Source organism: Phalaenopsis equestris, unplaced genomic scaffold (genome assembly GCF_001263595.1).
Source record: "Phalaenopsis equestris unplaced genomic scaffold, ASM126359v1 Scaffold000428, whole genome shotgun sequence".
Lineage (NCBI taxonomy): Eukaryota > Viridiplantae > Streptophyta > Magnoliopsida > Asparagales > Orchidaceae > Phalaenopsis > Phalaenopsis equestris.
The window spans coordinates 4,542,101-4,606,715 of NW_018164869.1; the positions used below are offsets into that span (position 1 = coordinate 4,542,101).

The 64,615-nt window shown below is 33.9% G+C and overlaps 4 protein-coding genes and 1 non-coding gene across 11 annotated transcripts in view; 1 reads left to right on the plus strand and 4 right to left on the minus strand.

Moving 5' to 3' along the window:
* The window catches only part of LOC110027587 (protein VAC14 homolog), a 68,051-nt gene extending 48,297 nt beyond the window's left edge, over positions 1-19,754 (minus strand). For all 3 annotated transcript variants that reach the window (XM_020729081.1, XM_020729080.1, XM_020729082.1), the window contains exons 1-12: positions 19,282-19,754; positions 19,078-19,191; positions 18,891-18,956; positions 14,020-14,109; positions 13,783-13,902; positions 13,662-13,690; positions 13,423-13,565; positions 13,235-13,329; positions 12,654-12,740; positions 12,388-12,495; positions 12,222-12,313; positions 11,889-11,970 (exon numbers count right to left, since the gene is read on the minus strand). In XM_020729081.1, coding sequence (XP_020584740.1) covers positions 11,889-11,970; positions 12,222-12,313; positions 12,388-12,495; positions 12,654-12,740; positions 13,235-13,329; positions 13,423-13,565; positions 13,662-13,690; positions 13,783-13,902; positions 14,020-14,109; positions 18,891-18,956; positions 19,078-19,191; positions 19,282-19,371 — 1,116 coding nt within the window. In that variant the 5' untranslated portion in view covers positions 19,372-19,754. The remainder of the gene's footprint in view (positions 1-11,888; positions 11,971-12,221; positions 12,314-12,387; positions 12,496-12,653; positions 12,741-13,234; positions 13,330-13,422; positions 13,566-13,661; positions 13,691-13,782; positions 13,903-14,019; positions 14,110-18,890; positions 18,957-19,077; positions 19,192-19,281) is intronic.
* Positions 19,755-28,785: 9,031 nt separating this feature from the next.
* On the minus strand, positions 28,786-28,867 carry TRNAS-GCU. The gene has a single exon. It is a non-coding gene; the product is annotated as a tRNA-Ser (tRNA).
* Positions 28,868-34,813: 5,946 nt separating this feature from the next.
* LOC110027475 (probable protein kinase At2g41970) lies at positions 34,814-45,383 on the plus strand. Of its 3 annotated transcripts, none has more exons than XM_020728919.1 (9): positions 34,814-34,928; positions 36,067-36,185; positions 41,818-42,004; positions 42,896-43,146; positions 43,375-43,501; positions 43,765-44,038; positions 44,429-44,561; positions 44,629-44,715; positions 45,074-45,383. In XM_020728919.1, exons 3-9 carry the CDS (start codon positions 41,920-41,922, stop codon positions 45,194-45,196), a joined length of 1,080 nt encoding a protein of 359 aa, XP_020584578.1. In that variant the 5' UTR covers positions 34,814-34,928; positions 36,067-36,185; positions 41,818-41,919; the 3' UTR covers positions 45,197-45,383. The 3 variants fall into 3 exon arrangements, with proteins under 3 accessions (XP_020584578.1, XP_020584580.1, XP_020584579.1); XM_020728921.1 differs by having other exon boundaries at positions 41,870-42,004; XM_020728920.1 differs by lacking the exon at positions 34,814-34,928 and adding an exon at positions 34,945-35,001.
* Positions 45,384-49,007: 3,624 nt separating this feature from the next.
* On the minus strand, positions 49,008-58,920 carry LOC110027608 (signal peptidase complex catalytic subunit SEC11A-like). 2 transcript variants are annotated; one of them, XM_020729109.1, is made up of 8 exons: positions 58,757-58,919; positions 58,432-58,544; positions 56,608-56,679; positions 55,179-55,214; positions 51,280-51,325; positions 50,142-50,229; positions 50,010-50,067; positions 49,012-49,280 (listed from the first exon to the last, which is right to left on the minus strand). In XM_020729109.1, exons 1-8 carry the CDS (start codon positions 58,833-58,835, stop codon positions 49,230-49,232), a joined length of 543 nt encoding a protein of 180 aa, XP_020584768.1. In that variant the 5' UTR covers positions 58,836-58,919; the 3' UTR covers positions 49,012-49,229. The 2 variants fall into 2 exon arrangements, with proteins under 2 accessions (XP_020584769.1, XP_020584768.1); XM_020729110.1 differs by lacking the exon at positions 56,608-56,679 and having other exon boundaries at positions 49,008-49,280; positions 58,757-58,920.
* A 2,441-nt stretch (positions 58,921-61,361) lies between these two features.
* The window catches only part of LOC110027398 (casein kinase 1-like protein HD16), a 19,221-nt gene continuing 15,967 nt past the window's right edge, over positions 61,362-64,615 (minus strand). For both annotated transcript variants that reach the window (XM_020728812.1, XM_020728811.1), the window contains exons 15-17: positions 62,591-62,748; positions 62,165-62,353; positions 61,362-61,701 (exon numbers count right to left, since the gene is read on the minus strand). In XM_020728812.1, coding sequence (XP_020584471.1) covers positions 61,642-61,701; positions 62,165-62,353; positions 62,591-62,748 — 407 coding nt within the window. In that variant the 3' untranslated portion in view covers positions 61,362-61,641. The remainder of the gene's footprint in view (positions 61,702-62,164; positions 62,354-62,590; positions 62,749-64,615) is intronic.

Here is a 64,615-nt window from a genome sequence, read left to right on the forward strand (position 1 = left end):
CTGCACTTCGTGCCCACGTCAAAATTAGTATCATGGGAAGGATATTAGTGCAGCCTAGGATGCGCCGATACGGACATGGAAACACGAGAAACTCCAATTTTAAAAATATAGAACACGGATATAACATCAACACAACATTATTATTATTATTACTGTTATTATTATATTAAAAGAATATCCACTAATCACATAAATTAAAAAGCATAAAATATATAAAAATATATCTTAATATTATGAAGATGAAAAAATAACGATATTTAAGAGAAAAAAATATAAATGATTATCATATTATTCATGAATCAAGATAATAGGCAAAAAATGAAAAATATTAAAAACAATAAAAATAAGTAATCAAAACTTAACAAAAACTACAGAAATATGATCATCATTAATTTTTTTAGAATATTGCATACAAACAATAAACTTAAATTATCTGGTACAATATAAATCATCAAAATCTAACATTTTATTATACATTTTGATACTATTAATTAAATTTGATTTTCTTAAGGATCGCATGTTCGAACATGTGTTTTTGAACCTTCTTTTGTTACTTTTTTAAATTATACACATGACAGGCACACCCGACATGTGTCAAACATGTCGCACGTGTGCCCGTGGCGGATGTGTGTTGGGCATTACATGGTTGTTTACAGTGAAATGTCAGTGCATCATAGGTGTAACCTTTCATATTTGTGCCCAAGTCTTTACAATAGTTGTTTGTTGAAATGATCAATCATAATCAATTCGATTTCTAAAGCTTTAACTTCATTACTTAATATGTTAGATAGTTAAGCCTTGGGTTTCAATTTATGAGGATCCATAACAATCATTTGGCAACAAATACGTAAGAATCTTCTCCTTAACAACTCTCTTATTTTGCTTCGAAGATTGGTGAATTAGCTTTGCGTAAAAAAGAATTTTTAAGTCCATAATCAAGTTAATTTGTTTTATCGAGTGCAATGTTTCAGAGTTCTTTTAGTTAGAAAATGATGCCAACAACTTCAAGGTTTGAGGAGCGACCGAGTATAAGGAAAAATAACAACGGGCAAAGGTGCAACCTTCTTAACTGAGAAATTAGCAAGGCACGAATTTGTTGTGAGTAGCTACACCTATTGTAGCAATCAAGACAGCCAAATTGATTGAAGAAGAAAAATTGGATCATTGCTCCAGCAACACCAACATTAACAAGAACATAAGGAAGATCGATGTTGTGCCCCTCCAACGGTGAGGGAAAGAAGCAATCAAATATTTATCACAAGTTTTCCAAAAAAAAATGATAGCTGATATAATATTGAATAGACACAAAAAACTCAAAAAAAGATATATAGAAAATAAGCAGTTGTAGATGGATTCCACGTCCTTTAAGACCCTCCTTAACAGTATATGGACATGTTGATTTTATTGTCATGGGGGTTTTTGCTAACAAAGGCTCAACGCTGATGCAAGCCATCTATTTCACGTTTGTATTTAGATGTGCATAACATTATGCAATAAATTAATGCAGTCTTCATACTATAGTGCCTAATACTTAATCTTAAACTTTGATGGGAATCAATGATAATGATGATCCATACAGTAATGATTCTCAGTATTGCTTGCACCTTTCATCGAGAAGAAAAAGCCTTCAAAGTTGGTTCATTTGGCTTGGGAGCTTTGGATTGGAGGACTTATTCTTTGTATTTGAATAGAAGTGTTATTTTGTAATCTTTTTTCATTGGCGGACATGGAAAAGTGCCGATGATCCACTTAATTAAGAAGATCTTTCATTAAGGCCCACATCAAAAGAGTAGATCCTTTCATAAATCATCATTTGATTTTATAACATTGTCATTGAATTTGAAGATCCTCCAATGTTTAAATTATAATAGGAACGAGCAATAACATTAACAAAATTATTGACCCCATTAATTTTAATCTATGAAGCCCATGTCTAATATTGATTGAGGAATTCTTAAGTATTTACTTGACTTGTCTTTCAGAAACAAGCGGCAAAATTGATAATAACAACAAGCTCTACAGTCATTAATCATCATAATCATAAGACAATGAGAAGACCTTGCAGTGTATTTTGCTTGTTTTCAATAGAAGCAATTAGTAGCAAAAGCTTCAATGGTAACCCCTCTAATTATAATCTTTAATAACTAAGCATCATTCTATTTTTTGCAAATTTCCACGAGATTCCCTAATACTTTTTTATTTCACCAAGCGCCGATCCAATCAAAAAAATGGCATTATAAATACGTACAAGTTAAAGGAAGAATTTGTAAATGGTGGATCACCCGTCTCATTTAAAAGATTATCTCAAAATTTAAGATTTATCAACTTCTATACTTTTAGTGAGGTCAGCTCGACGGCCTACAATTTACAAACCAAGGCAATAAACAACAGTAATGATTCAACCACATCACAAATCTTTCATGAGATTTCTTGCTTTGCTAATATCCGCAATTTTCAGTGCTAGCCAAAGAACTAAAGATTATCTGAGAGCCTGATATTGTTTAATCAATTGCAATCAGTTGGAGCCATTAAAATCCTCATCTTACGAGTCAATTCCATCTTTGGTGAATGAAAGATGGGATTCAGTTGGATTCCTCCATTCACACTAAATACCTATTTTTAAAAAAAAAAATTGGATATTTACATATGTGAAAAAAGGATTTATAAACCTTAGAATAGTCTTAGGAGAGTATAAAGCACTTTAAATAATTCTTGGAATTTTTAAAAGTGATTTTTTTTTTTTTTTGCTATTTATAATTTTTTTTTTTTTATGAACAATTTTTTATTTTCTAAGATTTTTTTTTTTTTTTGTATTTTGTAAAATTTTTGTGTTTTAGAAAAACAAGTACCCCACTAACCATACGAATTGATGTTATAATCAGGTGCATTACACAAAATTGGTTAAACAGGGCTTGAAACATTTAAGAAATCAAATAAACAATCTATAGGTAAAATAAAGTTTATCCCGTTAAAAGTTAGTCTCCTATCCACATAACTACACTCCGTTCTCGCATTACCTGTGTGGCCCACAAGGCAATTGCTCGTCAATTTTTCTACTAAAGAACCGGTCTACCACAAAAATGTACCCGCGTGAGCAAGCAAGTGCCCAAATTAGAGGGTAATAGGGATTTTATAAACGGCATTAAAACGCCATTTTTGAACATATAGGAATTTGAATCTTTAGTCCATAAGGATTAGGCAAAAAAAGTCTCATTAATCTCTCATGTGACTCGACCTAAATTCTAATCTTTAGATGACAGAAACAAAACCATAAATAGAAATCAATTATTTAATCTCTTAGTATCAATCTTGAGAGAGTTTAATGACTCAATCAAGCATGGCCATAAATTCAGAAAGGGCTAATAGCCAAGAAATGCCACCAAAAAGATTAACTTTCCATTTAGCTTAAAAAATTAACTTCGCTCTAATGTATGACTGAAAAAAAGGTTAATTCTTGATTTTAAAAAAAAATAGAAAAATGTATTTGCAAACCAAAGGGTGTTGCTAAATTCAAGAAATCAAGTCATGTTGACAAACAGCAAAATAGCGTTTGTCATAATTTATAAAGAAAAATAGAAAGTAAATTTCAGATACTAATTATTAAGGAAGAAAAAGAAAAAAAATAAGCTGCTCTTAAATAATCTGCATGTAAACTACTTTATCATCTAAAAACATACTCTCAAAGAGGTAAGCATTTCATTGAATGAAATGAGCTCAATTTGGATTGAACCTAATTCTAGAAAAGAAATCAACAAAGAGAGAGGTTGGTAACCACTATATCTCCCATGGACGTCAAACCTAGCCCTGGTCACCAGTTTGAGAATTGACTTTATAGTGAAGAAATGCACAAAGAGCAAAATGAAAAGAAAAAGAGACGAGCTTTATTTCCTAGTATGATTCAAAAGAAAGATGAAGAGCTTCTTCCCTTAATTCTGTGGATTCCGCAATAGGAAAAAAAGTTAAAATCTTCCTTTAATTCTGTGACTTTCAACTTCATTTTGCTATGCAATCCTCATCATATGAAGAATGGAACAACTCTAACAACTCCAAGTAAACTTAAATTGTAATGTCTATCAAAGATAGAAGAATAGTTTGAAATAAAACAATGAGTAAACCTAAAATAAATATACAGTATAAATTATTACTAAGCATTTTTTTTCTAATTCAAAAAAATATGATATAATTTATAAGCCAATCAACTATAGTCCAGAGCTAACTAGACTAATCAACTTCAACATACCTTGACTTCAGTGATCAGCCGCTTAAACAAACTTAATTAGAGTAATCTCTCAAATCGTGTGCTTATTGCAAGTCAATGGGAAGAAGATCAATTTCGTTACAACTCACTATGGCCCTCATTTGGTTGATCGAAGTGAGTAGACTAACATCCTTTGTTATTCTGATGATACTCCAATATTAAACAGGACAAATAGAGTCATCAATATATTATCCTTTATTACTATAACATAAATATTAGATTTAAAAGTAGCAACACAAGCCCAGCTTGCTCCAGAGTAAGGAAAGTTAGTCGGATGGCAATTTTGACGAGCAATAGTTGATTTTTGCATGATAGCTTTAATAGATGAAATAAATTTCATAATCATCTAAATCCTACCACCTCTAAAAAATCAAAGTTGCTTAAGCTAAGGCCTACTATTAATCTTAAGCAAGACCATCAAATCATTTGATTAAACAAGCAATTAATTGAATTGAGCTTCTAAAATTGAAATTCTCTACAAAAGTGATGAACCATATGCATTCTCTTCAGGAAGTTAGCTCATAAAAAGTATGTGAGAAGAAATCAACTCTAGGACAAAATCAATGGCATGTTGTGCCACTTTCATTAGCAACCACTCAGAAGAAACATCTTCATTACTGATAAGACCTAAATCCCATTGAAAAAAACATTTTCCCATCAAGCTCCTAAGACAATTTTCAAAGTTGTGGTTCATCTGTCATGTCTGGACATCTGTTGGTGGGTATACTGCTAAACAAAATCTAATATCCGAATAACTCCATATAATCTTTCATAAGTAACTCAAAATTCTCTCATCTTTAACAAATTAAACCTCCATCAATAGGGCCAACTCAGAAGGAAAGTTAGATATCTAAATATCGATTTTTTTTGTTATTTGGGGTTGTCTTTGACTCCTCAAACTCATGACCATTTTCAACATCAAGATCTGTCTTGTCGATGCCCATTTTAATACCTGCAAAATGGCACCTCGAAGCACCACAATCTCATATTCTAAATGAACGTTTGTTACCTTAGACTCACTAGCTTCTAGAACAGTTATTGTCAACTCAACGAGAATCTCTCTCTTATGTTCAACTGGAATCCAATATTATTATTGGAAACAAATATGTGATTACAATCAAACATATGATAATCTAGGATTCAAGTGTGTTTGATTGTAATCTTTTTCAAGTGAATTTGGGTCAACTCCGGTATCACTCGGTATCAGAGTTAGCCTAATCATATTCCTATATTAGCATCTATCATACTCAAACCCTATCTCCACCAAAAATTTTATTATTGGAAACACACTTGAAAGACAAATTAGAACAAACAAAACAAACTCACAACAATGCTTGATCCATTGGTGGCGGAGGTCGGCTAGTGGTTGGGGAGCAGAGATAGATGATTGAAATGGGTTGTAAGTAGTTGGAATAGCAAAAAGAGGGGCTGGAGTCACACCGGCAGCGAACCAGAGGGTTAGAACAACAAGAATAGTAAATGGGGTGCAAGTGTAGTAGCTACGTGCGGTGGGAAAGGCTAGAACGGCCAGGGGACATAAAAAAAAAATAGCAGGTGCGTTGTTTTCCATATCACAACAGCTTTACGGATGGCTAGATGGCGGCCTAAACAGTGAAGCGTGGGAGTGAACAGTGGTGACAGTGACAGTGGAGGGCTGGAACTGTGACGACAGCGAAGAGGAGGTACGGGAAGGCGATGGTGGCGGCTGGGACTGCAAAAACAACAATCAAAATGTTGATGCGAACAGTGCAACAAGGTACAACAACTGGGAGCGGCGTGGGGAGAATGTAGAAGAGAATAGACTAATCACTACCTCGAAAGAGAGATACAGTCGAAGCACTACCCAATCGCTCAGATACAGCCCTCGAGAAAAGAAACGGATGTCGACGGTTATCCTATGCAAACTCATGCTAAAACCTAAACCTATAGCATCAAAAATACAAATATATAATAATAGGATAACGAGAAGTGGCTCAAGAGGATCGGCCAATTTCTCGGAAGGGAGAAAATTTGGATCGGTTCAGCCCAGGCGAAAAAACTAGTCACTTGGAAAGATCATGTGTGGCGTAGCACTAGCCAGGCCCACGCGAGTTGGGCGTGCCCGCGCTGGTCATGGCACCCCTGTGCAGGTGTTCTCAAGTCTATTTCCCAAAACATTAAAACACCACAAGAATGAATTTGGAGTTCTCAAAGTCTATTTTCAAAAACATTAAAAGACCACATGAACAAAAAAAACTATGTAAATCATAAAAATGCCTCATTAATTTGGCTCACTAATCTAGCATAATAGAAAGTTGATATCTATCCTCCAAAATAAAGGAAATAAAAAAATCAATTAATTAAAGGTAGTAAACGACTCCTCTGCATAAATATCATAATAACGATATACAGCAATGTAGGGCAAGTGTATTTTCCCTCATTTGGTTACAAGTAAATCCAAACTACAGTCACAAGGAAAAAGAAAAAAAATATTTGTGGAGTTTGATACCTATTTGGATATGCAAAGACGGATGTGAGAGTCAATAAAAACTATGCAAAGTGAAATTTGACCTTAAAATTCTAGGATTCTTCTCGGTAAAATAAATAATATAAAAAATATGATTGTCCTCAAAGATGTATGAACATGAGTACTGACATATGGTCACGTTTCAAGATGCATGATGTCAAGTTTAAAGAAAATGATTTTTCTTTTAATTTATTTGGGAGTCATTTCATGCACTTCTTATGAGTGATGAAAGAAAGAGTTTTTAAGCATCTCTAGTGACTTGTTCTCGCATAAACAATAGGCATCGATGCGGGCACCTTTTAGAACAAAAAATCAAATAAATAAACCCAAATACAGAAACCACATACCAATTTGCTAGCTCTAGCCTACGTATTTTCCAATTTCACATTGAAGAACTAAATAACTACATGTCCTCTTTATGCTCTAGATATATCTTGCTCTCCTTGTGCTCTGCACTCGCCTACTTGGCATGCTCATCATGTCGGCTGCATTATCTCCTTGCACTTAGCCCCTACATGCATGAACTCAATGATCAACGCACTCACTGCAATCGTGTGAGCCCTTCCTACTCTTGGCATGCACTTGCATTCCTGGCAAATGACAAGCTAACAACACAAGCATACTTCCTCCCTCTCTACATTCGCTATCTACACATTTAGCATGCTCCAATCATATGCCCTTTTTGCATTCGTCATTTGTCATATGTGAAACTCTGCAACACTTGTCATTCACTATTTCGTCCTGTAGGGTTGTTTTAGTTTTATCACAGCATGTGTTTGAGAGCTAATATGGTGCTTGCATCACTACTACAGGGCTTGATTTTTTTTTTCAAACTTGATGCCTCAAAAAACATTCTTGATATTTCATTTTGCTTGCCTCTTATCAATTTTTGCTCCATCGCTACTTTATGGAGTCATGTTATCTCATTTTAGATCTCTTATCGGCATCCACTCCATCTACACAACCGACTACTCCTCATCTACAACCACATTATGAGGCATGTTGACACGGGAGCTTTCCCGTACTATTTTCTCGTGATATTGTAGCCGCTACTGTATCGCAGGATTCAAAAACACAGGAGATAGCCGGCAATTCACTGAAACAGTCTCATTTTCCGTTTTTATTCTTTTTTTCATATTATCTTTCTTTATTTTTTAATCATTTCCTATATATGTGTTGTATTAGAGCTCGAAATTTAGTTTTTCGCGTATGTTTTTGTTCAGGAATCATCGACTATCAATGTTCCCCAGCAACGATTGTATACGAATGCGAGGTGTTCTGGTTCAACTCGACCTAGGTAGCGGCCATCTCCAATGGTTCAAGTGGTTCTCCAGCAGTAACTCGACCCAAGAGAATTTTTGTATTTACCCAACTCCTTTGCAAACTTTCCATCCATCGCCCTCGCTATCGCAGTCCCCGAACAGCCATCCCCTTTGATGTTCAGTTCACCGCCCTTCTCTTTTGGTGCCCCTCGTTGTCCCAACCATTTGCTTCGTTGCTTTCACTGTCACAGACCTCCAACTTCACTGTCGCAGCCCGCCACTATTTCATTTTGTTGTTCTAGTCCTGTCCCGTCATTTGGCATCACTGTCGCCACCCCGCAAGCCCTTTCTATGATTACATATCATTGTCCAGCCTTCCGGCAACACTACCACATTCCCTCAACTCCTCTCCTTGTTGTCAAGAGCCTACCCGACCCTTCTGATGCCCTGCCACCACTTCTTTGTCGTAGCCACCTCACCATACCTTACGGTTGCCCACCTTCCTGCCATCCAACAGCCAATTGCAATCGTTATTTGTTGCCTTCCATCCATTCCCCCACTTCCATGCAATCTTTTCCTCCATAAACCGCAACACCACTTCAATCTAAGCCCTAGTTGAGTTGTGTTCTGTCTTTGTTATCTCCTAGTTCCAAGCGTCTTTGCTATCTCCTAGTTCCAAGTGTCTTTGTTTGTAACTTTATTTGCTTTTGAATAGCAATACTTGCTTTCCCTATTGTAGTTTGGGTTAACTCTAGTAACAAATGTCCTATGATTACTCATATTTCTATTACTTATCCCCCTTTGGGCTTTCCCTTGTGATGCACTGCCACCTTTTTGGTAGAGATTGCTTGAGAGATATTGTTCCATGAAGATATGTGTGCATTACTAAATCAAAAAAGTACAAGAACTACGTCATTATGCACCTATGATATACATAAGTGTGTCATGTCATCCAAAAGTATAGTATAGAGTTCTTTATCATCATCTATATGCATCAAAAAGAAAGAATTGCTAAGGGCATGCTTAGCACAAGAATGAGCGGCCATGTTACATAAGCGAAGCATATAAGAAAATAGAACTTGCTTAAAGCTCAAAAGACAAGCCAACTTCGAGGCAATAAGTGGTTGATGGTGCCACATCTCTTGTGTCATAGAGGAACGAAGAAAATGCACAACATTTTTGTTGTCCCCCTCGATTATAATACCCATGGGCTCGAACATCCAAGGTTGGCAACGTTGTTAGAGAGAATGAACCGCCATAATTTCAACTTGAGTGTTGTCCCAATGTTGGAAATTTTGTCGGAACGCAATAATAAATTTACCAAGCTCATCCTGAATGATGGCCCCTGTACCCACGATCCTTGATGGAAGCAAGGCCCAGTCAACAATCATTTTTAACCACCCAGTAGGGGTGACAGAAAGAAGAAAAGACCAACCCAGAGGATTGGCTAGCGTCCCAGTGCCCCCGAAATGGGTAGAAATGAGTCTTGGTTAAGGCCTCAATACCTGTCGCTGCAATGATGGAAGGTTTTTCATGATTCTGATTGTGAACCTTAGCATTGCGAGCACGCCACAGTGATGATTTGTGCAGCATAAACACTTGGCTTGTGCAATGAAGCCCTTTCGAGTAGTATTAAGGTCCTTGGTCACTTCATCAAAAGCATTATAATCGGTTAGAAGAAAGCCCCAACCATGCAAAATATTTTTAACCATGCAAAAAAAAAATAAACAATTAGAAATAATATGATCCCGACTCTCATCATTGGTGCAACCCCAAGGGCAAGGAGTGTTGTTTGTGAGGCCCCTTCAGGCGAGCCAAATGCGGGTAGGGATAGCCACGTGGAGCACGCGCCGCCAAAAGAAACGCTCCCAAAGGCGAAGTTGAAGTCTTTAGTAAACTGCTTCAGGAGGATGCTACTAATGCAGGCTATTGATAACATCAATTGCTAAGGTAATGGTCAAATTGAATGTTACATCAACACTTGAGAAAAAGATATAGAATTGGCTCTATATCTTGTAGAAAATAGAAGAAAGTTGAGTTTGAAGACGGTCAACCACATTATTACTCAAATTCACATAATGCTTTAGAGCACACCAAAAACTACAAAACCCTCCAAATGAAATCTTCCACTTAATAAAAATCTTTCGTCTAATGAATTGATCGTTATTCCCTCAACCTTTGATCAGGTTCATACACAAGACTATAAATAATCTTTGAATCCTAGCGGGAATAAATTCCTCCATGTGTTGCTAGCCTAGTGCTTTTGACTGACCCCACTGACTACACGATCAATGTTCTAGAATCACATGTGGTTTTTGCACTTGAAGCTATGCCTGTGGTAAAGGACATAGGCGATCCAAATTCTCATTTTGTTGTTTTTGATACTAGCATTTCTAGCACATAAAAGATTGTGGATTTTAACTTATACATGTTATGAGGGAAAGGAAAAGTAAAAAATTATACCTCCAATCTCAAAATATAATAGACTTCAAGTTAGAAGTTTCTAATGAGAGGGGCCTTGGGGAATTATCTTCCTCTTGTTGATTCATTCAACACATGTTAGCCTTGATGGTGTATTTTATTATTAGTTCTGTTTACACATCCAGCAATAATTTGCATTTTCTTTGTAGTATTTTCTTCATTAAGTTATAATAATATATGATCTTGTTCTAAAATAGGAACAATGTAGAACTAAAAACAAAAGTTAACACAAACTTGAGAACACAAACTCGATAAAAATGTACTACTAAAGATTCTTTTGAGGAAAAAGCAATCTACAAAGGAACTAAGGGGTCTTTTGGGCTTTTGAAAAGGAACACAGTGTACTCAAAATGTAATATATTTGAAATAATTTACAATTATTGGGTTGAAGTAAAACAAATGCAAGGGATTTTTTTTATTTAAAGTAAAATTAATTAAATGTAAAGTTTGATGGCAAAAGCAATGAAAACTTGTTAATAGCCATGATGGACGGCAGCCGATGATGTAGCATGCCAGTGGTAGTGGTCAATGGCGGATGCAATGACAATTGGTTGGCAGCCACCAATAGTGAACAACAATAGCCAACGGTAAAAAATAGTGACGGTGGCATACGGCACACGGTAGGCAACAACTGCAACAAGGACTAGTGAGCAATGTTGGATGCGGCAATAGTTGTAGCTTGCGGGATATTCAAAACTTAGCCAAAATCGACTGAGTTTGTAACTCATTACGAAAGAGATATCGTGAGTCTGGAATACCCTAAAATTTTACTCTGCATTCTTTTTACTTGAAATCAAATACCAATAATCTCAAAATAACTACATTTCAAATAATCCCATGATACATGAAACCAAACAAATTCTAGCATAGTTACAGATTTCTCCTAACATCACGTTGAAAAATCATTACTAACCAAAACATTATATTCAATCACCGTGAACTTTAATAAAAAATATTAATATATATGTTCCTTTCTTCTTTAATGATGAAGAGTTGTCGTTTTCACTCTATGCCCTTCCTATATGAAAAGGGTCTAGCATGTACATTGGGGTAAAACAGAAACTGCTGAACATGTCAATAAGAAAGAATTTATTCACCTGTAAAAATCAATAAAATGATTCAAATCATAAAAAATAAAATAAAATAGATCAACCACAAACAACTAGCATGCTTCATTCAAGAAACTAGGCATGATAAAGGCAAGACTAAATGAATTAAAAGCCAACTTACATATACCAATGAAGAAAAAGATCTCAATCAATAAAAAAGTAATTGACAAACAGACCACACAGACTAGGTTAAAAATAAAGGATTAAAAGTTCATTGACATGAACCAGATGAATAGAATAGAAGAGTAGGTCGTAACAAATTGATCAATGACCTCAGATCGATGCCGAGCCAATAATGTTGCAAGCCAATGAAGAGCTTCCAATCTTGTGGCCTCCCATTCGCTTGTTAATTGTCTGACAAAAGAGCATGAAAATATCTTATAATTAAAATGAACAGACAATAAAAAATACTCATTGAGCAGCAAAAAATAAATACAATCAGATAAATTCCACTCAATTTAGTCAGATAAAATAGAGGATACTTCCTTGTAGGTCTTCTCCTACTGCTCATGTATAGGCACAAAGTACGTCAACTCATGAATTGTAAAAACACAAGTAACCTTTAAACCTAGTTGTTTCCCAGGTGACCAAATAAAAAAAAGCACCTCATTGCAATCGAAAGGACTGCTTCTATATCAAATCCCTCAGCCGGATCAGCATTAATGGCACGAAGCTCTTCATTAGTTTCACGAGCAACCTAAGAAAGAATTAAAAGGATGTGTTCAAATGAACATGAACAGCGAAAGTATAAAAGTACAGAACTATACTCACCACTCTTATCTTCTCTTCTTTGTCTGATATGCAAGGTAAGATGGCTCCAAGAATATATGCATAGTGTGGAACAAGCTGGTCACCAGCTAGTTTCACGAATTCATTTATCTGCATGTCAACAGAATCGATTAAAAAATATTTTCATAAGTGATAAAATAGCAATGAAACGTTAAAAGAATCTCATTCATTGATGAAGAAAAAATAATCAAAAGATTATATAACAGAATCAAAAACTTCGAAAGAAATTACAAGCTTAGTATCCTTACCCACGTGATAGCTGTTAACCTAGTAAACTCATCCGAAGAAGATGCCCTTTGTACTAGTATTTCAGCCATTCGGCCATAATCTACATTCTTCAGAGCACATTTTAAGTCAGCAAAATCATTGAAAAAAGAGGCGATTACATACAGGGAACCCAAAACATTTTTATTTACAAATTAAGCACCCCTTTCATCCATTTTTTCAAATGCTCACTCAAATATCAAAAGTCGTGATAAAACCCCAACCCATATTTTTCAATTTTATCAATTCACAATGGTTTGATCGAGACACAAGTAAATGAATTGGTTTCATAGTTCAAAAAATCACCTAGGTGCATTATTTGTAAATAGCAATGCTTCTTTTGCTTAGTATGTAATTATCCCTAAAAAAAGCATATATCTCATAATTAACCTTTTTGTTTCAAAATTTAAAAATTTTCATATTGTATTCTCTCTGAACTAGAATCAAATATAAATTTCAAGAAAAAATAAACATAGGATGCCTTAAGTAAAGGACACCATGCAGCCAATTTCAAGAAACAAGTATAACTAGAGGTTCTTATTATACTAGTTTAAGAAATCCTTACTGGAGAACTCTTTATTTCTTGTAGAAATTCTGAGAGTGCAGAATCAGCTTGTTGGCGTATTTCATGGCTGGAATCACTTAGCATGTTGAACAGGCCTTTAGAATTCAAATTAAATGTCTAAGATGGCCTTTCTATTAATGAAAAAAGAGTAACAAGTGTAAAAATAAGCATGTATAAAGCATGGTTACCATCAAGGAAATCTGGAAGAAAACCAAGCATATCGATATCGGGAACACTATCCAATACAGTGATCCATCCTACCAAAAATTGCCGTACGTAGGGGCTTAATATATGCATCCGCTCTCGCAACAATGGTATAAATTCTTCTATGCTTTAACAAAGTAGAATAGAAGTTATAATAATAACATGAAGACTAAAATAAAAGCTACCCTTCCAGGAAATCTAAAGGTGACATCGTGGAGAGAACCTGAATTGATCACTCTCGGTAACAATATCCTGATTAATTCAACAAATGATTGTTACAATAATTGCAAATGGATGACTATTCCTACTTGAGAGATATCCCCAATAAGATATCCTGCACTTACCTTTACAAGTCGATCCAGTAGATGGGTAGCACTCTGCACGGTGGCATCTGAGTCTGCTGAAAGCTTACAAAGGGCATCAAAAATCTGGTTGAAATAAACAATAAAATCTCCTCTAACAACCTATAAAAAGAGATTAAAATAGTCAATTTTTTCAAGTTTCATGAAGGATCATCAGCAGCAGCATAACCCAACAATTTACACCAAAGAAAAACGAAATATTAAAAGAAACAAACTCGCTTTTGCTATGTTGTACAGTGCCTCGCATGCATAATACCGAACTCTGCTGTCTTGGTCAAGAAAAGAGTTGAGCACGGGTGGTACAATTAGCTGAAAGAAAATAAATTTTAGACAGCAAATGTATAAAAATGTGCAAGGAAAGCTTGTTAACCCACCTGCTTGAAAAATTACATATTAAAACGCATGCATAAATATTTTGTGAAATTAAATAACTAATTTTTATGTATTTACATATCCAAGAGCTAAAGTTCGATTTTTACATTTATACCACCCAAATCTTTCATATCACATAAAAAATACCGTCATTTTAACTTCTAAAAAGTGAAGTACACCTTTTCATGCATAGGTAGAGTGGCATATATGTATAAATTAAATTTTAGATGTTACATTTGGAAATACATAAGACTTGATTGAGAGGTGGAACATTTTGATAAGCAAGTAAAGGAAAGTTGGTTTCCTTTGTCAATATTCACTTAGATCCAATCGCCCTCCTCAAAATTTTATAAATTGATACAAGATTGATAGCTAGCTTTGCAACATGTAAAAGATTCTTTAATGTAAAAACTGGGTTTAGATTTATTGTTCCATGGCCATCAACAACAATGATCTTTTTTATTACCAGGCAATGATTTTAAGTATTGAAATTGATTATAGTATGAGTTAAGCGATTAGGAATTTGTAAATCTGCAAGATTAAATGAGTTAAGTGATTAGTAACTTATGAATCTACAAGACAAAAGCTAATGTGGGCGAAATCAAAGATAGTAAATGGGCCTTACAAAGTTTAATGAACGTATACTAAATGATGTGTGGTAAAGTAGTTCAAAAGAACTCAAGAGTATATTAATTTGTTCCTCAAGGTTTCCATGTTCATGGGAGTCGAATTGTGGTAGTTCATTGCCATTAGTAAGATTGGCTTTATTTCGTCCATGAATTCTTTCATTCTAACCAAAAAATATGGATTTCATCTTAAAGCTTAAAGCAATCCTCATTTGTGTGGTGTAGCTTTTCACAATATATACAACAAATTTCTTCCCGCTTCAATAATTTGGTACCCTATGATTTATTGATATGAATTTAATTTCCACTATGACCCTCATCATCTTTGAGTTTTGTCGTCATCATAAAAAAGGCATATATGCTATAGGTGTCAAGCATCACACCACTCCTAATCTCCTCCGCCCATATTAAGGTAGGAGTTTCATTGAAAGATAGTAATATCTCTTTGAACATCATTTTTATTTGCATTTGATCATTGGACATGAATTCAAGTAGTATCTCTCTCATGACAATCTTCTTTGTCATTATGATATCGTCAATGCATTTCATCTTTATGTTCTTATAGAAATCTAAATCAATTGTAAGGCTCTTCAACAAATTATAGTATTCTATCAAACAATGAATACCTTGTTTTGAAGTAAATATCTTCACCATGATTTTGCATATCAAAATAGCATCATCGATTATAGAATAGATTTGATAAGAAGTTTTCTATATTTCACAAAAGTTAGTAAGGATTATTTATTTCCACTGCTTTTAAGCTGCATGGAACTCCATAAGTATGGCATGGTCATTGTCTTCCTCATCCAAGTATTAAACTTTGGAATTTTATATTATGAACCTACTTCAATCAAATGTGTGCCTCACACTAACCTTTATAAAAGTCTTCACAATTTGTAATCATTGGAGATAATTTCTTCCATTCAAAAGATAAGTGAAGTTAATACTTTGAAGATGAAAATTTGATTAATTTACGAAGAGTGGGGAGTGATTCATAAATTACCCAATTAATTTTTAAAAGTTTTAGAGATTTCAATGAAGAGGAAATAAAGACAAGGAAATGATAGATTTTAACAAAGGTCAACGCAAGAGCCCTCAAAAGACCCTTGATTCATAGATCTAGACCACTAATAAATTTTGAAAGATAAATCAGCAATGAAGGAAGATTATTTGAATCAAAGACAAGAAATGGCAAAATAAAAAAAATAGATTTGCTGGACAACATAAAGTACAAAAAATCATTGTTTGTATAGCATCAGATAAATGAACCATAAACTATAATGAAAAATAAGAACAATAGTAGTATCAGAATGTGATAATGGAATAAATTCAATGAGAAATAGCTATTAACAAAGAAGAGGGATTAGATCTGCAATACAGTTTACCCTGATGCCATGATGATAGAAGAAAATAAAAGTGTAACAAAAATTGGAGAATGGAGAAATCAGTTTCTAATAATATTTTAGTTGTATCGGTTGCACCCTTCTACCACTATTTATATAAGGAGGTTAACATATGAAAAGAAATGCATTAGTCTTAACCACTAAATGTATAGAAAAAAAACAACTATACAATGCATTCTTACTTTGTAAAGCCGGCATTTAAATTGATGTGGAAGCTTACCACAAAAAACAGCAAACCACGGTAATGTAGCTGCTACAGCACCACAAAAATATCCACCAAGGAAGAGGACGAAAAAAACACATTTTCCTTTCTTGTTGCTTTATTTTCTATTATCATTCGTTCATTTTTAGTCATTTCTTATATATGTATTGCATTGAAGTTTGGAAGTAAGTTTTTTTTAGTGTTTTGTATCGAGACAACCGCCAGCATCTCTTCTTCTATTTGAGAGTTGTATCCTAGGGGTTCCAAGTGGTACTTTAGTGAATCTAGATTTCCAGGTGGTTTCCCTACCCCTTCCTGCATCGCTCACACTTCGCTACCACGTCTCCCTCCTCGTTGTAGCAGCCCCAACAACAATCCCGTTGTTGTCTTCCAGGTGGTTTCCCTACCCCTTCCAGGTATTTCGGCGTATCAAGTCTTCCACTTGCTTCGGGGTATCTAGGTTTCCAGGTGGTTTCCCAACCCCTTCTTGCATCCCTTATGTTGTTCCTCGCAGTCCAGCCATTCTACTCGCTGCCACAGCCCCGGGACAGTCCACCTTTGGTTGTCCCGCAGTCCTACGCCTTCACCACTACTACAACCATCATTCCCGCTCATTGTTGATGCCAGAAAACAGCCATCAGATCTGTTTTCTGCGGTTCCAGCCACCCGGCCAGCTGTTTCCCTTGTTTTAGCTTGCTGCTATTGCCACAACGTCTCCCCCTTGTTGTTTTTCTGCAGTCCAGTTTCCCCAAACAGCCAACTACTGCTGTGTGAGCTGCCTCCCCATGTTGTCCTGTTGTTCCAGCCACTCATAATTGACGACGCTCCTCACTCATAGCACAAAAACCCTTTCCCTATTGTCACCACCTTCACATGGAACCCGGCCTAACGTGAGTTTGAGTATCGTGTGTGTTGTATTTTCTCTTTCAAGTGTGTTTGATTGTAACCGTCTATTTACTTCCAATAATAATATTTGTTTTTCCTAACGTGATTTGGGTTAACTCCAGTATCATATATACTATAATACACATGGAAACTACACACATGAAAATTAAACTTCTTGGTTTGAGATAGTAACCATCGTGAATCTTTAGATTCACAACAGTTTCCATAACAAGCATCAAATATGTTCTAAGTGAAATCATTCACCAAAATTAAGTGATGTGATGGACAGTAAAGACTAGTAAAAAAGGTTTTATTTAGGTTACAGGTATGAGCTAAAATTTTTAGAAAGTTATATCTGACGAAAAAACTGGCTCTCGTTTGATATGAACAAGCAGTATACAATATGTAAAGACCATTTTTAAGAAAAGCAAATGATTTATTTTATAAGTTAATTGTTTAGTTTGAACTTGAGAAATTTATAGAGAAAGTTCAGTTTAAATTTAATGATGAATATATCCATTCACCTACCCATCTCTAAAAAAACCAAAGAAATAATAAATATTAGTTCACATGCTTTTGACAGACTACAATCCTCTCGCAAAAACCATCTATCCATGTATTTTTCTATAACTCCTTTGGTTAAAAGATCAAGTACATCATCGGTAAAGTGAGCCATAATTCATTCATACATATGAAAAACTAAAATTTTAATATTTCGTGTAGAATAAGCAAACCTAAATTTTAAATTGCTAGCATGCTTCTACATTACAGTATATAAATGACACAGCTCTCTAAATATCTAAATTTAATCATAACAAAATTATCAAAAATGTTATGAAATATGAAGTCCTGGAAATTTGCATTCCCTTAGCTTGAACAATACTTTTTTTTTTTTATTTAAATTGCATGGTTGAAAATTGAACCAAATAAATCTATGGGAAATCAAGAACCAATTCACCAAATAATAGAAATTTATTGCCACATGCATATGCATATCCATATATATACATACACACACACACACACTCACACGTATGTAGATATTTGTGTGTATGTATATATATAAAAGAGCTTTTGTTCCAAGACCCAATTCGCCAAAGGAAAGGAATTATTATCCAATACATTCGTGGGAAATCAAGACCCAATGAAACCCTTAGCAAACTAGTGATCCGAAGGCCGGCCCGATCACGCATCAACCTAAACCAAAGAATCGTAAGGATTGAGAGAGCACATCGAGTTCTCAATGGTATCACCAAAAGTATTTTTAAGGGAACAAATCTGAAATAAATCATAAACTAGAAAACACAGCATAACAAAGCCTATGGATAAAACACTTGGGCATGCTTAAATTGTAGAATATCACCACAACTTAATCATTCCTATCACAAATCATCAATAAACTTTGGAAAAAACAAAATCCAGGCCTATCCCCATAGAGAAAGACCATAAATGCTGCTGCAAATATCTCTCGGCTTCACTGCCATAATATATCTAATACTTTTGACAACGACTTTCTCAGAAAATTTAATCTTCTATATTCATTATAAATATTCAAGGTCAATATATATCTTATGCGTCGCAGTGGTTACACCGCAATCTAACCTCGAGATGCTGAGCAGCATCTGAAGCCAAAGCCACAGTAGCTGCTGCAAGCCCTATTAACCCGCCCTAAGAATAAAGAGAAAAAAATTTCAACAAGTGTTTATTTAAACTGACAACACAAGAATATGAATCATGAATATAGGAGGCAAAAAAATTAATCAAAACAGCGAATCAATATTAAACACACCTTCCTATGGTTTGCATGCGGAGAGTAAGTAAATTCGGTAACCAACACGTTTATAACAGTAAGTATCTTCTCATGCTCTGCAGTCTGCACTAGTTGTTTCACGATATTTTCGATCTGCCCAGTTACATATATCGATAAGATCTGCACGTCTTGAACCAAAAAAAAACGGAAACCCAACAGAAAATAAGGATAAGATTAAAGTACCTCGAGGGCCGCATTCTTCCTCTTCTCATAGAGTTTATCGGCGAGGTTCCTCAAAACCGATGTCGGAATCACAGACAGCGCGTCCGACATTCCGCAGCCGAGGGAGAAATCTGCCTGAGAACTAAGGATCAGCGCTGAAAGACGCTTGCGGTGTATCCCTTTCAATCTACAAACCCTCGGGTTAATGGGAGAAAAGGGCGACAGAAACCAAATGCGAGAGCGAGGGGGGATTGGCTATAGGGAGGGCTATCGGCTCAAAAACTCCTTAAAATCAAGCAATTGTAACCCTAAAGCATGAACTCTCGATCATGGAGACCGAGGAGACGACCGGCAGGTCGTAGAGCCATGCGCTCTCTCTCTCTCTCTCGCTCGCTCGCTCGCTATCTTACAGAAGGCGGAGCGAGCGTTCCAGTTGAGAACGAACGCTGCGGTCACGGAGTTTGAACCTGTAGAATATCGATGGGAGATGCGGTGCCGAGAAAGAGCAACATGCGGGAAACGGATAGGGAAACGCGGTGGCTTTATAACAGAAAATTTCGGCAAATATATTTACCTATCTACCAATTCAAGTTTGTTTTTTTTTAAATTTATTTCACCCACATCAAAAATGAAAATAGAAATTTATGTGTTAGATATGTAAATAAATGAAAATTTAGTGGTATATATCTAAATAAATATTCCTTAAATTTTATATTACATTCTATCTTAAACTCAATATATCATATGTTAATTAGATAAATAAATTACATATATCGACTTTATGTGTCATTAAAAAGGTGAAATAAAGATGATAGAATATTTCTGAAGTATGGCTCCAGAGCACTGAGCTGAGTTGAATAGGAGACTGTTTGAGCTAGATCTCATTTGCGAGCATCATGTTTGAGCTTTATTGTATAGTAATCATTAAGCTATAAAATAGGCAACCCATTTGAATAAATAAACAAATTTTATTAAGTTATACATGTTGAGCTCATAAACAAAACATTCAGTTGAAAAAGACTTTAGAGTTGGCCTCATGTTATGAGTAGTGCTTGTTCGCACATTGCTTATTCAATTGATGTCAACTTTAAGTAAACTTCATCTACAAGTCTCATGTTCTTGTTCCCAAATGACAAGTATTGTCAATGTCTTCCCCGTCATTAAGGTATTGTCGCAATTTCACAATGAACCTCATGTCTATTATCTTCAAATCTCTATTCTCTTAAGGTTTTATAATTTAAGATATACGAACATTTGTTCTTTTTTACAAATGTCGATCGATGTCTTATCCAACAATATCTCATCATACCGACTCTACAAACTCTCATCAATGTCATTAATTCTCATCCTTTAGGTTTTATTGGATTTTGGGGGCTGACGATTAGGGGGATAAAAATTGAGTTTTTGAGATTTTCGCGGGATAGGGATAGAAGAATATTAAACTTAAAGATAATATATTATTTATTAGTATCTTAATTCATGCTAATTATTAAAAGTAAAATTAGTTTTGTTTGAAGTTAATATTTAGTATTATATTGACCCGTAATTAAGCTTCTTAACGAGCTTATTTAATTAGTTTTTAACTATACTATCAATAATCATAAATGAATCGAGCATCATTCTGTTCTAACTTGTTCATTTAGTAATTATGTATTCATGAAAGCATCCAAATTTGAACAATTAGTTTATTACATAATTACATATGACTCTAACTCTGCAACCGGCAAATAACTTGTTGAGCTTATAGGTTCATTTGCAGTTCTATAAAAAAAAAGATGATCATAACATGCATTCAAAAATTAATTTATTTAGACTGAATTACTTAATACTATTTATTTCCTTTTTTATTAAAAATAAATAAAATTTATCATTACACAAATTGATACATATGCAATTTGTATTTATCTAATCTGTGCAATTATTATACATATTATATGTCTTTATTGCACATCTATGAATATATTATTGAACTCTAAATTGAATTTTCCTAAAAAACATAAATTATTGAAACTGCCTCGAAATATAACAACAAGAAACATGTTTATATAGAGGTCTTGTAACCCCACAACAAATTGAATTAGGTCAATTATTTGAATTGCAAATAAATGTTGTGTGGACCAACCATATTGAAATGATAATATATAAACTTAATTTAAATTTAATTTTAAAAAGGTTGAATTTTTTTGCTTTATGGTTTGTTCATACCGACCAAAATTATTTTAAACATTCAACAAGCCTTGCTAATAGATAATTGAAGGGACGATAAGGATGCTTCATCTTTAAGGGTATGTTTGGGGCAATTTATGCATTTCAAGATAAATAACTTATACTGAAACGTGACCCGCTGGTCGACCGAGGGGTTCGACTCGCAGCCCACGTTTAGTGTAAAAATGGAAATGTGTTTTCGGATAAGCAGACAAAACGCACGATCCAAACGGTACCGCGACATCTTAAAAAACGCCCTCACACTTCTAAGTCGCCCTAAGTCAATAGTAGCATTTAATTATGATCGAATAACATACGAATTACTCTTAAGGGTGGAATCAACCACCTTTTTGAGAGGACAAACTGTCCATCATAACCAAGCGTGAGAGAGGCTAGGGCAAAAAAGAGCAAAATAATATTTTAGAAGGAACAAAATTGATATTTCATGAGGAGCAATATATTAAATTGTATTCTCAATTTCAAATTGAGAGGGGTGGCACAATTGCCCCCTCCGGACCCTACCTGAGTTCACCCCTAATTCTTTTCATATATCAACTAACAAAAGAATTTTACACATATGATACAATTCTTATTTATTTACATTTAAAGCAGTTAAAACTTTCATATTTACATTGGTCACACTTTGTTGTGATAAATCTTTCATGAAGCAATAAATCATATTTCTATCAAAAAAAATTCTAAAATGAAGCAATAAATCAATTAACAAACATAAGAACAATGGCAGTCTGAAAAACAAAGTTGTTAAAGGAAACTCTCTCAAGCGGACCCTTAATCTCTATGGTGATCATCATTGTAGTTAGCCGCCGCAGCGGGGGGGGGGTCCACCACCGTGGCCGGAAGGTCGGCAATGGCGGCGAGCATGCATCGAATACTCGCGGAGCTCGCACGGCGGAAACTGTAGCTCCCCTTCACCTTCTTCTCGGTCGAAAAAATGCAAGACGACTTGGAGAGGATGAGATAAACCAAAATCTGAACGGCGAAGAACATGACCACCCTCAGAAGAAACTTTGGGGATTCCTGCGTGAATGCGATCAGCTCTTCCATGAACAAAACCTAATGTGTGTTGATGAACGAGATAATCAATTGGTTTGGATTAATGGTGGATGATGTGGTCCTTTTATATGCTTTTTCGTTTTCTTGTTCTAGAAAGGGATAAGAGCCGGCTGGGTCTGATTTGTTCAATTGTGGGTGGGCTCAGGGTTATCGGATCTGGATTACTTGCAACATTGGAGAGAATTCATATCGGTAAACGTCACACGTGTCAAAAATAGAAGTTTCTAAACTATAAATGTCCCATTTTGGTTTTTCAACTCAGATTGGTTTGGTCGACACCTCTATGAGTTCAAACGTAAAATATTATATCATATATAGGGGTGTAAACGAGGCTCATTTATGTCTCGAGCTCAAAAAGTGTGTTTGTATTCGGCTAGTTTGTTTATTGAGCCAAACACGAGTCGTTCACGAACAAAGAGTCATTTTGACAAACTTAATCACATAGTCATAAGATGTTAAGGATTTGGGCAAGATTAAAAACATCATTTGAATCTAATATATTATTTTTTATTCTATTTTCTTAATTAATACTTTTAATTGATTATAAATCTTTGTAGCCTTGTAGTTAATTAAATTTTATAAAAATACAACTCATTAAATATATATATATATATATATATATATACTTGTGTTCGAACAGAACGAGGATAGACCAAGTATTTTCCTATTTCAGTTTAGTTACATTAGGGGTTCGCTTTAAGCTGAAATCTTTTTATTTTAGTTATGAATGCTCTTACTGGACATTTAAAAGAGGATGCACCTTTGTAAATGCTTTTCAGCAATGATAATCGTCTTGTGGACAAGACTAAAGAAAGAATTCAACAAAAACTTGAATTATGGAGGCCTACATTGGAGTCTAAAGGCCTTCTCTTGAGTAGATCTAAAACTGAATACATGGAATGTTATTTTAGTAGTAGTAGCTCTGGTGGCAGAGTTGCAACTATGGGTGATCAAATCAAGTCGAACATGAATAAAAAAAAATGATAGTGTTGTTCGTGTTCGGCTTGTTCACACGAGCTGTTTTGACAGTCGGAATCATATATATTTTTATTAAATATTTTCAATATTTTAAGCTCAAAAATTTCTTTACGACAAATGTTTTAGGCTTAACATCAAAATGCCCAAATGCTTGCACGTGAAAATTTAAGGCGAAACGGCCGACACATCTTTGACCGGGAATAGGAATGCGAAGAATATATAAATCTTGAACGAATATAAAGACAAAGAGCATCTACCGTTAACGCAAATTAATTGTTACGGTCTTCGATACTAAACTTAATTTATTCCTATAATTTTAGGCGGATTCAAACTTTATTAAATTTGATTGTATACAAAAAAAAAGTTTTGGAAATTTAGATATTCTGCACAAATTTTTTATGCATTCAAATATTTAACTCGTAGGTATTCATTTTTACATAGATATTATCTTTAATACCACATAAAAAAATTTTTGTTGAATCCAAAATGTCTGGGGAACACGGCTATGGTGTAGAGTTCTATAGGGGGAGAGAGAGAAAGAGAGAATATAATTAGGGACTATAAAAGAGAGTGTCATCTTTATTGACGACATTAACTCTCATTTATAGGAATATGTCACAGTATTACAAAAATACATACAAGTCTCATTCGCATTGACATTTTAGAAATATTTTTTGATAATTTAGGAAGATATTCACATATAATAAATCTAGGGGACTGATTCGATCGACAGGAACTTCACCGACTACCTACCAAGCCTTAGCTCCGTTGACATATGATCTGAAAAGTTACTTCTTGCTGATCGTTATGGGTGTCAGTCACCTCCTTGTGAGAGATCACTGACAAGTTCTATCAATCGCTTGAACATGACGCGTCCTTCATTTGCTTCCAACTCGAGATGATCGTGTATAAATTACGTTTGATCGGTCATATCTTTTTCTCAAGCAGTTTATATGTCTTTGAATTTCGTGGTGACACATTTCTCATATACAATATTACTATCATTATGTTTATAGAAGTGAAATACACATTTTGATGCATGGGTTTACAACACAAAGGTGCTGAAAGTATTAAATTTCAAAATTGAGGCGTTAGATATGTAAATATATACGAATTATGTGATATGCATGTAAATTTTACCAAAAAAAAAAAAGATATTATGCATTGGGCCTAAAAATGATTCATTTTTCATTGTATCTCAATTCTTAAGTTTGTCCTTGTTGTAGTTGTTCGTTAACATCCAATTTGGGCTGATAGTTTAGCGTGAAGATACATTTATTTTTAAATTGAGTTGAGAAAAATAAAATTGCAGGTCGAGCTAAATGTCATAATATTTTGTTCAACTATGAAACAAAATTTGATCAAATTTTGTCAACAATGAAAGAGGTGTGCGTTTGTCGGATTGGTTGAACTAGATGGCAGCTGCGTAGAGGTGTAAATGAATCGAGTCGAGCCCGAGCCATGTCGAGGTCGAGCTCGGTTCGTCTATCAAATGGAGAGCTTGAGCTTGAGTCGAGCTCAAATGGTGAGCTTAAGTTCGGTTCGTAGTATTAGCAACCTGCAAGTTTGAAATAAAAATTTAACTTTTATTAGAACTCACTCAAGAAGCTGTTAGTGGTGGGATGCAGCGACAAGACGAGTTGTGATTAAAAACAGTAGGCTGATTGAGCCAGCTTGCAAGCCAACAAGATGAGTTGTGATGAGGTGGAGCTCGGTCGATAAACAAGCTTGAGTTTGAGCACGAGCATGAACTCATGGCTAAATAAGCTCAGCTCATAAGCTCGTTATCGAACCGAGAGCTCTCCCTGGCTTGCGAGCGGCCATGACTTATTTACACCCCTCTGGAGCTTGGGGGCAAGGGCATGTACAATAAGGGGCCTGATAAGGCATAAACCCCTCCTAAATTTATATACATTAACTAATTTAAGTAGAACAGTCTTACTAGAGAGGATGATTTGTTATATTTTTATATGAAAAATCTATTTTATGAAATTGATATAATGGGTTTGAGTTGATATGAATAAATATTTATAAATATTAATTTTTTAATATTAGCTAAAATTGATTATAGTTCTCTAATTAAAATATTGATAAAAAATTCAAAATAATTAAACTTAATTTTATAAGTATAAATATAAATTTTGATTAATTACTTATATATTACATTATTCTAAATATTAAAAGATATTAAATTTATTTCTTACCAAAATTAATTTTTAGACTAATTTGTTATATTTGTTTTTAAATATTAATTTGAACAAAAGGATATACATTAATCGACTACTCAATATCGTTCAACTAAAAAAAATTTGAATTTGTTTCTATTTTTAATTATTGAGCATATCATTCTTAATTATTAAATATTAAATATGTTTTATTATATATTTTACCAATTCATTGTTAGGCAGTGTGAAATTACAGAATTGGCCCGGAAGGTCGGCATTTCGGCCTTTGGGCCGTCCCCCACTTTGTTCATCGGCAATTCGGCATTGTGGCTTACGAGTGATGAGGGATAGGTTCAGGTTTCATTTGAGGATACGATGATGCTCTGTTCCATTGAATGAATATCGATGGGTAAATATTTCATTTGATAAAATAGAGTATTCTAATGTCTCCCTAAAGTATTTAAACATAATAAAAAATTTTCATCATTTTAGAATGAAGACGACAATATCTTGTTTTGTTGAGATTCAATTCATGCTTTGAGATTCGTGTCATACGATTGATTTGTCAATGACTTATCAATATTACTCCACTAATCAATATCCTCCAATTAAAAAAAATATTGAATTTTTTTTTATATTTTAATTATTGAATGCGCTATTCTTAAATGTTAAATAATAAAAAAATATTTTATTTAATATCTTACAAATTCATTGTCATTGTTCATTTAAAATGTGATATCACAAATCTCAATGGTATCTCACAGCTGATGAGAGAGATGTCATGGCTCCATGGGACCCATCGAAGATGATTCGAAATCTCACGCCCAACCCGTCAAATCCCATAGATCAGGAGGACTGCACTTTTAGGCCGGTAAAGAAGAGATCATCTCTCAAAATGTCTACCTAACTAGATCCATGCAGACGAATTGAGTGCCCTTCAACTCCGACGAGTAAAACGGACCTTCCAGTTCTGGAACATGTGATGCTTGTCCCCAGCCAGATGCCGTCGACAAGATGGTCGCCCCGCTCCGGTCATACTTGTGGGCTCCCTCTTCTAAATCATATTTATGTATAAACTAAACTGCCCCGCCGTACTACACGTGCTAGAAGTACATCATATAACTGTAGAATGACTTATTCTTATAAATATGAACTATATTTCATGAATAAATGTTACAATATTTTTACTAGTTATTATGGTGCTGTCACTCTTCTTAGTCTCTCTCTATCCGTCGTCTCTCAGCATTCTAATCTTTGGGTCTTTGGGTGTGTCTCCCAGATAGATTCGAATTCAACAGTAATGCTATATAAAAAAAATTACTTCAAGATGTTATTTGGCGTGGTTATTATAAAAAAAAATATAACTAAAAGCTAAAATTAAAAAAAGCCTTATTTCAAAATCGAAGTTCTTTAATAAATCGAATCAAATCAACTATGTATATTATATTGACGATCAAATGTAGAATCTCATCCTCAAATTACACAATTGGCCCAGAACGTCGACGTTTTGGTCTTCAGGCCGCCCACGGCTCCGTTTCGGTGTTTAGGGTTACGAGCGTTCGGTTGGAGCGAACGCCGGCATCTAGATTTTTTTTATTTCATGAGAACAAATTGATGGCTGTGAAAAAAAAAATTGAGGGAACAGTAAAGCTGTTTCAAAGGAAATGTTAACCCGATGGGTCAGCGGGCTACCCATGGGCTTAACGTGTTTTAAACGTGCAGACAAACGGATTCGCTTATCGACTCTAATTTGACCAATGGAACAAGACAAAGCACGACCACAGAGAGACAGAGAGGGAGAGGCTCCTTTTCTTGCACGAGAAAGCGGAGGTTTTACCGATATGGCCGCTCCAGCACGACGCCACTTTGAAAGTTGCTGGTATTATGCCTTCTAGATTTTTATTTTTATTTTTTTTTCTCACACACCGCCAATTCTTATGTATTTATATTATCTAATATCAATATTTTGTTTTTATATTCATATCATTTATATCTTTTAAGGTCACATATATCAATATCACTATTTTAAATTAAAAAAAAATGAAATGTACCGTTTGATGCACGAGTAAGATGTCACTCAACTCTCAAGAATTATGAAATGAAATGTACTGAATTGTTCAATGGAATGGTTCAGAATCATGCATTATTTATGAAAGATGTCACTCACAAGATCTATAAATAGGCATCAACTCTCTTTATGAAATGGGGACTCAAATCCAAACGTGAATCTATTGGAGAAAGTTGAAAGAACTTAAGATCTACAAGATTCTTGAACTCTATCACCATTCAACCATTGTCGTGGCACCCAGAGTACCCTCATCAAGTCACAGCCTTCACGTGACCGTCGTTAATTGGCCACCACTGTCTAGCAGCAGCTATGATCTCACTGTCGGTTGACCACCGTTGCCTGGTCACCAACATCATTTGACTGTTGTCGTCACCATACCACATTTGTCATACCATTAACGCCATTGAATCACCATTGCTCAACTATGTCAACCATCAACGTCATCACCTCCATACCATTAACGTTATATCACCACTATCATTGTCGTCAAATCTCAACCATCAAAATTTGCCACTTTCCAAACATATTACACCACTCTCCAACTAATAACCCCTAATATTATTTTCAGATGGTCAATTAAATATATAAATACACAAAATTTGGGTGCTGTAGATGCCCCTTTTATAATTATCAAAACTTTTTGAAAGTTACAAAAGTGAAACATATGAGTAGCATTTTTATTAATTTTTCAAAATTCCAAATTTTATATTAAAAGGTTTGATGCATAAATGTCTCATATTCAAGGTATTGTGGTTTTTATTTGGAATGTAATATGAACTATAAATTGAAACCCCAGAGTTTAATAAATGTAATTAGTTTTATTAATTTAATGCATAATCCGCATAAAATTGTTTTCATTTTTGACGTTAATTCACAAAATTAAAGTTTTATTTTTTATTTAGATTGGAGTCTGAAGCTTATGAATAATTACATTAACTTTCGGAATATTTATATACATTTTCTAAATTTTTATGCATTTATACATAATATTTAAATTTTATTTAGCATAAGAATAAAAAAAAATAATATTTATTACGTCGCCTGAGAGATTCGAACTCTCGCGGGGAAACCCCATGTACTTAGCAGGCACACGCCTTAACCACTCGGCCAAAGCGACATTTTTAATTGACTGGAAACATTATAAAATTCTTATAATGTAATATCTATATCATAATTCTTAATTCTTATGCCTATTCAGCATTGTAGCCGGAATAGATTATTAAATTAAGCAACAATGTTATACAATAAAGGTATCTTGGACTTTATTTTCTTAGGATGGTTTGGAGCGAGACGCGTCTCCGGACGAACCTCTGTGAGAATAATTAAAGGCATTTGGAAGGACGAATAAACGATAGTAATTTACTGGTCGAAGATTGGCCAAATAGCTGACCAGAGGGCCACCGACCCGAATGCCAGTCAACTCGCCAATTGCTCTGATAGAGGTCGACCAACTAGAAAGCGACCCATCACAGCCGCACCAACTGATTGTCACAAAATCGGATTGATTGATGGTCAATCAATTAAAGAGGTTCAAGGGTATAATTATCATTTCATAATATTTAAGTTCTATATAAAAAAGAGTGACATTAAACATATTAGGTGTTTTTGAAATCATATCGAAAAACATCTCAACTCTCACGTTTCTCTTTTTGCTTCTCGCTTCTTTCTACTCTCTATTCCATGAGTGAAATTCACTCGTAAATTTTGTTTCAACAAATGTAACACGGGTTAGTGTTCAGACAAAAATTATTGTTGCGATAAAAAGGATATAAACGCTGAATGTGATTATTACAATGACTATTTACAAACATTATAAACTTTTGAGCAAACAAGGTTAATTATTTAGGCTTTATTTTATAGCTCTGGTTTCTTCTAAGTTTTGAAAAAAATGGTAAATACAATTAATTAGAAAAAAAAAATAAAAAAAAAACTTAGTCATTGCATTTGGATTTGGGAGCAAGACCAACATGAGTAAGAGAATGAATAAGCTTTAATTGGATCAAGGCTTGGTTTCTTCAGTCTTCCTTTCATAATCCTGTAAATGAATCCTTTTAAATTGAGCATGTTATGTTCTCCTCCAAGTAGCTGGTGCTCCATATGCTACTTAAGTAGAAATATTTATGATTGTCACTTAATTAAATTTCTCCAAGTAGCTAGTGCTCCACATTTTTTTTTATAATTTATTTGATCTTAAAAATTTTCTTTAGTTTTTTATTTATAGGTGGTTTGGCATGAGGCAAATTTTACATTTGACTATGTGATGTTGGAGGCTACCATTCTTTAATGGATATATTCTGTCAAGATCGATGACTACCGAGACGTATTACTGACTTTTGACGTGACAGAATACCACAACCGAATCCTGCTGATGCACTCTTCAATAGTTCTTCACTTTTGTTGCCTAGGATTCAGAATCTTGAAGATGATGACAAGTGGTCTAAAGAGAACTTCCTAGGCAGAGAAAGAAAACAGTTTCTTAAGGCTTGCTGGCCCAGAGGATTGAGGATTGCCTTGTTTCAATCCTCTACATATGTTGCATTTTTTAGTAATTTGAATGGTCTTAAATATTACATCAATTGACTCATGAAACATTATTTTTTAATTACTTATTCCAATTGAGCCATTCATTATGGTAGAACTTGTTTCAAATACTAAACTGATGGACAATAATTAACATTTCCTTGAATTTGTCTCAATATTTTCTAACATGCAACTCTTGTTTGTTCAATCATAATGATGGTTAAGTCGATGATTAAATTTCATAGAATCTCATCTCTAGTATTAAGATAAACGATAATTTGAGGATGCTGGCGAGTCTAAAAATTGTGCGGGAGAAAATTAGAGAGGAAAAACACAGACAAACAACAATTCAAAGATGCCGATAACTCAAAAATTAGCATGGGAAAGAGAATAATAAAACACAAACAATAAGAGAAGTTTATCTCATTTTTCCATTATTTTTTATATCATCAAATGTGGTATTTATAGATGTATACAGATTATTAATTTATTATTAACTAACAGGGCTATTCTTATTAATCTAATACAACAACCCCCCATCTCATAGCATCATATGCTAAATGAATCCAAATGTCTTACCTACCACCTTCGTCTAAGCTTAAAAAAATTAGTAAGTCTTTCAAGGGCTAACTCTTAGTGATTTTCCTTGATGTGTTACTGAATCCGAATCCGGTTATAACATTTTTTTTCATCCTCCGATTCAATTTTGATATAAATGCAGGAACATTATAATTTACAGAAATTGCACCCTTTTCGTTCATTTTTCAAATTCTCAACCAAATATCAAAATTCATCATAAAATCTCGACTCAAAATTTTTCATTTTAGTCAAATTTCTAATAGTTTGATCTTGGCACACGTAAATGCATCACTTTTGTTGTTTAAAAGAATGATGTGAGTGTTAACATTGTAAATAGCGATGTTTCAAGTGCTAATTATATAATTATCCCAAAATGTGAAGAACAAAATGGAGCTGTTGTTTAGGAAAAATTATTGCATACATACACCGCATGTAGAGATGCATGCGGTGTCCAATTCTGACCGTAGATCACGGTGATCTACGGTCAGGATGTATATCGGTAGGCTCCATTTTAAAATTTTGAGAGCTTCCTGACCGTAGATCACCGTGATCTATACGGTCAGGATTGGACACCTCATGCATCTCTGCATGCGGTGTATGTATGTAATAATTTTTCATTGTTAAGGCCTTCAATTGCACATTTTTACGTTTGACGACTCATGAATTAGGAAAAGTTAGGCAGAGAATGTTGCTTCTCAAAAAAAAAAATAATAATAATAATATATATATAGTCATTTTAAAGTAATGTAAGTATGAAACTCATAATGCTGAAATATTTGACACCATAATTATCATATATAAATAATTAATTGATGCAACATCTTTGTTATACAAATATATAATATATCAGTATAATATCTTGTATTGATAATCATGACTCAAAATTTTATTTTTTATGATATGAGAGTTGATATCATGGGCAAATTGATTTCTTGGGAGAGCTGATCTCCTAAAAAAATTGATTTGCTCCTAGGAGGGTTGATTTCTTAGGATATTAATGTGTGAGTTGATCTATTAGGAGAGTTGATCTTCTAGGAGAATTGTTCTCCTGAGTAAAATGATCAATTGGGAGAGTTGATCTTCTTGGAAAAATTTATCGCTTCGAAAAATTGATCTCTTGAGAGAGCTAATCTCCTGAGAGTATTAATCAATATTATAGTCAAATTGATCTCATGAGAGACTTGATCCCATCGAAGAATATCTCTAATTAGTGATTTGCTCTTTCCTTGTTTTGCTTTACTATTATCATTATTATTATTTTGAAAAAAACATAAAACGGTGATGAAGGTATATTAGCAATAAAAATTCTCTAATTTAGCTCATGATATCGACCACATTGCTAAGCTAACGACAGAGGCTTTTATCTCATGCTATATAAATAATCAAGCTACAAGTCCATTTACTAATTAACATTTCAAATATGCAAGAGAATCAAACAACTAAATATGTATGTTGAAAGCTCTTAAACAAGCAACAATATTTGAAGTGTGAAGCTAGGCAACTTGGCCATATTAACTCTCCAAGGAGAACAACCCTCTAAAAAAATAATTTGATTAAAGAGACAAGTTATTCTAAGAAATCAACTCTCTTAATAAATTAATTATCTCAAAATATCATCTCTTCCGGAATATCAATTCACCCAAGAGATCAAAGATCTCTGGAGGTCAATTTGAACAGAAGATCAACTCTCACAAAAAAATTAACTCATCCAGGATATCAACTTTTCTAAGAAATTAGTTCGCTAAGGTTATCAAATTTACATACCTACCACCCAATTCTTTTGTATTCTCATATTAATCATCTAAATTATTATTTTAATCTACATAACACCCAACCTATACTGAAAACATGGGAATTTGGTGGTCTATACGTAAAAATTAAAGTTTGAATGGTTGATATGTTAATACATAAAAATTGAGCATTGTACACACAAGAATGTGCCCACGCGAACCTCAAAGCAGATGGGCTGCCCGGGAAGTAAGTACAACTGATCAGACGTAGCAATGGACGATAGTTTTCACATTACTAGCGACGAAGAAAATATTTCACACGAATGATAGACAAAAGATGACAAAAGGAAGCCCCTCTGGACGGTAGTCAGCTTTCAGAACGATCGATGGGGAACACTCCTTCAAACCATGAATCGATCGAACTAAGGCCTGTCAGACGATCGACGACTCTTATCGATTGAATATATCCCAGTCTTTATTATATACAAACAACCTTGTAAATTACCAAAAAAGCCCCCCTGATAGGTTAATGATTATGAGGCTAATATGTATTTTTGTAATATTAACACCTAGACCTATAAATAGGGGTTCATATTATGAATAAATGATATCTTTTGCTGGTCTACTATTGCTCTTTCACTCTCTCTTCTTTTCTTTCTCTTAAATTACTTCATAATAGAACATTCCATTCTTTTGGCCGTGCTTCTCGGATATTTTTGATCAAACATCCTTTAATGTACGGTGAGCATAAAAACATTTCAACAACAAGAAGAGGAACCCAAAAATAACAATGGGGAGGGTTTAGCTAGAGGAGCGAAGAAGAAGTAGCATGCACCCAAAAGTTCATGGAAGAATTTGTACATTAAGGATTGCTAGACTCGAATACCCAGATTACGAACAAGATTTTAGGACAGTTTGCAGAGGTCCTTAAAGTGGTCACTACCCAGATCCAGTTGGAGAGCCAACAAGGCAAGAAACTTATAATCCCCCCTCAAGGAGAACTGTCGGTCAACAATGGAAAGAGGGGGATAAACCAACAGAAAAAGCCCGATGACGAACTGTACCATGATAGTTCTAGATCTGCCCCTGTGGAGAAAAGAACCAACCGATGCAGATTGAGACACAAAGACAACCATTGAATGTTTTCTCCCTACAAGTCTCTAGAGTTGAACCCCAAAGAAGTTCAAGATGTCAGTCTTGGAAAAAAACAAAGGATGATCGTACTTCAACAATTACCTTGTGTCGTTCAAGTCATCCATATGCCTCCTAAAAATTTCTGACGCCCTCAAGTGCAAGTTGTTCTCAACAACACTAAGATCGATAGCTTTGAGGTGGTTCGACGGATTGCTCGCAGGAGTAATCACCTATTTCATAGAGCTTAGGAAACTTTTCCTCAATTTTTGGTTGAGCTGATTGAGGTCAAATTATTAAAACTCGAGTTGAGTTCTTATAGGTTTGAAAATGCCTCAAGGAACCCTTTCAAGCTTAGAGACTTGACTTTCTAGTTTAAGTGCCTTTCGACCTTATAGGACCCTCTTAATTAGACTTCATGTTTGCTCTTAATTCACGCCTTTGGCTCATAATGAGCCCTAACATGTTTGAAGTTCGTCTCAAAACACGATCGAGTTTAAATTGAAAATAAAATGAGAAATTAATTATTTGAAATAAAAAAATCTAATTAATATTCAAATTAAACACATGAATCAATAATCAATGAATTTTAAATTCAAATCAAAATTAATATTAAAAATAATCATATCATATAATCCTAATTAAATTTATTAACTAAATATAAATAAAATTAAATCCCTGACAAACTTGTAATTAAATAAGAATAATCAAAATAATAATGATAAAAGAGTTTTAAGTTTTGAAAAATAAAAGAAAAAACAATCCCGAATAAAAATTTGAACAAGTTTAATCAATGCAGACAAAATATTTAAATATATAATTGAAGTTACAAATAAAATAAATTTGAAATATAAATAATACAAATGTTACACTCACTTGAAATTGAATAAAGCAATATGCTAAATCAATCAACATGAATTTCAAATAAAATTGAAATAAAATAATACATAATAATAAATGAATCCGACTTAATAAAAAAAATAGAATAATAAAATTTAAGTTAATAATTATTTATATAATTAATTAGATAATTAATTAAAAAATTTTCCCTGGCTATAAATAGCCTCCTTAAGCCTTAGCCCTCTGTTTTTGCATTCCGCCTCCTCCATTTGATCGCAAGAAAGCCGATGCCTGGTTGGGAATCCCGAATCCATTCGGCTCACCACCTCTTCCTCTTCTTCGCGAAAGCTCTTCTGCTCTTGCCTCTCGAAATCACACGTAAGCTTCTTTCTCCTCCGATCTTTTTGAGCCGAGGAGCTTCTTCCTCCTTTAATCGCAAGCCGTGAAGATTGTAAGGATCTTTCCCTTCTTCGACTATTCGGTTTTAATGTGCATTGCTGCTTTCAATGCCAATCTCATCATACTCCTTAGCGAGATTACTTGCAGCCAAAGCACCTTAGTGAGATCTTCGAGATTTAATTTTTGAATTTTTGATCTCCCAGCAATTGGCTGAGATTTTTTAATTTTTGATCTTATTTTTTAATCCCGTGCGGCAGCAATACACCTTAGTGAGAAAGATATTTACTACGCCATATCACACAGAATTGTGTGCGTATAATGATTATTCGGGGGTACTAGAGCGTTATGCTAATTTATTGAGGTTAATAAGCTCAACAACCCACAAAACCGTGGACTGAGAAAAAAAATGAGTGCCGAACCTCAGAATGATTTGATAGATTATTGAAATGTTATGGGGGTTAACACCCCAATAACATCACAATAACACCGGTCATATGCACTCAGAACTGTTTGCATATGAGGTACGTAAATAGCGAGGTTATGATAGGAGTAGTGAAATTGCTCTAGACCTAAGTGATGGATCGGTCTTTCATTGGATATGAAATAATAATGGCAATTAGCAAATGCGCGAGGATGGAATGAGTTGGGAAAACTAATGTTACGATTTACGATCAGATAATTTTCAGGACTCAATAACAAAGCAGAGCCCCCTAAAGAATTACAACATTCGGTTTTATAAAATAAGGCAACAAAAAGAGTTGGTTGAATGGTTTAAATCAATTTAACGTTTCCTCCACTCATACCCAACGATCTTCAAGCACGACCTCACGTTCTTCCGGGCCGTTATTTTATATGCCATTTACATAAATACCATACAATTTTTATATATTTACATATCTAACATTCATACTTTCATATTCACAAACATAACGGCCAAATCTTTAAAATTACATAAAAAAACATCGCTATTCCTATCTCTTTATTTAAAATTTTAATTCCAAGTTGTAATAAATAAAAATATCAAATGTTAGGGGTTACTGTGTAAATTCATAAAAATCGCGTGCTTTATATGTAAAATTCCTTTTTTTTGTTTTAATATTTTTTTTCCCGTCAACAGCGCCATGATTCCATCCTTCTTCTTCTCCACCCAGCACCAGTCTCCCGCGCTTCTTGCTCTCCACGGTGCAGCATTTCAGTCTTCGACACATTGATTTTCTTACAGAATCTCTCTTCCAGGTACGCCATTGATCAAAAGGTTTCAAATCATGGAGATAATAGATCATCACCCTTCATTAATGGTTTCTGATTGCGATTTATTAAAGCCTGTGTGAATGTCCAGATTGCTGAACACCAAGGGTTTTTGTTTCCCTAATGTGTTTAGTTATAGTATAATTTGAATAATGTCTGAAACATCTGATTATATTGAATTATATTGTCCATCTGGGACATTTCTCAAATTTGCATCATGTACTTATTTCTTGGCATGGGGGTAGTTTTATTGCATTTTTTGTTTTGTTATTTCGTTGTTTATTATTATTTTTGCCAAGAATCGACCCGAGGACTAATAATTTCAAAGATGTAAATAGATGGTCGGATTATAAAACTTGATCTAATGCTAATTGCTATTAATAACAATTAAAAGTATAAATAACCTGAAGAGCCACCGATGATTTAAATTTTAATTCAACCCATTAAGAAAATAATTGTGAATTAAATTATATTTCTCTCACTTGATTCTTGGTTGTGTTTTTCATCTTCATTTTTCTTTATACTCTCCATTATATTGAGATGAAGGATTATATTTTTAATACATAATAAAATTATGAGCCTCATGTTTGACATCTTCTCCATCATATAGAAAAGATGCGAGAGCTTACTTGATTCCATAAGATCAGGCTACAAGATCTATCCCTTTCATATTTTGTGAATCTCCTCTTGTCATGTGGAGGAGAGGTTTTGGTTTTTCCACATCTCTTGACTCTCCTTATATTGAATCGAGGAGAAATTTCATTTTGACTTATCCTCACATTGTATTGAGAAGAATTTATAACTTGATGCGTGCTAGAAAATTTGCGGCGGTAGAATAATGGATTATCATCTTAGCATTGCACGAGAATGCAACACACACAGATAAAAGAAGAAAAGTAAGCAAATTGAGACGCCTCAACTTTTTACGTGGAAAACCATTGAAAGAGGGAAAAATCACGAGACCTAGCCCAGTTGAAATAATTTATTATGAATGATGAGTACACAGGTTCATTCTTCACCTAAATTAGGGAATATGAAATTACGATGAAATTACAAAGTTATATAAACTATAATCTGACTGCATTTCTCGGTGACAACATGTTGCAAGGGTCATTGTTGATTGTTGTGGAGATACTAGTCTGTCATGAGTATTGTAGATGGTTGCTCTAGAAACGTTGATTGGTTAGAGAAACCGTAGCAAGTAGTTGCGCGAGCTGTGGTCCACATAGACCGTTGTAACAAGTATGAATGATGTACGTAGGCCGTGGGGGTCGGAGTTGAAAGTTGCATGAGCTGTGAACCACGTAGGCCATAGGGGCGAGTATGAATGAAGTCCGTAAACTGTGAGGGCCAGAGTCGTGAGCTACAAGAGCTGATGACCACGTAGGTCGTTAAAGCGAGTATGAATGACGTCCGTAGGCTGCTGGGGCCAAAGTCGTGAGCTGCATGAGTTGATGACCACATAGGTTGTTAGAGCGAGTATGAATGACATCCGTAGGCTGCTGGAGCTGGAGTTAAGAGCTGCATGAACTGATGCCCACATAGGTCATTGTTGACACATGGATCGTCATGACGAGCTCTTGTCCCATACACTGGAAATAGTTACTAGATTTTTCAAGTTATAACTTGAATGAAGGTGTTTGATTGGTGGTGATCGACGATGACCGACACTGGTGGATGACGGTCAGCGAGGATCGGCGGCGGTCAACAGTGATTGACGGTTGTCAACGAGGGTCTTATTAAGAAATTATGGTCTCAAAAGATAGTCTTGAACTAATTGCGTCCCCGCGACGCCCAACTGCAACGCGTTTCCACGACTTTCTGCCGCACACATCGCCCCAATGTACCGCCGCAACACGTCGCGTCGCCCCAATGCCCCACCGCGACTCACAGACACAACACATCTCGTCGCCGCGACGCCCCGCCGCAACACTTTGCGTCTCCGCAAAGCCTAGCCGCATCGCGTCACTGAGATGCACCGCCCGATAAGCCGCCACGAGACCCCACTGTAACACGTCGCTGTGACGCTTCGCCCAACTAGCCGCTGCGACGCCCCGACGCAACGTGTCGCCGTGACTCTACCACACATCTCTCCCTCATCCCTCTCCTTTAGGTCTATTTATAGGCTCAAAAGGACTTGGGCCATTAAATATTTACTATTACATAAATTTAAAAAGAAGAGCAAATATTAAATGCTCATTAAAAAAATACATTCTATATTCCCATAAGAAAAACAGAGAAATTTAATTTTGTGTAAACTTAAAGACGTTTCTCATTCTTACTGTTCCCAAAGTCCATTTTTTATTTATTTTCAATTCTGTTAGCTACCAATTCTTTTTGGCCAAAACGGGAATTTGAAGCAATGCTCCACCAGCTCAGTTATCCGTTTGAATGCATATGCAATATATATATATATATCTTCATTACATCAAAAATATCATAAAAAATGCTCTAGATCTTGATAATTTCGGACTATAAAAAAGATCTCGCTCTAAAATAAGGGGGCAACCGATACGACAAAAATAATTTTTCATCATCTGGAATGAATCTCGATGCAATCTTTTGAACATTAAACATTCAAAACTCAATTAAAAGTCATCCAAAGCTTTGATTTCAACAAACTTATAATCAAACTAGCCGGTTTAATAAGACAGACCTAATGATATCAAAGTTAGTCAAATCCGAGTCAAATCAAACCCATATCAAATCATTAAACCACTTTTGGATAATCTCTGGACATATTTAGAAGATCAAACAGATATCGAAGCTGGTAAATTTAAAATCAAATAAAACGTTTCGACAAGACGAATCCAACAAGCCCAATAACACTCAATTCTGACATCATTAAGGCATCCAATTGTCCATTAAACACCTTCTGATTAAAGGAAGCTATCTGGACCGTTCAATCAAAATGATTCATATTCTTGCATTAATTGCACCCAAAACAATATAAATAGACCCCCGCCCTCACGTAAGTGGGAGCTGAAGCCTATAGATAGGGTCTGAGGCCTTGAGGAGGAGCTGCAACTCAACATCATCGCCGACTAACGTCGATTACCGTTGACCGTCGTCGACCACCACCAATCAAACACCGTCATTCTAGTTATAACTTAAAAAATTTAGTAACTATTTCCTGTTTGTGGGACATGAGTTCCAAAAATGACCTACGTGGTCATCAGTTCATGCAGCTCTGACCCGGCCCAGCAACCTACATACATCATTCATACTTGCTCTAACAACTTGGGTAGTCATCAGCTCGTGTAGCTCACGAATCTGGCCCCGGCAGCCTACGGACGTCATTCATACTGGCTCGAACGACCTACGTGGTCATCGGCTCATGCAGCTCACGACTCCAACCCCCACAGTTTACGGACTTCATTCATTCTCGCCCCTATGACCTACGTGGTTCAAAACTCATGAAACTTTCGACTCCGCCCCCCACGACCTACGTATGTCATTCATACTCGTCACTACCGCTTATGTGGTCCACAACTCGCACAATTACTTACTACGGTTTCTCTGGTCAATCAAAGCTTCTGGAGCAACCATCTACAATACTCATGACAGACTAGTACATCCACAACAATCAACAATGAACCTTGCAACCTACTGCCACCAAAAAATGCAGTCAGATTATACTTATACAACTTTGTAATTTCATCTTCCCTAATTTAGGAGAAGAATATGCATGTGTACTCATCATTCATAGTAGATTATTTCAATTGGGCTAGGCCTCCTGGTTTTTCCCTCTTTTAAGTGTTTTCCACATAAAAAGTCGAGGTGTCTCATTTTGCTTACTTTTCTTCTTTTATATGTGTGTGTTGAATTCTCGTGCAACGCTAAGATGATAATCCATGACTCTACCGCCCCAAATTTTCTAGCACGCATTATATCTATTGATTCTTCTCTCGCTAAACTGAGGAGAATCATTATTTTTTGGATATTTTTTCTCATAATATTGAGGAGAGTTATCATTTTCGGATTCCCTTTACATTATATTTACATGAGTCGATATTCCTTTTAATTTTCCATCACATTATATTGTGGAAAATTATCCTTGAATTTTCCCCGCCTTAGATTGAGAATAATTTAATTTTGGATCACCCCTCACATCATATTAAGAAGAGTTGTCATCACTTGATTTTTCTCAAATTATATTGGATAGAATATTTAACTGTATCTTTCTTTACATTAAGTAAATTTACATTTCTTGTTGGCCTCTTATACCATATTGAGGAAAATCATCAATTCTAGATTTTTCCTACACTGTATTGAAGAGAATTATATTTTTTGGACTTCTCCTCATACTGTATTGAGAGTTTCTATTTCTCATTTATTTTTTCTTCTTACTCTATATTGAAAAGAATTTTCTTTTGAGTCTCCATCATATCATATTAACGAAAATTATCATCTTTATGTTCTCCTCACTTTATATCGAGAAGAATCATCATTTTAGATTTTCGCACAATCTATATTGAGTACGTTTCACATCTTTTGATTTTCTTCTTACTATATTGAGGAGAATATTTATCTGAAATTCTCTTCACACTACATTAAGAAATGCTCACTTCTCTCATTTTTTTCTTTACATTATTGTGATAAGAATCGTCATATCTTTTTTTTTTTCTGTTTTTTCATATTATATTTAAGAGACATTTTGGGCATCTTGATTATATATGATTAAGCTATAAGTCCCAATCATACATCAAATATTTCTTATCTTTAAGCCTTAAAGCCATAGATAGCTTTGTTAGCTTTAGCATGCATCATCATATGGGAGTGGGGTATAATTATACTTGTCAGCCGAACACAAGGCCCGTACCTTTTATTTGCTAGATCCCCTTGAATAAAACGACCCATAGATGCTAACAGAAATTCTTTGCCTGCCTCCTGATTAAGTAGACTTAAGGGCGTTCAAGTGAGGTGATTACGGATTAATTACAGATTAATTCCAATAGTTTTCACATTATTTATCTTTGATTTGTAATTTTGATCATTACAATAAACTAGGGTGCATGAAGCTAGGGCTTTTTAGCATTGTTCAAGTTGAATGATTTTCTTGAAGCAAAATGAAATTTGATAGTTCTAGTTTTTTGGACCTGATAAATTTTTGTTTAATTCTCTTTAATATTTCACACAGAAAGTAAATGAAATTTCCAATTTACTACAATGATTTCTATCAAGAAGTAGTCAAATGAACCCTGATGTTTGTTTTGGAACTCTTGGTGAATGGATGAACGTTAAAATAATCATAATAATAAAGAATGAAAGATCCTTGTATTATTAAAACAAAAAATTTCTGAACTTGAATTTTTTTTCCTTTTCCTTCCTTTTCTGTCAACCTTTTTGCTTTAGCAGAATGATGGAGGAATTTGAGGGTTGATTTTTTTTATGTTTGGAGGATTGTTTTATTTGGTTTTAAGTTGATTTGAGACTGAAATGATATATATATATATATATATATATATAGTATTACAGGTTGATTTTTACTTCTACTTTATCTTATATGAATATTTCAACACTTTGCTCTTGTCATATATATTCAATATTTCAGTAATGATTTGAGTTGATCAAGACTATAGAAATGAACCAAAGTTTGCTTGGTGATTTTGTTGAATAGTGTGATGAATGCTGAAGTATTAGAACAGTTCGCCTGATCTATTTCCAAAAAGGGGGATTTTAACTTCAATCTTTGGGTGACTCTGCTCCTTCAACCTTCACAATGTGGTGCTGTGGAGGGGCAGAAGAGGAGAGCTTTGGTCCACCAGCTAACCAGTATACAGCTCCGCCTAACCGTCCAACTCCTGGTAACTGACTCATGTTGTAATGCTGTAATTTTTTTTTTTTAGTGATGTTTTTTTTTGCGATATGAATCTTATCTTGACTTATTTAAAATTTTTTGGATACCTTTTTATTTTTTATTTTTTATTTCCTAACCTTGTTTTTTTTGAGGAAGTTAGAGCAAGAATTTTTACAAGGTAATTGTGTTGTTAATCTTATGAATAAAATGCCACAACAAGCCAAATCTGTTGATTTTGTTGACTTTTGGTGTGATGAATTTTGATAATTTTTTTAAGCTTTAAGGTGGTGTTTGACTGCAACCTGAATTTATGTTAAATGAGATTTATCAAATCTAGAAACTGCGATATTATGTGCGACTTAGAGGAGCTCACAAGCGAAGAAGACGGAAGAAATTCTTAATTCCGCCTCATAATTGAATTTAGTAAATTTGGATTGACGTCGTAAAAGTGAAAAAATGCAGGAAGAATAGACGGAACACGAAAAAATTTGATTTAATAGAGCGTTAGATTTAAATTTTTATTTTTTTATGTGCAGTTGGATTTATGGTAAATTCATGCTATATCCTATTTAAATTATGCTACAAAACACCACCTTTTTGTTTTTTGGAATGTTTTCAAGGTGAATGGTTGTGGATTTTGTGTCTGAAAAAATTTGGTGGGAGTATAAAATTCTGAGAAGACATGCATTGATTATTTGTGATGCTGTAACGGAGTTGCATAAGTTATAGATCTTGATGCAGCACTCACCAGGAATAATGGAGAATAAAAATTCATAATATCAACTCAAAATAGTTGAAATAAGGCTTATGTAGTAATGATAATATTAGTTCAGCTAGTTTTAAGATATGTTATCAGTCTGATTGAAAAAAGGTCCTTGCTATACGTTTTGCATTTTAGGCCACGATAGGGAACCAAGAGGCCCCAATAATCCCAGGAGGGGAGCTCCGCAAGAGGCCCTTCCTATTGATTTACCTGCAATATCTTTGGCAGAGCTGAAGAAATTAACCGGCGACTTTGGACAGAAAGCTCTTCTTGGTGAAGGTTCTTATGGAAAGGTCTTCTTGGCCACTTTAAGCGGAGAACGTGTTGCAATAAAGAAGTTAGATCCTAGCGCATCTCAAGAGAGCGATTCAGAATTTGCTTCTCAGGTGTGTTGTTTATCTTTCCGTCATGAACTGTAATAAGAGCAAGAAAAGAGACTCATAAAATGCTTTCCTGCCGTATTAATGTGGTTTTGTAGCAGTTTTGTTTCTTTCAATTCTCGTTCTTTCTTTGCTTCAACTTATCGCTCTGTTTCAACATATAATGTACCATTTAAGCCTGTGAAACTGTAAGAGGGCCCAATTTTAATGTTCTTCTGGTGGTAATTGATGCAGTTAGCAATGGTTTCAAGATTGAAGCATGAATACTTTGTCCAGTTGTTGGGATACTGTCTGGAGGCCAATAATCGAATACTTATCTATCAGTACGCAACAAAAGGATCCTTGCATGATGTATTACATGGTATACAATACCACTTTCTATTTTCTTCTAAGATACTTCGTATTATATAGTATGTCATAGTCAGTAATGGAATTAGAATTTGAGGGAGGGTGAAATGACTTGAATTCAAATTTTCTGTCATAGTTGCAGGAGAATTTAATGGTAAAAGTTTCATATTATAAATGGCTACATAAGAATTGTCTCGAATTTTGAGGGAACTATGGCCACCATTGCCTATAATCTTATTTCTTTAAGTCAAACGTTATTTGTGCTTTCATTTTCAGGAAGGAAAGGGGTGCAAGATGCGGAACCTGGTCCTGTATTGAGCTGGACGCAGCGAGTGAAAATTGCTTATGGTGCAGCTAGAGGTCTTGAATATCTCCATGAAAAAGTCCAGCCTTCTATAGTCCACCGGGACGTCAGGTCCAGCAACGTGCTTCTCTTTGATGGCTTTGAATCGAAATTGGCCGATTTCAGTTTAACGAACCAGTCTCCTGATTCTGCTGCTCGTTTGCATTCGACTCGTGTTCTAGGGACTTTTGGCTACCATGCTCCAGAGTAAGCTTTCTACAAGCTTTTCATTGCTCAGCATTATATGTTTCAGGCTGGCTGCAGCATTTTTTAATGGTGGTTGTAAAGTTGTGGTGAATAAATTTTATTTTTTAAAGACTACGATATGAATTATAAATATTTACTTTTTTCCAAAAAGTCACACAACTTTCTTACAACCACCAGATTTTACAGATCGGGTTGCACTAACAGTTTTTTTATCATAAATATTTCTGCAAAACACCATGAAACCAGTTTCTCAATTAGAAATGTGGTGGCTGTCTGAAATATAAAACAGAGACACAGAAGAGTGATGTGTATATTTTTCATCTTTAATCATCCTCTTTTGTTACAAAAGTATACCTGATACTTATATGTTCTTTTACATATATCATACAGGTATGCAATGACAGGGCAGCTGACGCAGAAGAGTGATGTGTATAGTTTTGGTGTTGTCCTCTTAGAGCTTTTGACAGGAAGAAAGCCAGTAGACCATACTATGCCAAAAGGGCAGCAGAGTCTTGTAACCTGGGTAGGTTCTCTCATACTTTGGTGCTGCAATATTACTATAAGCTGATTTCCATTCCTCAACGCTGTAGGCAACTCCGCGGCTGAGTGAAGACAAAGTTAAACAGTGTGTAGATCTTAAGCTGAACAATGATTATCCACCAAAGGCTGTTGCCAAGGTATGCGCATTTGTTTTTTATACTAGTTATTCTTTTGTGGCCCTGAAGAAACTAAATCAAATTCAGGTTTTGGGTGTATATTATGTATATGTATATATATATATATATGTTCATATCTACCTACGTATGTACCTATGTATGTAGTATATATGTATGTTGATATGTACATATATATGTACGTATGTATGTATGTGGATATGTTCATATAAATATGTATATAGATATGTACACACACATATACATACATACATACAAAAATGAGGAATATCAGTTGCTTTCACTATGATAAATAGGAAAAAAAACAGTGATAGAAGAAGCTTTTGTACTGACATCTCTGAAATATTTGTTGATCGTCCAGTTGGCAGCAGTTGCAGCGCTGTGCGTTCAATATGAAGCTGATTTCAGACCCAATATGACAATAGTTGTTAAAGCTCTTCAACCTCTTCTCAACACAAGAGCTGGTCTAGAAAGCAATGCTTGATCCCAAGGACATTTTTTTTTTAATTTCTATTAATTGTTTTGAATTGATCAGGATTGAATCCTCTTCCTGTTACTGATATCATTTCTTTGTTAAAACCCATTGTTTGCATTTTTTTGGTTAAATTATTGTATAATATAGAATTGATGAATTGTTAAGACCCAATATGTCATAAGTTTATTTTGTCATTTTTTTGTTTTTTGTTATTTTGTAGAGTATGCACAGGTGAGTATCTGTATTGTAATTTTTATTATTTAGTAAATGTTTGTTAAATTAAGCATCACATTTCAAATATGGTGTTACATTATATGCTAAAAGCAAGTTTAGTATGCTGTTTTAAAACTAGACTGCATTCCATGTTGTTGTGCCCTGGAAAGATAATGGATGTTTCCAATCTTAGAAGCTAAATCTTGGGTTGAAACTAAGGTTAAGGATCATGGTCTCCTTCTATCATAGTTAAGTTTAGAGGTGGTTGACTCTACTTAGGGGTGTAAACGAGTTGAACCAAGCTCAAGTCATGCCTAACTCGGGCTCGGCTTTTGGTACTAACAGGAGGCTTTTGGTACTAGCTGTAATACACCGGTTGGGTAGGTTTTATAGAGGGGTGGGTCCCACTTGCCATGTGACGTGTGCCCGATGGACCCCGGTCTTAAATTTTGAGTTTGGTGCCCTGATAGAATAATTTTTCCTACTTAAACCCTTGTTTTCAACCATATAATCATATAGTTTGAGTGGGTTGTTGACACATAAATACTTGACATTTCAAAAGTGTTTCTTAGGGGGAGAATGACTTCCAGCGCCGATATTTGTTGTGTGATGAAAAAATTGGCAAGACGTGAGTTTATTTGGTTTAGTGCTATATTAAATGAACAAAAAATTGTTTGTTTAGAAATACAAGCTAGTAGTCTTTGTCCAATGGTTTAACTTAATAGGTTGAAAACGAAATTATCCATTAATGCATTTAGTTTTTTAACTCGATTTTCAACTTGTTGTTTAAGACTTTGTTTAGTTTTAAATAGGGTTGTTAACGAATGGCCAGCTTAAAATCAGCTCAGGAGATAGTTTGGATCAAAATTGGCTCATGGTTCCTTATGTTCGATTTCAAGTCAGCTCAGCTCGAAATTAAATCAAGCTCAATTCGGCTTGAAATGGAAATGAGCTGGCTCAAATTTGAGTTGTTTGGATTCGTTCTAGCTCGAAATTGGTTTGATCTGGCTTGAAATTGAAACAAGATGACTTAACTTGAGCTATTTGGATATGCTTCTGCTCGAAATTGGCTTGTAACACATTATATATGATTTCATTTAGCATTATATATAATCTATGTATATATAAAAAATAAATTAAGCCCCCTTGATGTATTTCAAGCGATCGGAATATGACTCAAAAGTAGCTTGAAAAAAATTTGATCCAATGTTTTGGCTCATAGCTCGGCTCTCTTATTTCAATCAGAACTCGAACTGAGCTAAATTTTGAATCAATTTTCAAGCGATTAACCCATCGAGCAAAATCCACACCTCTATTTTTCAGGATTTAAGATCTTACATTCATACTCATAGGGTTTTACGTATTTAATTTTGGCAAGCTATATTCACCTAACATTACGTAAATTGCATATTTAATGGTACTTCAGTTGTGTGTGCTTTAGTTGGAAGTGGAATGTAGAATTATTTCTGTTAACTGAATTGCATTTTAAATGCCACGAAAGAAAGCAACCTTATTTCCAAGTGGATGTTTATGTCTATGGTAAGCATTCATGAATAATAAAAAAAAAAAAATGTTATAGTCATATAATGTGAAGAAGATGCATCAATACATGAGACAAATATAAAGATGCAGTTCACTGGATGTGAGTTGAGTCGTGTTGATTGTCAGATAAGTGATAAGTGATGAAAATTTTATTTCATGTTATTTGAACTACATGTCTTTTTAGTCATTTATTATACGCGTACATAGCACACGATTATTATGTATTTACATATCTAAAAACTAAACATTCATATTTACATGCATAGCGTTCAAATCTCTATCATCACAACAAAGATATCACGATCAGAGGGCTTAATGACACCACAGTGCTACAAATGTAAATATCAAATTTTGGGTGTAAGATATAAATTATCATAATAAAACGCCTTATCCACAACTTTCTAATATATGTCATTACAAACCAACCATACAATTCGTATGCATTTATATATTAATTCAAGTCATTAATATATGCAAAAAAATGATGGATGGAAAATATAGTCATGAGATAAATAATATAAAATCACTTGTTATTAAACATAAAAAAAAATTTTTTTAAGCATTTTTAGTAATCTAATGATAGAACATATGAGCTAATGCCTGAGCTGGCTTGACTTTCCCCCAATCACGGTTTACTTATTCATATTAAAATAATAATAAAATATGTACATTTGATCATAAAACTAATTATGAATCCTAATTTGTTGTTTGTAAGAAAATGACTTATTTTAAGATAGGGGCATATAAAATTAAGTGATTATTTGTATATTAAATTCAACTTAAAAGAAATTTAAAAAATAAAAAAATATAAAATAAATAAATAAAAATATGAGCTAGATTGCAATATTTTTAGCCCGGATATATTTAATATAAAATATGTATTGATACGGCATCAACAAATTTTTATCATCTGAAATCAACATATATTACCATTCCTTCTATAAAAGTATACAATAACTTTATAAATTTCTTATAAAGTTGAAAGGCCGCATGATGGAAAAATATTACATGCAAATAAATCTTCACATATGAATGAGTATATTAAAGTGTAATCAAAATGTACTCGGGATATAATTCTGTTTGGGGCAGCTTGTGCGTTTCAGGATAAACAACTTATCCTGAAATGCGGCCTGCAGGTCCGGCCTATCCTGAAATGCGGCCTGCAGGTCGACCGCAGGGGTCGACCTGCGGCTTGCGTTTAGTGTAAAAAACACAAACGTGACAGACATCGTTTTCAAAAACGCGCAAACCAAACGGTTAGACGGTGTTTTTAAAAACACTATCACACTTATAAGCTGCCCCAAACGGGCCCTTAATGTACTTCAATCCGCACGTACTGATTACACATAATATTCTCACACATGAGACCCATAAGCAAATCGCTTATAGAATTGACATAATATTTCTCGTAAAATTAAAAGAAAAATGATCGTACAGTTAATTACAAATATAATATGATCATTCGAAAATGTGCCCCTTGAAAACACATTTTATTAAATTCTGATAAGATTATTTTCATGTAACTATCATGAAAAAGAAGGGATAAAACGATATATGTTTTTGTGTGTATAATAATGAATAAAATTAGGTGCATTTACATACATACCAACCAATTCTTCTGTTTTTACATATCTAACACCTATACTTTTACAATTAAACCACAAATCTATCCTATCACATAAAAAATATATATAAGAATTGTATGGAATGCATGAAAATACCCCTATTTTTTATGAAAAGTTTATTTCAAAAGAAACACAATCATATGTGATAATACAATAAGATTGTCCTCAAATTGTACTGTAATGTCATCATGCTACAATGTGTTTGTTTGTTGAAATTTACAAGCATGAAAGCCAGATGGGAGAATAGAAAGGAGTAAAATGAAAGTATAATTACCTTAATCCTTACAAAGGGGTAAAATGAAAATATATTTACCTTAATCCTTACAAAAATTTCAGCTAATAAGACCAATCATGCAAATTGAGTTCAGTAAACATCTGTTCTTACAGATTCACCCTTTTTATCATTCTACTGTGTCAATCTAAGAAATGCTAGGTTCCAATATCTTAATTAAATAATCCAAACATAAATCTCATCAAAATCTCATTTACAACTCTGCCAATCAAAGCAGTAATGTGAGGTTTTAAAAAAATGCATTTTATCAATAGTTTCAGAAACAATGCTGAATTAATTTCTCATTTCCAACATAAAAAGTACATAATTAATGGTAAAATATAATGCACCGTTAGCCTGGTTGAGATTTTAAACCAGCGACTGCACACATCTATTCCTTTGATGTTATAACTAGTAAGCCCAACGCACCAATCAGCAAGTACTGCGAATGAAGAAAGGATCAATATAAAATATAGGAGGAAGAGGTTTTTTATAAAGTTTAATAATTAGTGGTTGAAATATAATTTAGTATATAAGACTTGTTTGGTATTTTTCTATGTTTTTAAGGGTAATTTGTTATTTCCCACGAGGTTTGTTTCTATAAATAGTGTCCAAAATTTTGTCCGGATGATAGAATAAAAAAAGGCATTCATACACGTTGGATGTTGATTCATTCATTTTCCTTCCTAGGGTTTGTTTTTGTCTTCTCCCCTTCTCCCCTTCTCCCCTTCTCCCCTTTTATCCTTCCTTCTATGGTATACATTCTTATAAACTTCGCAATCTTCTTCTCTTTATCTCCCTATTTCTCTTCATCAAATTCTTCCATTCTCAATAATCAAAATATCAAAAATCCGCCACAATATCTACATTCGCTTCCCCACTAATGTCAACGTGCCAAGTTGCTTTTTAACAATCAAGCTACAAAACGGTAAGCTGTATATAACTTTCTACTTGCATTAACTTTCAGACCACCGTCACAATTCTGTTTGGGGAATTGATTTCTTATTATGTTTTAAAAATTTTTGTGGCGAGAAGTTATTTTTGCAATCAAATCGGTTTGAGTGTGATGGTTATAAAAAATAGTTGCTTAATTTTTTGGAAAAAATAAATATGTATAATTCCTAACACATATTTTAGAAGACACTCAAGTAACTTTCTCAAGAAACCATACCTTAATAATTGGCTTTTCAGTCAAGGTGATGGTAACCCAACCAACATATGGTAAAAACCTATCATAATAACTCAACTCAGGTTAAATTAAAACTGCAATATGCAAAGTTAGTTTCAACCAATTGGCTCTTACCCTACTGCCCGCCCCATTATATGATGCTGCTGAAGCCAGAGCTGCCCGTGAGCATATAGAGCTCTGTCATCCCCAGAATTGTTATCACCTGCAAAGTTGTTTAAATTTTTATGGCAAAAGCAAAGGCATGGTGCAAGTTGTTTCTATATAGCATGTTTAGATTTGGATGAGCATTTGATTTTAATGGCTTCACAAACATTTGTAGCAGAGATCCGATGTCACTAAAAATTACATGCACATTCATGGTTAGAGTAAAAGTAAAATCACGTCAAGATACGGGCAACATATCAAAATACACATGAACAAGTAGAGTGCGAAAATAGTTCTCTTTCTATTTACATGGGACATGGGGCCATTTTAGTCTCAAAGTCTACAAAATTGTTAAATTATTCTCTAAACTCTGTAAATTAGAGATGAAATAGTTTCAGGGACTAAAATAAATGACTGCAAAGAGCCAAGGGATCATTTTGACACTTTCCAAGTACTTCAACAATCTCTCACACTTGCATGTGCAAAGATATAAAAGATGCATTGCAAATAGGAATACAAATCAATTAGGAAAAGCATATAGTAAGAATCAGTCATTTTAATTCCATCTTGCTGAAGTCAAAGCATCCTGGAATATTTGTTGAATGAGCACGTGCCCGAGGCATGGAATTTCTCTTTAAAAAGACTCAGATTTGGTCATCAATGAAGAATAATTTTGCATATCAATGTTCATATAACAAATGTGTGCCACATTCTGAAGAATTATAGAACATAATTAGTGTGCTGACTGTTAGAACCTATCTTCTATTAATAACTTTTCCTTTTTTAAAAGAAAACTACCAGATTGTAGGATTTGAACCCTGATTTTAAAATTTAAATGATTGTTGGGATTCTTACTATATGAATCAATATTTTTGACAGCAAACAAAAGGAAGAGCAACAAAATTTTTATGCAATTTGCAAGTTCACAAATGTCTATTTTAAGAAAAATGCTGACGAATAAAAAGCCTTTAGCTCCCATATAGTACAGGAGAAGATAAATAAGAAAATCATTTTTCAAATATTATTTTCCACTTCATAAACTAACTAGACATCCTCAATAGATTTTAACTGGCTCTTCTAAAAGAAATGAAATTTGCAATTTTAATACCTTTTGTGAGAACATCCACTTCTCCAGTATCTTGTCGCTGATGTATCTATATTTGAACAGAAGCATGTAAAAATTTTAAAACATCAATGTGACAGCATGATTTTTCCTTCGAAAGAAGAACCGACATATATATCATCCAACAGGAAAATTTAGAGCAAAAAAATATTAGAACACAAATAGGAACTCATGCATTACTAACCATGGCAATTCGGCAAGAAAAAAAATCAGGTTTTACTCCCAAGGTTCAAACGGATGGGTAAATGAGCTAATGACAATAAAAATATGAGGCATGCAAAACTGGCCAAAGTCAAAAGATCTGTGCATTTGGATAAAAACCTCTAGTACCAAGCAAGTTTCAACAGGCCCAGAGGACCAGAAATATAAATACTAGATTTATAAGATCTGGATAACAAGCAATCGGCCCCATATTATCTAAAATGGTCTATCTTGGTTCAATGAAAATTACGAAATAAATAAACCTGACATTGGAAATCATCGGATTTCATGTATAAATAAACCTGACATTGGAAATCATTGGATTTCATGTATACCAGAGGCCTTAAACATTGGAAATCTTGGGTCTTAGAATTCATGTATACGAACCGACCAAAGACAAGACGTGTTATTTAATTACGAACCCTAGTTCATACTTGAATTTAACACCCTAGAAATGTTTCAAATGGAACGGCAAAGAGTAGACGAAGCTGATGTCAAGTGGGGATTTTTTTTTCTTTTTGCTTGAATTTTTTGTTTGTCCCTTGTACAGAGATATTTTTTTGTGTCAACAGTAGAGGGAAAGGAAAGACATTCTATTGGTAGTTGGTTTGTGGGCCCAACCCTGCATTTTTTTGTAAGCTTTATTCTGTTAAACCAATGGTACGTAGATAAGAGAAGCTTTATTATTTGGAGCACTGGCTGTCAAAAAAGAACGTTGTTTGTCAACAACGCAAGTTCGGGTTGTTTAGTAGCTCGTGTTGGATTTGTTCGTTAAACAAGCAAACAGAACACGAGTGTTTATTTTGAGTTTGATATGTAAACAAGTTGAACACTTCGATCATGTTTGGCTTGCTTTAGCTTGAACAAATTAGTTAATTAAATAAATAATAAGTTTAAAACATTTTTATATTAATTTTTATGTTTCATTAAAAATACTAAAAAATATATTATTTTTTAAATCTTTTGAGCTAAATTCAAGTTGAATAACAGCTGTAAATGGACAAATAAACTTTAATCGAGTCGAACACATATACTATTCAAGAGTTATTAGAACACAAGCCAATTTTGAACAAAAAAAATTTCGTATAAGCCAAAATCGAACAAACATTCAAATCATTCAAGCTCAAATCATTTAAACCGCTATTTGAGCCTTGATGTGCTTATCAATGATATCAAGGAGTAGGCATTAATATTAGTTTTTGATTTTGTTGGGAACAGCTCAAGTGGGGTTAAGACTCAAACTCCTTTAAAGAACAACATCTGGTGGCTCATCTAAGGTTTTTTTATTTCAACAGGGAATGCAAAATTCGGAGGGAACACCTCAAATGTACTTTAATAGACATGAGGTTGACTTGATTATGACTCAAACTTGTAAGGCTAATCTAATTATATTTGGTTTAGCTTAGACAACCAAACATATTATATTTCTACCATGTTTAGATGTGCATCGAGGTCTTTATCAAGTTGGCATGTAAATTTAGGAAGCAATAGTTTCATCAGAATGGATCTTTATAATTTTTACCAACTGAAAAGCTAGTCCCCAACTAGGGTGATTGGACGATGTGGGGGCAACCTAGCATGTATTTTGAAGCAACATCAATCAGGATCAATTGGAGCGAGCTGGTCACCGTGAATTATCTTAAATAACAAAACATGCATTTTGCCAATCTTCTCTTATGTGGTCTTGTTATTTTCCATTTCCCCTTTTTCGCTTAATTTGAGTTTGCTTTAAATTTGTGCAAAAATGAATTTTAAGAATATTTTAAATCCCTTATGTACATTTTAGAAAAAAAATTTAGCCTTTGAAGAAGCCTACGATACTTTTGTAAAATTTTAAGATTGATAATGTTTTTTATAAATCAAATGAAAGATTGGCACCTTATATAATTTGATTATAATCTATGCATTATTGAAATCAAACTCTTACTTTTCCTTTCAAATTTTGATTCAGCCAAAACTGAACTGAATAAATCAAACTATATTACCGTTTGATTCTATCTATGACTATGTTAGTTTGACTCCGCCTATAATTCAGAGTCACATGGCAAGGAGTGGCCTGGTGGGTCCCACTTGATGATGTGGAAGGTGGCAACAAGTTTGTTATGTAGTGATGAAGTGAACTTAATGAAAGATTGGCACCGCTCATACTAAGTTTGATGAGTAGCATCACTTTAATTAATACATGTTTTGATCCAGTTGGTCACATTTCAACGGCAAAAGATATCACACCAAATGTTGATTATCTATCATTCGCACATATAACTAGATCGGGTGTAGTTTACATCTTCTTCCACATGACTACATAGCAATGGGAGCACTTTATCTTAAGGGTGTATAGCAACAAGTCTTGTGTGTGTGATTATGCATGGCTCAAACCATATTTATATTTAATTGTGCATAATTATGTGCTTGTCCTGCATAGCATACATATGTCAAATCTGCTCTTGATCCTAAACTCATGTTATTACACATCAATTATGCGTGTGGCATATTTTTTGGATGGTGGCACAATTTTGTACAAGGAATCTCAAGCTTACCCGAGGTAGGCTCGGAAGAAATCAGGGGAGTTAATCTCAACCTCCTTATCAATTCAACAAAGACTCAGCTCATTCTCCATCAACGCTTCAATGATAGCTAAGGCTTTTTTTTGCCAAGGCTCAAACTGGTGTTTTTCACATTATTAGAACTAGATGTTATTCGAGTTTATTTATCTAAATCCTAGCCAACAACAGAAGAAAGCAATCATGGTTGGAATGGTGAACCAACCATCTTACAGGTTAACATCCATTGCAAAATTTATAACTATTGTGATAAACAAAGTCACAAAGCATTTTTAAGTCAATGAAAGGACAGATCACACCTCATTAGATAAAGAACATAAAATCCGATGTAGAGGCCAACATAATTAAAACTATAGTGATTAATAGTCTACAAAGAAAACAAAGATGTAAATTGTTTATTGGCATAAATAATCAGTTCTATCAAAATAGAAAAGAGAGAGCAGGAAATAAATAAAGCAGGAAAGTCAATCCCAAACAAAGAAGTTAACATCAAAGAATCTAAGAAGAAATTAGAGTGTGCGCATGGAAAACCATAAAGAATATAACAAAGAAAAACTAGATGATCAAACATTATCAGATCCACATGTCCCCAGCAAACAATGATAATTGTCACAAACTCAAAATCTTATAAAAAAGTATCTCCTTTATGTAATGCCAACATGACACCAAGCACTCTCATCCACTTGACAATTTCCAAGATGCTAAGAGCAAAAGAAGCAGATAGATGGACTTCATTTTAACCAAGTGATGTCTGAATGCTATTCATGTCAATTTCAAACTTAAAAGGTATTGAAAAATGATGCCAAGTACGAAAACAGGTATTTAGAGGAAGAAGAACCTAAGAAATTCAGATGAGGAATAACGTGAAAACCATCACATAATCAAATGTTAACAGATAGTAAGTTAAGAGAAGCAATTCACAATTACTCATATTGCTTTCTTAATAAACCATGGTAAACATTTAAGAAGTCAAAATGACAAATTGTTTACTAATACTCAAAGGTGACAGTAAAATCAAAACGTAAACATAAAATAGTTTAAGCACCTTACCTAAAATTTTAGAAAGCATGAAATCATTGTTCACGTAAAGTTGACATTTCGTATAAAACAGGGAAGAGATACCTTGATGACCCGATGAACTATTGGAATTTCACGCCCCTGCAATGTTTAAATCATAAGATTTGCATTAATGAAGTTGTAAAACATATTAAAGTGAGAGCCATAGAGATACAAGGGGTACAGCACCCCTTATAAATATAACTATGCGACCATGACTACTTCATAATGAGATTTCCAAAGATCATTAAATTGTGGCATCTCAAAGTCTTTATCAGTCACTAAACTACCAGATAAAAACTTGTTAAATATTTGAATTTCCCAATATATAATACATCTGTTCAACTGATGAATTCAGACATAAGAATGTCCGGTAACCCAACCAACAACGAACAATGAGACAATGCTTATTCTAATCATTGTGTTTGGCACTCACCACAACAGAATTTGACACGACACAATTCTTCTTACAGTCCATCTTATAGCCAATAATGAGAACAAAAAACTATAACATTCAGTTCAAGCACTTAAACTTCCTTCATTTCACTCAGTCATGTGACAAGCACACATTTATGGTTAAAGCAATGTAAATCAGTTTATTAATCTAACAAATTGTAGCGGCCATATAAAAGTAAAATAGTTAAAAACTTCAAAAAGATAGTTATCTCTGCAAATACACAGGCACATTTATGCATTTGCATTTGGATAGGTAAACAAAATGTTACGTCTATGCCAGTCTAAGGGCAAGTTTATTCTTTGTATGCCTAAGGGCAATTATTCTTTTATTATTATTATTGATGGGAATAAATAGGGTTAGGTTTATGCATGAGATTGAGTTGTGAGTCTTAGGTTAAGTCTTGAGAGAGATTTCCTACCTTTCGAATGGTAGAAATTTGGAAAGAACACCTACCTCTCAAATTGTAGAGTGTTTATCTTTTTTATCTATATGAATTGTTTGGATTATTGAAGAAAATATTCGTATTTGCCTTAATTATTATGAAAATCCATGCCAATTTCTACGACAAATTGTAACACAAAAGTCTATTGGTGGGTGCACATATCTGCACATAAACAACTGGATAGTTGAATTAGTGAAACATAATTTAACATGAAAACAATTCTATGGATAAATGTTTACCAAAGGATAATATAGTTCACTTGTTACATGATGATGGCAATGTGCTATGTACATGGACCCTGTTTTCAACCTACTCCTCAGCAAAACTTAATATTGCAGGAATGTTAAATCTACATACAGCATACTTCTCATAGAAAAAAACAACGGCCAAACAAATAGAATCTAAAACAAAATTTAACGAACAATGGAATGCAGCTACTGCAATATTCTAAACAAGCCACAAATCCAGATGCCATCAAAGGAACACAAGCAGCATTTCCCTATTATTATTGCCTAACATAAACATTATCAACAAATCTAAAATGCTAATGTAATTAAGAATGTAGTTAAAAGTTCTTTTCGTCGGTCATGACTTACATCAACATTAAATACAACTATGTCTCCTGTACGAATAGTATCTTTTCTCATGTATAAGAAAAGAATGTCCCCCTACAGTTGACAAATAAAAATGGAGTTGTTACGAAAGAATCACATAGCATTAGGATATCAAAGAAGCATGTAAAACAATCAGCAAACAAACAAATGCAAATAGCAAAATAAAAATAAAAATAAAAATAAAAATAAGGAGAAAAAAGAAGAAAAAAAAAAGCATTTTGGCTGCTCTTACACCAATGGCTGTTCTTAAATAACGGCATAAGAAAAGTTCCAAAACAAAAGATACTTCTTAAATTTAAAAATGTCCATGAGGTATCTACAAAGATTCCAAAATCACCTCTATAGCAAAATACACATCTTTCTCTCCAGAATAATAATCTAATACTTCAATTTATGGATTTGTTGATATACAACATCAAGCAAATCCTACCAACAATATCCTCTGAAAGTAAATTAGCTTGAAACGCACTCAACAGAAATTGAAACTGCAAGATACTCTTTTCAGCACTTGAAGCTTCTTCAATTGAAGAATGTTCTTCAAAAGATCAATCACACATCATATTTCCAATGCTTCTATGAGGTCATTTTGACGTTAAGCTCTTGAATTTTTGAAGCAGTAATTGTTGATAAGGGATCAACACACTAAACATTTGCAATTTTAATTTTCAACAAATAATTCAATTTATTAACTGATGCAATTTAATTGATATTCGAGCGCTGCAAGCTTCATACCATATTTATTCAGTGAGGACAAAGAGCCATGGGCTCATGCAAGAGTTCGGTCAGCCAAAAGCATTAAAATTGGCTCAGGCTACCAAGGCCACTTCGGGCAAAAAAATTCATTCCTCCTTGATTTGGGGGATCTTCTTTAAACACACTTGATACAAGAGTAAGATGGCATCATGTGTGTGTTTCATTCACATTCTATTTGTTAACTTTGCAAATGGGTCTCATGTTCATATATCCAACTTTGCAAAGATGTTAACAAACAATTGGATGATTAATTTTTAGTTTAAAACTTATTTTTTTGCAAGATATCTTTGCTAATTAAGGACTATACAAGTAACAAAATTGTCAAGGAAATTGTGATTTATTTTATGCATTTATGGTTGTGTTTTTATCACTGAGGAATTTGCATGCCTATTCCTTAATGTTTATGCATTAGCAAGTAATTCTTAACTAGAAAGACTTCTTATCAAACTCATTACCTGTAATTTTTACAGGTTCAACACGTCTTATAGGTGGGCTATCCATAGAACAACAATAACATCAGTACCAGCAGCCATGCAATTTTTTTGTTGTAATACATTTTTCCAAATCCATTGATTAGGAACTTCCAAAAATTCTTGTTTCAAACTTGTTTCATTTACTCTCTAACAAATAATCCCTATTATACCATACAACTACATATTTTGAATTCTCGTGTCATGCAAAACAAAAACTGTCACAATATTATTTATCCAGGCCTTTAAAAAAATTCTTATTATATAAAAAGCTAAATTTTGGTGAAACACAAAATTATATCGTATTAATAAAATTCTTACAATTCTGTCACAATTTTTTTTTAGGAAGACGTGCATATATACCACTCAATTGTTATGTATTTACATATGTAAAACCTAAACTTAGATTTATATATATATATATGTCATCATAGCTATATATGACAAGGTGTATTTCAGTTTTTAAAAGTTAAAATAGTGGTATTTCTAACAATCATATGCCACATATTTCCTTAAATCATCACGCAAACAATGGTCCAAGAACAGCAAACACTAGAAAAGAAATAGATAATTTTTCACTCACCCTCTTAAACCCAGGTTCCATGCTGCCAGAAAGAACCACAACAACAGGAGACTCACTCCCAGTAACAAAAATAAGCCCCTTCCATATTATCAGCGCCGATGCAACAATCATACCTGGAACAAATACACACAGAAACCAATACCATCAGCAATAAATATAGCAATTCAAACTCAGAAAAGGAAAATTATAACACCAGCACGCGTTTTGTTGTTTGGAACGGGGATGATGAACACAAAACCTACTGAAAGACAATAAAACCTAAAAAGCCCCGATCTAGCTTCAAAGATAACCGCAAAAGCGCAGGAGGAGAGGGAATGGGAATAACCGAGGCTGACGGCTTGCGAGATGACAAGCCGGAACCGAATAGAGCGGATTGATTCCAAGCTTTCGCCGAACCACCCCATTATTCTTCTGCGCCTCTCTCTCTCTCTCTCTCTCTCTCTCTCGCCGGCGCCGCGGGCCTTCACTGTGGATTCAAATTCTCTAGTATTAACTATTATGAGCCATTAGTTAGTTAATACCCTCGTTCTGTTTGAAAAAAATTGTGTACGTAAGAGGTACAGTTCCACCTTCTGCTACAGGTACGTTGTATAGAGGGGTGTAAAGCTCGTGTTCGGCTCGTTTATATTTAGAGCTTAAAAATTGTGTTCGTGTTCGGCTCGTTTGCTTAACGAGCCGAACAAAAATTATTCACGAAAAATTATTCACGAACAAAGAGTCCTTTTAACAATCCTAATAATGTAGTCATAAAACATAAGACAATAAGAATTTGAACAAGATTTAAAAATTATTATTTATATTAAAACATCATTTAAATCTAATTTAATAATTTTTATTCTATTTTCTTGATCAATATTCTAATTGATTATAAATTTTTGTAGTCTTGTAGTCAATTAGATTTTTTAAAAATACTACTTTATACTATTCGGCTCGTTAACTTATCGAACAAAATTAACCAGTCGAACACGAGTTTCTTAACGAGTCGAGCACGAGCTGTTCGCAAACAACGAGTCGTTTTCACAGCCCTAGTTGTCTACGCGTTATATCCTCTGTAATCAATCTGTCTATAACATACCTGTAACCTACAAATATATGAAAACAGAAACGTAGAACTTAATAGAAGCTACAGGTAGGTAGGTTATATGTCGGTTACATGGATGTTATAGAGGACATAACGCAAATAAAACTATCATGTACCCTCTGTATAACCCTGATGTTTATACCGCACAATTCTTATGTATTTCATATCTAACATCTGATTTTTTTTTTCTTACAACCATAACGAATAATTTATAAACATCAAATTAAAATACGACTAATTTTTAATTTTTAAATGTGAAATAAAAACTTTATTGGTGAGTATTCATAATCAAATTATGATAAAAACATTTTCTTCATGAGTTAATGACACCAAAATATATAACAGAAAGATACAATTACATTTTTCTTGGAATGATACTTGAGAAGACATACAATTACTATATAATTTATAAAATTTAGCTTTTTTATCTTATCACAACTAATTTTTTTGTCTTACATAGCTATAAACTGATTATAATTTAAACATAATATTATAACTATATAGATTTTGTGATGAATCCATTTGATAACGATCATTAAGTAATGCCTGTTCATACTCCATTGGATAACTTTGATCCAACAACCTTTACATACTAATTTGTGAATGTTTAGATTCACAAATGAGTTGGACCAATTAATTTAAATTATAAAATATAGAAAATTAACCCATGAATTCTTGAATCCAACTAAAGCAAACAAATAAATTTTTTATCCAATATAAATTGAAATAAACTTTAGATTTGCTTGGTCAATTTGGTTCATGTTTGGATGAACTAAGTTAATTTTCTTAACTATTTTGTATAAACACAATTTTATGTCATTTAGGTTTATAGTTTTATTTATTTAACATCTAAACACTATAACTTAATCTCTTGGCTTAATGGGATTTATAAAATAAAAAATTAGACCAATTACCAAACAATCAAATAAATTTAAGTTTATAATCAATCACCAATCTAACACTATAACAACCAAAACATTATCCAAATAATACACCATCACACAATCATAGCTCATCAGTGTGCTAGTGAATAAGAGATTTGCCATGCACTTTCTTGTGCCCACACTTCTATGGATTTCCATGGAGGTCTATGAATAAGCACTCCTCTCCATCACACAATTATGTAGAATTTTCTGTCAAAACTCCAGACACAGTTCTACGTGCGAACTTCAATAATATATCGTCACGTATGCTACATCGCGAAAATTATTTCGAGATTATTGAACTGAAACCACAAAGGTTATTTCAGAGTTATTGAAAAGAAACTCATATATTACACTTCAATAATCCCAAAATAGCATCGCATAGATTATATTGCGATTATCGAAGTGAAATATATTGATTTCTCTTCAATAATCCCAAAATAAGATCAGCAGTATTATTTCAGGATTATTGAAGTAAATATATATATTTCTTTTCAATAACCCCGAAATAATATTCGTGGTTCAGTGCTAACCTCCATAGTTTCACTTCAATAACCCCAAAATACTATCCGTGATATAATACATGTGCCGCACGTCAGTCCAAACAGAAAATTTTCCCATTATGTAGGAAGGCATCTAGCACACATAATACTACCACCGCCTACTCATTTTGGTGCTTTAAACAAATGCATGAAAAGGTGTACTTGTGTTAACTTTGATGCGATGCTACATATTTGAGTGATATGTATAAATATGAAATTTTAGGTGTGAGATGTGTTAATACATAAGAATTGTGTGCTACGTATGTATGCAAATGCCCCTAAAGTTTTCAGATCAATCAGATGTTCAGCTGCTGCTAAAAGCCATGCACATTATGTTTTGCACATCAATTAAATGCCAGATTTGAAAATTTTAACATGTGAATATTAAATAAGAACGGTCATAAATACCCACTCATTTCAACAAAAAAGAAATATACAACGAAAATCTGGGGGGGTTCAGAGCCCATTTCGGAAGTCAGATGGGGCTAATTTTTAATAATATAATAGATATAAAATATACAAATCTTGGGTAAGCAACCTAAATGAAGAGCAAAACAAGCTGCAGCGTAGAGCTTCCTCTTACATCAAATGCTCATGCATCATCCACATGTACATTCATGCCTGCTTCCCTTCCCCAATAATTCGGGTTCTCCTTTCCTTCACATCATGATACTGTGCGGCCATAACAAACAGAAGCGAGATACAGATTCTTTGCCCATTTGTCCTGCGGAGCACAAATATAGAATAGAATAAATGAAATAATTGAATTATATCGCATGTGCTCTTTCTAATGGCTGCATGGATAATTGATTATGATGCAGTTTACTTCAGAATAAAAAGCACACAAATGTTAATATCATAAGGTCGTGCTTGACTGCTGCCTGAATTTACATTAAGCAAGATTTATCAAATCAAGTAAATCTGAATGTCAGTGCAACAAAGATGAACTTGCGAGCAACGACAAGATGAAATTCTTAATCGGATTTATGTCCGAAATGAGATGGAATGTGGGAAAAAAGAGACTGAAAATTTTCATTTTACCGGAGAACTGGATTTATTTATATAAATATTTTTTATGTTAGCTGGATTTACACTAAATCCTCTTTAAATCATGCTTAATCAACTACTAAGAAAAAAAGAGGCCAAGGCTACTCTCTACTCAAGTAATCAAAGAGGTTGAAATTTACCTTGACATGGGCGCTTGGAAAAGTTGAGGTCCTCAGGGTCTCCTGAGTTTCATCACCAAGCTTGCGCTTGGGTACACTTAGAATAAGAGCAGCCTGATCCGAAGTTGCTGCCATCGATGTGATACGATAACCGTTGTCCCAACGCCTATGGATGCCCTCGCTGGGATACAAGAAGTCGAGTTCAACAACCTGTTGAGAATAAACAGCATAGGAAAAAACGTTAGGCATGAGGGGAACCTGATTTTCTCAGAGTAACGTAATGGAAAGTAGATAAAAAGTTTTTATTTTTTTTTTTCAGCACAGGAATGGAAAATTTTAAACATTAATAAAAGAAGAATTTTATTTGGACAAAAATATTTTAAAAACCTAAATTTACACTGAAGGACTGGCTATACTGCTACTTATCTAAAATCAGTAACTAATTACCTGGTCGCTGAAGCCGGCATTTCTTGACATTACAACTCCCCATCGGGTCCCTGCTGTTGCCATTGATGTAACATGAAATCCTTCTTTCCACTTCTTGCTTATCCACTTGAAGGGAAAAAATTCACTTACTTTATAGGACTGCTGTGTATACTGTGTACCTGGAATGTTTCAGTTGAAGCTTCAGATTAAGCACACACAGAATAGAATTCCAGAATGTAATGCAGAGAGAATGCAACAACAGCAGAAACAATCATCATAAACTGCAAGACAAGCTGATGGTTTGAAAGTAATTCAAAATAACGTGTATATGTAATTTTATAGCAACATATTTAGGATAGTCGAAGGATCCGATTGCAAATTTACCTAGCTGAATGGTTTCCAAGCTCAGATTATGGCTATTGACATGCATCGCCGTAAGCAAAATGTTCAATATTTATTTATCTATCTGGGAAAATTTATATAAATGCCACCAAACTTGGGAGTATAATCTAAAACCCACCAGAAATAAATGAACCACCAAACCCATAAATTTTAGTGTGCCGCAATCAAAATGTTGGAAAGAATGTTGGAAATTTAAAGAAAACGAGAATATCATTTGTAATTTTGTTGTGAATTTGATGTTCGAATGGAATTAAGAAAGATGGTAGGATAAAAGCTCTGGAAGTGAACAAGATTGAGTGTTATATAGAATATTGAACCACCTTTATCATAGATATATGGGAATGCTACGCTAAATGGTCATGAAACAACTAATGCAGCAAAGGACAACCAAACAGTTCCAATATAAGAAATTAAATATAAAATAGGAAAGCAATTTAAGCAAAATGTAGAAGGAAAGCTCGGATTTTAAAATCTGTAAATTTCAAGAAAAGATGATTACACAGGACCAATACTCCATGGAGTTTCAAGCAGTCCAAAGAGATACTTCAGAAGGTCAATGGATGACCCAGTGCTGACTTTGTTGGGTCCATCTAGTGATGCATCAATGTGCTTATATTTGTTGTGGATATTTTAAACATAATGTAATCTTTTTATTGTGTAAACAGTTACAAGTAATAGTATTTGAAGTAATATTAATTTTTGTTTTATTGATTCCTCAATTTTTATGTGACACAAATTGAATTACTTTTAATTATAAAATGATTTATGATAAAAATATTAACATTAGTTGTTTATATTAAACATTTTATATTAATAACGTCTAAAATAAACATAGTGCATTTCATTTCATGTTCTATTTTTTACAATTATGCTGTGTTTTATTCCTATGCCAGTGTTTGCGATTAAGAACTGCGGGCAGCCTTTACAGCATAAAATTTTGAAAAATTTCCAGCCAGCACATTCGCTGCAACTAAGGGGTAGTAGCAAGTATTTACAAACTCAATTAGCAAGCACCAAGCAATTGAAAATAAAGCAATGATAGCATGGATATTTTACTTTATTTTATATTCCAAACTAATGAAATTAAAATGGTCCATATGTTTGAATGGAACTGTTAACTTTTTTTCTTTTTATTCCCATGCTTTAATACCACACATAAATTGGATGAGAAGCAGCAATGAAGAGTGTAACTTTTTTTAAAGGAAATAACATTAAAAAGTAGTGAGTGGGCATTCCACCTAGACTTGCTAATGCCCTCTCAGACTCCTCTTTTTAAAGGATTTATTTCAAGTTGTATTTTGAACTCAAGTCATGCATATCAGCTTTTTTGCCATCATTTACTCATAAAATTACCAAACATCACATCATTTTTTCTAACTAATCAGCCATTTATTTACCGTTATAAACGACTGATATCTATTATTATGCACATTTATTTTGGGCGATAACCTATTTTATAGGAATGCTACTTCAAAGAAAATTATTGATAAAAACAAAAAAAGTAATTGGACAGCCATCAACGAGCAAATCCTCCAAAATACCAATAAGAAAAACAATGATAATAACAATTCAAAGATGATTTTATACAACAAAGGCTCACAGGATAAGCGTTATGATATATATATATATATATATGAGGACATA

Coding starts and splice junctions, on each gene's coding strand:
- LOC110027475 (XM_020728919.1), top strand. CDS start 41,920: ATGTGGTGCTGTGGAGGGGCAGAAGAGGAGAGCTTTGGTCCACCAGCT. Junction 43,147..43,374: donor ATTCAGAATTTGCTTCTCAG/GTGTGTTGTTTA, acceptor TAATTGATGCAG/TTAGCAATGGTTTCAAGATT. Junction 43,502..43,764: donor CTTGCATGATGTATTACATG/GTATACAATACC, acceptor TTTCATTTTCAG/GAAGGAAAGGGGTGCAAGAT.
- LOC110027608 (XM_020729109.1), bottom strand. CDS start 58,835: ATGGGGTGGTTCGGCGAAAGCTTGGAATCAATCCGCTCTATTCGGTTC. Junction 56,680..58,431: donor TGGAACCTGGGTTTAAGAGG/GTGAGTGAAAAA, acceptor TGTCAACTGTAG/GGGGACATTCTTTTCTTATA. Junction 49,281..50,009: donor CTGAAAAGCCAATTATTAAG/GTATGGTTTCTT, acceptor CTTCATTCGCAG/TACTTGCTGATTGGTGCGTT.